This window comes from Tachypleus tridentatus, chromosome 12 (assembly GCF_004210375.1).
Source record: "Tachypleus tridentatus isolate NWPU-2018 chromosome 12, ASM421037v1, whole genome shotgun sequence".
Classification (NCBI taxonomy): domain Eukaryota; kingdom Metazoa; phylum Arthropoda; class Merostomata; order Xiphosura; family Limulidae; genus Tachypleus; species Tachypleus tridentatus.
In genome coordinates, this window is record NC_134836.1 from 84,148,702 (window position 1) to 84,202,557 (window position 53,856).

Here is a 53,856-nt window from a genome sequence, read left to right on the forward strand (position 1 = left end):
TACTTTCTTTATATAGCTCCGTAGGGATTTTCATTTCAAAAATTAGAAGAGGGTATAATAACAGCACAACCACAAATATTCCTAATACCCATTACCCATCATGTGATTCTTCAATCTGTGGACCATCAGTCCAGTTGGTGCGTAACAAACACAATATTGGCGAGAAGACTATTTACTATAACAACCATTGTTAACAGTGTTAACATCTTTTCCAAACAAACCAAGCATTATAATATGTTACATGTATATTGTAACAACAGCTGTTATGGTGTAAGCGTCTTTTCTAAGCTGTGGATATTAAAATTCAAAACGGGCAAGAAGAAGAATGCGTTTTTGACAAATATAATAGGCTTCAATACTAATTTCTTATGACAAGTAAAATTAATTGTAATCATATTTTGAAAAGGTGTTAACAATATAAAATTTGTGATTTATAAACCTGCCTTTATAACATATTATATTGCTTCATTGTTAGTTGCTTTTATTTTGTGTTACTATAATTTTTGGTTTCTTTTTCATAGTTGCTTATTTTAAGAGCCAGTAAGGTTTTTTTGGGGTTGAAAACCTAACAACGTTGGACTTGATAGATAAAGACAATGACAAGCAAAGATATAATGGCAAAATTTGAAAGGAAAAATCAAAGATATAAGAACAAAATTAAATTTTAACAGAAAGTTCGTATCATTGGTGCAGTAAAAAGTACACAGACAAGTAAAGTGATACTAGTTGTATAGATTATAAAACTATTTTTAATTCCTACTTTGAATGGAATTGTAATTTGTATAGCTAAATGGAGCAATCTAACTTTGCCAACCAAAGTAGGGATGAAAAGTCGTTTTAAAATCTATCCAACTAGTATAACTTTACCTTTTTATTGAAACAACAATATCTACTTTCAGTTGAAGTTTCATTCTTTATCCTGTTTATTTGTTCAGTTCTTATGGAATTGTCACAATGTCTATAAGCAATTACAATAGACATATCCCTGATAGTTATAATTTTACAAGAATTAACACTACAACCACAAATTTATAAAATGCAATCCTTACTTTGATCTACAACGCTAGCAAAGTAGGTATTAAAGTTTATACATCTGTGGTGTGATTATTTCGTCCTTACGTTTAGTAGCAGGATCCCTATTTTATTTCAAATTTCGTCAGTTTTAATACTCTTTGTTTAGTTTTGCCTTCAGAAACTGTCGCGTGGTCATCTATCGATATGTATTGTTATCTGTTGCGATAAAATGGAGTTACAAGTATTTAAGTACGTGCATGCTAGGTTTACCACTTATAAAAAAAATATCTTTTTTACCGGAATATCCAAAGCGGATATCGTCAGACTAGTCAGGGAAACTGGAGAAACCTTGTACCGATAGTCAGAACTGTCTTATGACCAACACCAGTGATCAGGGAGGTAGTTTAGTCCGAAAAAATTGCTGTTTTAGAAATTTTTGAATTGTTATACTGGAAATGTTAGTGATTTTTTTAGCGTATTGTTAGTATATATGCGCATAAAATATCGTAACCCATACTCTGAATGGTCGATTTTTCTTTTAGGAATTCGACTGAGTGGTTTTCGGTGTGTGAATTGTCTGGAATTCTTGATGATCCCTTCTGTTAAGTAGTACTTAACAATATTTATTTAAGCGTGTTTTAAGTACACAGACTTAACAAATTGTAGCATTTCTTTCCGGAATGTAAAGTGAAGTGTATTGAACCAAATTTTCTTGATTGTGATTTTAGTTACGATTAAATCTAGAAACAGTAAAGGTACATTTGAACATCAACATTTCGGTGTTTTACTTCTGTAAGGGTATTTCTAACCTGATTCTAATACATCACAACGTGTAACTGATTTGGCTGTTTGCGTATCACATCACTGTATTTTATAACCAGGTGAAAATAGTGAATTGCTCCATTTACATGCATATGGTTTTATCACTATTCATTGGTAAGTTCCAAAAGATTTGTTATAATTCAATAATCATAACGTAGACCAGAGAATAGCAGACGTCAGAATAATTACAATAAATACGATTAATCGCTACAAAAGATATCGGTGTTTTGCCCGCCACTGGTATCGAAAACCGGTTTCAAGCAGTGTAAGTCCGTAGATAGTAATAGATACTTCTTTTCAACATAATATGTAAATAAATGTTTTATGAACATGTTTTCTGGAAACTGATTACAACCTAGTAATAATACATGTATGAAAACTCACGATCCTATTTCTACTTGTTCAAGAAACCAAAGTTTTTTTAGGTGTATTTGGTGATCCCCTTTAATTGTTGCTTGACTGTTATTTTGACTTCTGTATAATTTTAAGTTATGTTCAAATTTTCTTCTTCATATATCCTTATAGACTGAAACATGCAAAAAAAAAGAACATTCTCAAAGACATATTCCTCCTGGACTCAGCAGATAACCCAATCTGGCTTTGCTATAAGAAAACAACACACAGACATATTCCTACTTGATTAGTTGTGATGGTAAATGCAGTTCATTTTTTTATGAATTTCGGGTTCAACTTTTTGGACTGTTTCTAGCTTGCTGAGCTATGAATGCTTTTATTTTTGTCTTCTTTAAAATTGATTGTTTGTTTGTTTTTGAATTTCGCACAAAGCTACTCGAGGGCTATCTGCGCTAGCCGTCCCTAATTTAGCAGTATAAGGCTAGAGGAAAGGCAGCTAGTCATCTCCACCCACCGCCAACTCTTGGGCTACTCTTTTACCAACGAATAGTGGGATTGACCGAACATTATAACGCCCCCACGGCTGAAAGGGCGAGCATATTTGGTGTGAGAGAGATTTGAACTCGCGACCCTCTGATTACCTATAAAGTCGTATCCGATGGTTCCGACTGTACAAAATTTTATAATGTTGCGTTAACGTGTCTTCTTGGCAAACAAACATACGTAATGGGGAATTATACGTTTTGTGTTCCAGCAGTACCATATGTGGGGTGTACACATATCCGATTCGATTTTATTACCCATCATGATTTTTACCGCCCTACCCTCAAATGTAAATATATTCTCAAAATAATGCTACTGTTTATTGTTGTTTTTTAAATTAAGCACAAAGCTACTAAATGGGCTATCTGTGCTCTGCAGTGTAAGACTAGAGGGAAGGCAGCTAGTCATCACCACCCACCTCCAACTCTTGGGCTACTCTTTTACCAACGAATAGTAGGATTGACCGTCACGTTATAACGCCCCCACGGCTGAAAGGGCGAACATGTTTGGTGCGACCGGGATTTGAACCCGCGACCCTTGGATTACGAGTCGAATGCCTTAACGCGCTTGGCCATACCGGGCCCCACACTGTATGTATAGTGTGTTATAGAAAATTTAATAAAGTTTTTTTTTCATTTAAGGACGTTGAATGAATGTAGTTAACTTTAAGTTACGTCAAAGATAATGCATACTCAGTAACGGCGATTATTTATTATAGGGGTTGATAACAACCCCTTATCATGCCCCTTTTACTAAACTATCATCATCTAATTAATTACCTGCAACACTGTGTTGAAAGCGGGTAGCAGAAAGCGCTCTCTATTGTCAGCAGTTTTTCTGCTACCTCTTCCTACAAAGTCACGGTGACCATCACACGGTGATAATTGCTCATAGTTTCGTATTAACAATGTATATATAATTAAAAATTATCTTCTTAATTTTACGTTGAGATTGGCTAGGCGACCGAAGAGTAGAATAGTTAGATAACTGACACACAAACACAGATGTTTGTGCTTTATATGATAAACTTAGAGATTTTATATCATTATTATGTCGCAAATAGTATTTGAAATTACCTTCACTGAGAGTTATTCTTAGATAGTAAATCTAAATAATGATCTGCTGCATCCAGTTATTTTGACTTAATACACTAGTAAGGAACTTCAAGAGAACGAGGGCTTTTAATCTCCTCACTTTTAGGGAGTTCTGCTCTCTGTTAGAGACTGGTTTTACTGAATGAAGCAAAACGTTGTCGTATAATTACAGTTCTGAATACAATTTCTCATTCTGTAGTCAAATGTGATTCTTTTAAATTGGATGGGAGTAGTTAAGATGGCCATTGGGAGCAGGAAGTAAACAAACATGACGTTATCCACATTTCGACAAGGTTGTATAACATATTCAGAGTATTGATCTAACATGTATCTTACACAAGTGTCATCAATACGTATTGTTATGTACAAGCTGCTAGGTGGTAAAATTGGATAAAGTCATTAGCACCAGGGGCATTGCTTAGTGGACAATGGAATTATCTCATTTTATCCAAAATGTATAAAACTAAGTAACTATGTTCTGTATCAATATGATAAAAAAATATTTTCTTGATATTTCTTTTGTTTTATCCTATAATTTACAAACTAGAATACTATAATAAAAGACAATTACTACCTGCCACATAACATATATCACGCTTACAATATATATAATTTTAAAAGCATTTATTATTCTTTGTATAATAAGGATTGTAATATTTGAAATACAAAAAAGGTATATCCAATAAAGTGCATTGTTACATTAAATTGTTCTGTAACAAAATTATAAAAATATAACATTGATATCTTTATTAGATCCAAATGTGTACAATGATTTTGTTTGATGTGTGTCTACATCTGTAATATTCATAATACATACAATATGGTCCATATACTGTCAAATAAAGTCCATGCACAGCCTTCTTTTTTGTAAGCCTACGTTTGACAGCTCTTTTCGATCATCGTTCTTATGTTGTGAGATCGTAGAGGTAATTCAAAGGGATCGAAGTATTTTCCTTTCCAATTCGGCTTGGCATGGCCAGGTGGGTTAAGGCACTCGGCTCGTAATCTGCGTGATGCGTGTTCGAATCCCCGTCACACCAAACATGCTCGCTCTTTCAACCGTGGGGACTGTCAATCCCAAAAGGTGGCGGTGGGTAGTGATGACTAGCTGCCTTCCCTCTTGTCTTACACTGCTAAATTATGGACGGCTAGCGCAGATAGCCCTCGAATAACTTTGCGCGAAATTCAAAACAAACTAGCCCTTTACCATTTCGATCAAAGTAAACACAGACTCAGTGACTTTAGATTTATGAATTGGATCTAAGTTGATGACGTACAGCTGTTAGATAACTGATCACTAGCAAACTCATTTTCAAGTTTCTTTCTCTTACATAATATTTTTATAGTATTAAATAAATCTCCACAGCGTTTATTGCTCCTTATATATCAAACATAATGTTTCTGGACTGGTCAACTTCAAAAATGGAATGAAATTCTACATGAGTGTAAACACACACTTCTAAGTGAAGTTTTATGATTGTACTTCTATTTGTACATTTCGCTGTTTCTCAAGATTAAAGTGGAAATCACCACCTGATAGGTAAGGTGTAAGATTAGATACAAAGAGTGTATATCCTTCCAAATATTTATAATGGCCTATATCATTCTTTAACATTGGAACTGTCTTCCCATTACATTAAATAATGTTTTGTAGCTTCGTTTATACAGATTAGCGTTAAAGTGGGGTGTAAAGGTCGAGCAAAGATTTGTTTTTAATCCGCATTGTGGTTTTTATAAATCAGTTACCATGAAATTGATACTGTAATGTTTGAGATTGTATGGGTTTTTTATCAAGATCCGTTAAATGCAATATTATCAACACATCACATAACAAGATGTGAAGATTCTTGACCTGAAACTGTATTATCAGTAAATGCTTGCAAATTTCCCTGAGTAATTGAAAATGATTTGTACTCTAAATACTTCAAAGGATATTTAACCATTATTTTCTAAAAGGCTATCGCATGCGACAGAATGACCAAAGGATTGATTTTTACTTTTCTAACGTACATAGAAATGTGTTGTAGAACAAGTTTGAAGTCTGATTCATCACTCTATAAAATACAAAACGTACTTCGTGTGAGGTATAGTTTTAATGTAACACCATTTGGCAAGAACTTGTTTTGCAAAAAAATATTCAAATGTAAACAATCAGTCACAATCCCGTCAATACTTTGACTACCTCACTCATTTATGTACCAGTTTTTGATTCCATTGTTAGCTTCATCATCAAAGTGAAGATTTTTCGAAACTACCCACCATGTCCTTTATTGACGTATACTTATATAACCTCAATTGGCTATTCCATCATTACTCAGTTGTGTTTCTATGTAAGTCTTATATACATAGAGATTGTAAGATGAAGAAATGTGTTTGTCATTCATTGATTTGAGAAAATAGAAAATGGAGAAACAGGTTGATAAGAGCATATTTATCTTTTTATATTCATTTTTTAACAATCTCTGCCTTTACCTATAGATATAACTGTGACACGTCTAGTTATTCATCTCTAGTGCCTGATATAGAAAATTTGATGGGTCTACTGATGACAAAGGATAATATTCGATTCACTAGTCCACTTTATTTTATCATATATATATATGAGAAAGACAAAATAACTCTAGCTGTAGCTTGATACTTTGACAGGATTTTTTTCATGTGGTAGAAACGATACAGTTGTTTGCCAGAAATAACAAGGCTCGATATTCTCTGTTTATTGGTTTTAGTAATTCTGAATAACAGGTCTTTGTGTCTCTTCCTTTTATTATGTTGAGCAATTTCTTTGATATCTAGAGTCAACTCTCAAGCCCTTTCTTTTGCACATTATTTTTTGAAAAAAAGTTTCCCTTGTATGGTGTTAAATTTATACCTGACATAACTGCTTGTTTTACTAAAGCTGATGCTACCTTTTTCAAAAAATGCATGACATACGTTGCTTGAAACATCTTCAAAAGTCTGACCTTATTGCCTTTGGCTACCGAATAATGGGTAATAGAATTATACATAACGTGACAACCAATTAAGATTGGCTTGAGAGATCCAGGTATTAAACATATCAGGTTGTAATTTCCATTTAACGAAATATTGTTCGATTTTTATTCCTTCCTCATTGACGTAATATATCTAGCGGCCTAGTTTCTTGTGAATTATAAATATTTCGACTATCCACTCAGGCATATATCTTAAATTGACGTTTAACTTCACTAATTTGAGCTTTATCAAAAACCGATTTGGAATTGAAATTTCACTTTCATGTATGGTTCGTAGAATGTCTTCCACACCACAGTCTGATTAGTGTGATTAATGTCTATTGGTCTCATTTTAATACTGTGGTGATATAACATGTTATAGGCTTGTCTATTTGTTTGTTTTTTAATTTCGCGCAAAGCTACTCGAGGGGTATCTGCACTAGCCGTCCTTAATTTGGCAGTGTAAAACTAGAGGGAAGGCAACTAGTCATCACCACCCACCGCCAACTCTTGGGCTACTCTTTTACCAACGAATAGTGTGATTGACCTTCACATTATAACTCCTCCACGGCTGAAAAGGCGAACATGTTCGGTGCGACAGGGATGCGAACCCGCGACCCTCAGATTACGAGTCGCACGCCGTAACCCACCTGGCCATGCCGGGCCTTATGTTATAGGCACTGACAAAAATTTGTTAATACAGAGGTGTAGTTGAATGTTCTTTGATGGGTAAAATGTCACCAAATTTTTGTTTTAAGAGTACAATTAAAATATTTAACTATAGAAGCTTTGGTTTCATTATGCATACTAAAGAAGTGAATATCTTGTTCCTTGAGAAAATGTTGAAACAGTCTTTTAGTAAATTTTGTTTCAGCATCTGTTTGACGTTAACAAGATTTGTGACTGTTTTAGCATCTGCTCAATGGCTTTATGAGTGCAGCTTCTTTCTATGTTTTGAGGGGAAGAACCTGTGCATACTTCTAAAATACATTGATATATGTCAGGAAATACTTAAGCTAATTGTTAATTAAGTTCCATGGAGTGGCCTGGCATGGCCAGGTGGTTAAGGCGCTCGACTCTTAATATGAGGGTCGTAGGTTCGAATCCCCGTCACACGAAACATGATCGCCCTTTCAACCGTGGGGGTGTGATAATATAACGGTCAATCCCACTATTCGTTGGTAGAAGAGTAGCCCAAGAGTTGGCAGTGGATGGTGATGACTAGCTGCCTTCCCTCTTACACTGCAAAATTAAGGACGTCTAGCTCAGATAGCCCTCTAGTAGCTTTGCGCGAAATTCAAAACAAAGCAAAAGAAGCTCTCGTGTAGTTTTGCGCGAAAATTAAAAAAACAAAACAAACAAGTTCGATAGATGTAATAAATTAGCCTGACACTGCTAATCAACACAATAAATGATCACTTTGTTTCTCAAAAATCTATATCTTACAGGTTTATGTAATAATATTTATCTTGATGTCGTAACCAGTTCTTTACCTAATTTAGACTGAAGGCTTCACTGATCTATATAAAGTCTGTAAACTACCGTAACTAGCAGTATGTGAATTATTATAATAAATAGATAATAGAGTTTTATTCATATTATTTGCAACATTTGATAAATTTAAACCAACTTTTTCTATTTGGTTTACTGTTTGTATAGTAGTTACAAAATGATCTTTACAACAGGCAAAGTTAAACCTCAGACGACTATTATTATTAACAAGATTTAGTGGTTGCTAACAGCTCATGATAATAGTCAAGACACAAATAATTATATAATTTAACATTCATTTATTAAAAATGAGTCTATTCAGATACTGTTAGTTTGGGTCTGTTAACAATATGATCTTTATGCTTTATATAATATATGACCATCTGTCTACATTTGCAGCAATAACGTTTGAGATATTTATATATGATATTATTTCGCAAATCCTCTCCATTCGGTAAGATTCAAATCCCTTATTTACCATAAGACATTATTGATCAGATCGATTATGTTACCGTTCAGGACAGATCTACCATCAACCACTATATTTCCTCAATTATTCCATGTTGCAGCTCCACTTGAAAATATTAAATTTAACATTATTTCAATTTTCTTTGTATGATTTAGAGTTGAGATGTTAATAATATCCAAATTTTCACTAGTCTGCGATTTTATTTTAATTTTAATGAGTTCCATGGTTTGTAATTAAAAGGTTTGATGACATTGATGCAGCTGATTTAACATCTTAGCTTTATCATCTGTAGGAAAGATTTCATATTTTAATCTATAGAGTTTAAAATTTTATGAATAATTCTTTCATAAACTTTAGGTTGATAAAGCAAGTGCACTAGTTCTTTAATTTGTTTTCGGTAGTTTTAGTTAATACTCGAAGCAAATCCCGGTGTTGTTTAACTCAAGGTTTCACGATGAATAAATCAGAAAAAGAGAGAATGTATGAACAATATGTAAAGATAATTATTTAGACATATAATTAAAAAATCGTTTGCAATCCATTTTGATATAACATTGGTCTTTTTAACACTACATTTGGAAGTTATATCATTATTATGAGCTGGACAGTGTATAGTTGAATTATGAAGTCGATGAACTCTGGAACAACTAGTTGATTCCAAACCATAACAGAGAATTTGAAAGAGGCTTCCTAATAGTTTAGTTTTCTTTCTAACCTTAGTAAACACAGTTGCAAAGCTCTGACGTAGAAAATTAACCACATTGGATGATTTGTGAATATTTTTAATCACTCAATCACTTTGTCTGCAATCTTATTCTGATATAAACTGCTTCAAACCAGTTGTTTTAAAAAAACCTGTATAAACATTTTAATGTTACTTCTTTAATAAAGAATAGTCCATAAATAAAATCATTCAATATTTATCACAGCAGAAGTCATCACATTGTATCAACATATATCATTTTGACATGTACACTACAGTATCAACTGCAGGAAATAAACCAATGCTTAAAAGTAATTGGTCAGGGATTTGCAGTTTCAAACTGAAGATCAGATATCCAAACGGAAAAACGAATGCAGAGTTGTATTATGGTAGGTTTCTTCAAAGTCTTTGGCATAAATCAGAAACATTTACCTCGCTAAAACATTCAACTGAAACAAAATTATGTTTTAAAAGTTTGAACTAGTGTTACGCATTGCTCTACCCTGATGAAATATATTTCGTATAATATAAAATATGGATGAATTTAAAGAGTGACTTCTATGTGTAAAAAGACGGGGAATCTCCCTTATTTTTTCCACTTTCATAAATTAGATAATCATTTATTAAATATTTGGTTTTTTTAGATCGTACATAATTCCAAAAGATTTCAGGTAAACTTTCAACAAAACGGATGTTAAAAATGTGTTTGCACTAAGTTAGAATACAACTGCAAAACTCCATTATAGAACCATACATTGTTTCCTGGAGTAGGATATATAATATCAAGATAATTTAATAACACAGTTGTAACAAATTGGATTTTACCACTTCCAGTTTGACCCAACACTAAGCATGTGAAAGGATGTTGTAGACAGCAATCCTCGTTAAACTACAATGATAATATGTACAATATAAATTGTTTTATACACAAAGGACCAGCATCTCATGAAGTAAAGTAATAAATTTAATAACCATGTTGCAGGGTATTAAAATCTGATGAAATATGCCTTTCGCTAAGACAGAAAGATATTTTTTCTTTCAGGTTTGTCAATTATAGATAGTGTTTGCATACCCTGATAAAGTTTCTTTCATTCATTATTGTAACTACATGCTGGGAAGGATTAAATATATTTACAGTCAACTTTAGGTATAATAACGTTTATTAACATTCAAGAAAATGTTAATATTACCTGTATATCTCATCTTAAAATCGAAGAGGTGTCCTTGCTCACGGTGCTGTCAGTACTAACCCAGAAATTTTTTTCTTATGGTATGTCAGCTCATATCAGTTACATGGCCTCAATACTTAAATTCATCCATATTTTATATTATACGAAATATATTTCATCAGGGTAGAGCAATGCGTAACAATGGTTCAAACTTTTAAAACATAATTTTGTGTTAAACAGATGAGGAAAATGTCCTTTCTGTAACTCAGTTAAAGCAAAGATAATAGGAAATTACGACAATAACATGGGGATAAATCTTTTACCATTGATTTCCCTAATTTTAAGAAGTTTAGGGTCATGACCATTATCTTTCCACCATTAACAATAACGTCGAGCTTTGTCCCTTGATGGATAAGGTAATTTAAAATGAAACGATTGTCAAATCATTTCATGCTATAAACTACGGCTGTGTAATTCTTATATTCCTCGAAAATTAAGAACTCACAAAGCTAATTGCCTGCATCGTATTCTTTAATGCGGTGTCTTTACTATTACAATAGTGGACCACCTCAAAAGTCCTCCTCTTTCTTGGTCAATTTCAAAACCAAAGTGCAAATATGTTGTGGATGGGTCTTTAACATCTATTAATTGAAGGAAGCATAGATGCGTAGAGGGTATAATAACTACCCCTCCCCCAGTGGCACAACGATATATCTGTAGACTTACAACGCTAAAAACCAATTTTCGATACCTGTGGTGGCCAAAGCGCAGATAGCCCAAAGTATATCTTTGTACTTAATTCAAAACAACGGTAGAGCAATTACTTTACACCGTGCAAAATGCGTTTTGCCACATTTGTGAAAGTCAGAACAATGTTTTTCCTGTCAATAACAATAAAGCATGTTTTACATCGAAAATTTTGTCACATTGTGATACTTTCTATTTTTAATTTTTCGTTTTGTGTCTGTTATAATAGTCTTTTGATTTACAAATAACGTTTTATTCATTACTAAACCCGTTGTCACAATCAAAACAGTAATAAACATTGTGATCTCAATTTGAAATGATTCATCTAATGTTAACCTTTTTTTACTGTGATCAACCTCTAATTTTTGACAGTACAGTGTTGGATGTAAACACAACCTTATATTTTAAATATGTGCTAATAGATTTACCTAATTATGTAAAGAATATACTGACCCAGAATTTATGTATGGATTTTAAATATTGTGTAGTATTGTCCAATATATTCTGTGTGTTATTATTAAATCAATTTGTAATGTTCGTGAGAAGCTGCCTAAATGAATTTTCTTTAAATACAGCATTATATTTTTGACATATCTCGAAAAAAATTTTGGTTATATTAAAAACATCAGCTCTGTGACATTTATTACATGTTTATAAGGAAAAGAAAATAACATAAATGTAGAATTATTGAATCAAATTAATATGTTTATTTTTTAACACTATTAGACATACACTTCCTCCAACTTCACTATCATTGAGTAGACGTTTCCTCTCTCAAGAACTCTAGCTGTTCTTCATAATCTTTCACTTTCAGCAAAAGGATTGAATATATGTCCATTTCAAACCCCTTATATACTATGTGTAATAACCTACAGGCGTACTTTATAAAACATTTGACTTTTATTTTAAGGTCATACTTATAAAACTGTTCTTTTGTACTGTACTGTTGGATATGATTGTTTCAGTGTCATCCTGTACAGGCATTTTCATAACTCCCTAACATATTCAATAGTACAGTACAAAAGAACAGCTAGGAACTGTTTTCAACCTGTACCACATACAGTGGAGGTCGTTTGGAAACTCGTAAGTTATATATGTTAGGCGTGATATACAAAGATTTTCTAAAACTTGTTGTTTTTAAGTCATACCTACACAACTGTTCTTTTAAAAACCAAACCTATGATTATCATCTATTATAGTGTCATAGGGAGGTCTGTTTTGTTTTTTTCTTTTTCAACCTTATACTTACAATGGAGATCGTTTTGGATATCTTACATTATACATGAACTAAACTAAAACATCATGTGTTCAATAAAGCATAAACTAAGGCTGTTAAATGAGCTATAAAATGTTCTTCAAATCCATTCCACCTACAAACAGTCCAAGAGAGAGCTTCAAATATCCACTACATTACAGAAAATATAAAGGTAAAATTAATTTTTGTTAAAATTCTTTCTCCTTCACTGTTATATCCGTTGTTTTATAATATCCCAGTTTTATTGATATCCAATAACTATATATTAATTAAAGCTAAAACATGTTTCATATTCACTATTGTTGTCTGTAACAGGTATCTAGTAAACTTCCCGACTCAGTGAAAGTGCAGCAACATTAGTCATCATCATATTCCTTCAGGAGGGACAAACCATCTAAAAACATCTAGTACATGTTCACTGAGAAATGACAAGTTTATTGTGACTGTTCTATTTAATAATGAAGTGAAGACACATTTTACAATATACAGACTATAAAAGTACCAAAGAAGATGTAACATTTACACATGTTGAACAGATAAATTTACACAACTGATACCATCAGTAACTAGGGCCATACATTTGAAATACAGTGAGGACTTTGGTCTGAATCATCATAAATGTATTATTAGTGTTGCATGTGAGGAGTCAAAATGTGTCTGTTTACAAATCAAAATAATATTAATATGTCAAGTTTTATAGATTTTAAGCCTGAATGATATCAGTTATGTGAACATGTCCATTTTATTGACTCATCTAATAAAACAAATAGAATCAGAAACTACGTGTAAAAGCATCAATGGTATATTTAAAATAATTGTTATTTGAAATGTACACTGAAGATATATCCTCTCTCATGCAAAAGTTTAAAAACAATTACTGAGCTTATGAAGTCAGTGGTCCCATTCAAGCTGCTCATGCAAGATGTTAGATCATGATACAGGTATCTAGCTATATCTGAGGTCTGCTTTGACTCAAGTTGATAAAAAGATTATATTGGATGTGTTTGAAAACAGAACTAGTGAACTAAACGAACGTGATTGTAAGGGATAAAATCACATTGATTTTGATAAAAGTGCTCAATTTATTCGAGATCTGTCGAACTTCCTATGTAAAAATGTATAACAGTTAGTAACTGTGTTCTATATTGATACAACAAATAACGTAAAGTATTCTCATGATATTTGTTTTGTTTTGTCATATGATCTACAAACAAAATTATTATGATACAAGAATATTTCTATATTATATATAATATAAACCACTTCGACAATATATTCATTAGAAAGTTATCATGGTAATTAATTATAAATCGACTGAAAAAGATAAATTTTAGTAACATGTCATGTGGTGTTACCTAGCAGTGCGCCCATACCAATTATACAACCTAGCAACATGCCTCAGGTGTTAATGCCACAATCCTATTATATCACCAAGCAACGTTCACATAGTAACACGTCCCCTGGAATAGATGATGTAATCTTATTACATCACCTAACAACGTGGACAAAGCAACACGTCTTGTTGACGTGTGAATGACGCACATATTAGATCAATGCTCTATGTACGCGTCGAAACTGGGACAAGGTCATGATTGTTCACTACCTGCTCCAAATAGCCATCTTAACTACTGATGGGGCTCAGTTTGGCCAATGGCTGACCTGTTGTACCTGATCTACGGATCGATCATTTGCATCTCATTACCGAAAAAGGAAAAAAAAAAAGTTTGCTTCGCGTTACAAAATTGACGGTCAAATCTTATTATTAAGTAAGATTTGGTGGTTAGTCCGGTTGACTACTTGCTTTCCCCTAGTCTATCATTTCAAAATTAAAAATGGCTAATTTTATGAAAAAGAAACTTAACTAGGATATAAAATAAAATTAATATTACGGTTATACCTATTGTTGAGTTTTTTGAAGTTTCATCCATGCTCAGTTTATGTTCGTAAATTTTTCGTCCGTTCTCAGTGTAAGAAATATACATATTTTTCTGTTCTCAAAGAATCGAAGGAGAGTTTCTGTTATTATCATAATTTGTTAATATTAAGCGATTTTTCTGAAGGATACGTTTTATTTCCTGTAATAACCGAGCGTGGCCTAGTTATTTGAGTAAATGGAGACGTCTTGATTGAGTCATGAAGATATTTATAGAAAAAATTTCTTCCTCACCATTAAAGCCCTTTTCAAACGTTTACTAGGTTATGTCATCGTCAAGTACAAGTAATTTACAGAGACATGATGCACAGTATGGAATAAAGAAGAAAAATAAAGGAAGGTGTTTTAATTGAAGAAAACATCCCGGGTCCTGAAGATACTTTCACTAACCTATAAACAGTCTCTGGTCACGTGACCTTTTTTTCCGTCCTGTGTATATACCCATATGTCTGTAAACTTCTTGTACCTCATGATACGTAACCTTGTTCAAACGTTGTACATCCATTCTAAAGTTTTCTTCATTGCCCATTCAAAACGTCCCCAAACGTTTAATTTCTGAAAAATGTGTTCGTCGTCATCAGATGTACATGGACTGTGATTATAGCATTCCTGTTACCTCAGAAAAGCGCTCCGTGGGTGCTCTAAGCATAAATGTGGCAGTGAATTCTGTTGACTATCTTCTACCCTCTTGTGAATCATTTCCTAATTAGAAAAGGCTGTGCGTATTATACAATATTCTAAAATAATTTTCAAAATGTAACCAATGTTAACTGACTCGTTTGGTACTTAACAGTTTTATGTGTAAATTAAATGATGCCTAGCTTCGTATATCTTTTCATATGTAAAGCAAAATAAATAATAACATATCTTATAGAAAATTTACTTATTTTTAGCATACAGACAATTTCAAACCAGCAGTTCTAATATGTTTTCGGTTATTTTTTAATTTTTTGTTTGATTTTCACTCGTTTGGTTAGTGTGAGATTATGTGCGGTGTACTGTAGATAAACAGTTTTATTGTTTTTTAACCTAAACAAATAGGTATTCGTCAAAAATGATGGCCATTGGTAAGGCTTATTCTAGACATCGCCATTATTACGTTACAGGTTTAATAGTAAATGTATGCATGCTAATTATTTCCAAACAGTTCATACCCCAGACAGTCTTTTCTCCTGTCAGAAAACAATACATGTGTATAACAGCATCTGTAAAGTTACATGCGCTTCCTTTTGTGAATTTATTGTAGACTTCACTCGAATGCTCTTTCTTTATATTTGGATTTTCTCTACAAATATTGCTGGAAAAAGTGAAGTACATTACTTGACCGATAGTCATTGACAATCACTTATTTACCGCTAATATTTACACTGATAAGCTGATGTTAAAAAAACACTTTTTGTTAGAGTAACGGTAACTACCCACCACACTCTTTTCTTACATATATATAGAAATGTTAACAATTAAGTTTGAATGCTTATTGCAGAAAATACAACAGCATTGAATTACAAAACTCGTACGTTAAAAACTAAAAACCTTATACATAGCAATAGTGTAACAGTTTCACAAAACGCTGGGAATATTATTAAAAAATGATTGTACATAGCAATGATGTTATAATTTCGCAGAACTCTTAGAATACTATTAAAAAAACGATTACACTGAGCAATAGTGTAATAGTATTATTTCTTTCCTTAGCAAATTTTTAGGGATAAGTGAACAACAATGATAAATGAATAATGTCCAGAAATAGTTAAATTATGTATTTGTTCTTTACTAGCAGATTAGTGAGAATGTTATTGGAAAATGATTAATATCATATCTGATATGGATATTCAGAAAAACACATACTTTTATTTCATTTATAGCAACCTTATTAGATTTTTGAATCCGGCTCAAATTAGCGAAGATAACATTTCTTACTTGTAATCATCTGATCACAATTCATCCCTTTTCAACCACATTTCTTTCTGCAGACTAAAAGCTTACATTCAATTCAGGAACAAATATTTAAATTCCGATAAGATTTGTTTCTCAATTTTTTATTATCTCGTCTTCTTTTCTAGTTACTTAGTCGTTTACCGATTTTCCTGTCTATCTTTTTTTTTTTTTTGACAAGTTTGAATGTTATATCCCATTAATAAACATGTGTATGCAACAAAAAATTATTCCTGGCACAGGTTTTGGCAGTAATAGTATGTCCATAGCCTGATTAGTCTATTTTGTTAAAAACGTTTGTCAACGCTAACGCGCTCCCCGCTGGTACGTATGTCTCCGGATTTACAATGCTAAAATCAGGGGTTCGATTCCACTCAGCAAATAGCCTAATGTGTCTTTGCTATAAGAAAACGAAAATATCCAATGCAATCCGCAGGTTCAATTTTTAAAATTGTGTTATTCGCCACCTATTGGAGAAAGATACAATATTGAATATCGACACACTGATAAGATCATGTATGAACTGAAATTTATTGTTACTCTCCTAATGGAAAAGAAAGTCATAGAAAATCGAGATAAAGAAAGACGATTGCACTCTTCACAATTATGTCGTGTATTACGGCCGTGGTTATATGCCAGTATTGTTTTTTTTTGGTTTTTTTTGGAATTTCGCACAAAGCTACTCGAGGGCTATCTGTGCAAGCCGTCCCTAATTTAGCAGTGTAAGACTAGAGGGAAGGCAGCTAGTCATCACCACCCACCGCCAACTCTTGGGCTACTCTTTTACCAACGAAAAGTGGGATTGACCGTCACTTTATAACGCCCCCACGGCTGGGAGGCCGAGCATGTTTTACGAGTCGCGCGCCTTACGCGCTTGGCCATGCCGGGCCATATGCCAGTAACCAAATAACCTGAAATAGTTTCGACATTTACATAGAGGTAAGTGGGGAGGAGATTATGTTGATTTGGTCCTTTAGGACTTTGTCTGGATTCGTTTTTTTTTAATTTTAAAGTTTCCATTCTTTTTATTTGTTTTTTTTTTACCTTTTCCTTAGACTTGTTGATTATTTTTTCCGAAGAAAGTTGGTATTTAGTTTTCATAAAGTAGAATGAAAAAGTGGAGTTTATCTTTCTTAATTTCCAGTTTCTTCAGTGTACTTTAACTCTGGTTGCAATATAATATCTCATCTAACCTACGCATACATTACTGCAGTCTTGATACGGAAGGGTTAAACTCCATTGTGACTGTACTTTTCAGTTTTATGTTTGTTTTTAATAATATTTTGCCAATTTCTAATGCAATAAAAATCTGGTCTATAGATTTTTGGTTCAGTGTCTTATGTATTCCGTGACAATGTTTTCCAATGTGACTTATCTTACACTTTTTTTTCCGTTGTTCTATATTATTTGGTACAGTATGTGGATATGATTTTAAATTAATAGCCTTTAATGTTTTTAAATTATAGCCTTTAATGTTTTTAAACAACAAAGTGTCAATAGCTTGGTACTATAACTATTAGTTACAGCAGTTTGATTATTTCTTTTGTATACAGTTTCATAACTTACTTTAATCGGAAATTACTATCACTATGATTGAGACATTAAGAGTACTGGATAAACTGCGTAACACATTACAGAAGATGACAAATTTGTGAGACATGATGGTATGATGGTGTCACTGTAAACCAGTTTATGAAAATGTTGAAGAAATTATGCCGTTATTTATGTTAATATTTAAGTCTGAAAAGTAATGTCTCCGTTTTCATCGAATTTCATAATAAAAATAAAAATTTTGTTTTGTGAATTTAGAAACGTTACTAAGATATGAAGTGGATATTTGAAACCTGTTCAAAAAGAAATCTGTGCCAATATTTAACCTATTTTGTATTATTATCATCACTATATAGTTTATTCTAAATTATCCGTGAAAGATGTGCAAGTTTAGTTTGAATATTTGGTCATTGAATTTGAAGCAATTCTGATTTCATTAAGTGGGCATCCCAGTGGCACAGCAGTATGTCTGCGAACTCGCACAGCCAGAAGCCGGGTTTTGATACCTGTGGTGAGCAAAGCACAGATAACCCATTGTGTAGCTTTGTGCTTAATTCAGATCAATCATCTACAATAGTTTGAAAATCCTGTAATATAACATGGGTTACGTTTTATTTATTCAGTAAATCACTAACATATATATTGGTGAAAAAACTAAGCCAACAAACGAAATAATTTAAGCATTTGATTTTCCCATCACAAGTTTCAAAGAATTATTTATACTATAATTAAGTTTGAAACCAATTACTGTGTTGAAAATACTTTCTATTTTCTGTAACAGTTTGTAAGAGAGAGAATTAGTATACATCTGTTTGGTTTAAATTTCGCGGATATCTCCTCGAGGGCTATTTGCGCTAGACTTCCGACTTTTGGGCTACAATTTTACCAATGAATAATACAACTGATCATCACATTATAGTGCTCCTACAACTGAAAAGAGGTGCATATTCGGTAACAAAAATTTGAACCCACGACCCTCAGATTGCGAGTCGAAGGCCTAACCATCAGGCCATGGTAGTTATAAAAAACAATAAATCCAATAGGTATATTCGTTGTGTGCAGTTCAAAAAATCTATACAGACATGGCATATAAGGGCTCATAACACGTGATAACTTATCATTAAGTAAGTTTTTTTCTGTTGTTCAACACAGGTTTTAATATTGTTGTTAAAGTTTTGTGTGGGCCTTTGGTAAGTGAAACTATTAGCTAAACCATGATAAATTTGTTTTTTGAGTGCGACAGTTGTATTACTTCCACCGGATATAGGGATTAGTAAACTATCATTCTTAACTTTATATTTTATTTGTTCGGACTTCTGAACTTCTTTTTCTCAGAAGAACTTCGGATAATTCTAGGTCGTATATGCTTTGTTACAGAACTAGCTTCAGTATTAAGTCTGTAGTACCGGCTGTTTGTAGTACCGCTCCTTTTAGTCGAAACATAGCATTGCTCAAGCAAGATTTTAATTTTAGCTTTCCCCAGGAACTCATTGGGTTAGATAGAGAGTAGATACATTCTTGTTTGATTATATTGCAGGAATAGCAAAGTAATTTTTAATTAGAGCTCTGAGTTATTCTTGCCGGCAACATGGGCACGAGCTGGGGGTTGAGTTTCAAGAGCTTCACAACAAAGTTTTTGCTTTTAATTACTGGCAGCAAGGTTTGTGTATTTTAATGGAGTTTTACTCTCCAAAAACTTAAGTTCTCTTGTAACTTTATGGTTAACTTTCATTTTCATTTGTGTGAGCACCAGTTTAGTTTCCCCTGTAATTTAATCGAGTAATTGGTTAAGTTCGACAGTGAGCGAATTGTATACAAGTACCTTCGTAGGATACTGGAGCATTTAAGTTTTTATTTAAAGTATGTATTATTACTGCTTTGGTGAAATCCGAGTGGAAACTGAGACTTTCCAGACTCTGAAACAAGAGTTAACGTTATTATATTACATGTTAACTTCAGGGCACGCTTAACAATTCTTATTTATGTAATAACCAAAATCACGGTGAGAAGAATAGAACTAACATAAACATATTTTTTGAATAAAGTTTTCATAGCCCGTGCTAATCACATACACACGATAACTTATCTAAAATAAACTGTGTTCACTGTCATGTATTGTATGGTAATGCATCTTTGTTTATATTGGAAAGTGTGAAGATTTTTATTAATACTTTTTCTTTGTATAAATCTACGTCTTGTCCCCTTCTGTTGGGAGACAGCCATGCGAGATACGAAAACCTTGAGTTTTTGCGGGTCTTGGCTTTTATTCTTTGCCAGAAATCCCCGAGCGATACATCTACTACAAGATTTTCACACTCTTTTGAGCATAATTTGATTATTGGGCAATATTTAAAACCTTCAAATAACAAAATGAACGATAAGCAAAACCATAATAATAAAAGAATAGAATTTGCTATCTCGTAACTTATTCAAAACCTGGTCTAATTCTAAATAAGTCTAATCATTTTAAGGGACACAACCCTTACAAAACTCTTGGAGCATTTCCATTTGCCAAAAGTACAAATACAAATTAATTAAAATGGGCATTTTTAAAATAATGTAGCTAATTAAAACAAATTCCTTAAATCCTGGAAACGAAACGCTATCGCTAAATATTTATAATTTGTAAAGCTGATGTGGAAATTAGACGTTTGTTACAAACGAACACACAAATTTGTAAAATTCTGAGCATTGCTATCATCAAATAAATTTCTCAAACAGCTCATAGTAGAAGTATAGAAGAGTCTCAATATTTCTACCGAATTTGAGGGACTTGATTTTTTATAAGTATGTTGGTGTGTGTGTTTTTCATATAGCAAAGCCACAAAGTCCACCGAGGGGAATCGAACCCCTGATTTTAGCGTTGTAAATCCGGAGACATACCGCTGTACTAGATGGGGCAAGTATGTTAGTATATTTTAAAATAACTGAATAATCACGAGTCTTAATTTTGTTTTACTAATTTCTCGCGCTCAGGACTATACTAGCTAAATTTAAAGAGGTAGATCAAGCGCCTCACATACATAAACAGAAAAATTAGGGAAAAGCCAAATAATCAAAACCACTTACTGCCACTTATTGAGCTACTCTTTAAGAATTAATAGTAAACTGACCGTCACATTATAACGTCCCCTACGATCATGTTCAAGGATGGAATTTGAACCGCTACCCTTAGATTATAGATCATGTGCCCTAATTATGAGACTATGCCAGGCCTAACTCATGACTAAATTCGTTGCCCTAATTATTATGTAAAAATATCCGATCGCCAGTTCGTTCCAGTTTCTTAAGTATATGATGAATTAATAAATCAAAATTATTAATCATTAATATTCACTAAACTAATTAAATGATGATATTTTAATTACGATTTTTTGTACTCTTTTTGTGAACTGCAAATGATTATAGTTTCCAGTTTTTAGACAATTTGTTGTGTTGATTTGTTTTAAAGAAAAACCATAGTGGGCTATCTGCTGCTTCTACTATAGGGGAATCGAGTTCCAGATTTTAGACTTGTAAATTCATAAGCTTACAATTAATCCACCAGAAAATTTTTAGATAATATAAGACTGAAAATTACAACTTGTTTTACGATATTCCTGGTACTAATGAGGTTAGTACTAAATTGAAAATTACCATAATCTCATAAATAAAATAATTCGCAAACTAGGACTTGTGATCCCTCTCATTGTTGATATAAATATATATTTATCATCTTGTAGGAAAACTCACGAGTTCGTACCATGTTTGTTTTACATCGTATTGCTCAACTTGTTTTGTATGGGAAACTGAAGGTGCATTTCTGTCAGAATTTTTAATAAAACAAAATTAGCCTTTGTACGAAAATATGTGTGCTCATATTTGTCCTTTTATTGAATTTATTGTATTTCTTATTAATATGTATCTGCCTTCATTAACTACTCTTTTACCAACGATTAGTGAAATTGACCGTGACATTATAACGTCATGTTTGGTGCGACGGGGATTCGAATCCGCGACCCTCAGATTACTAGTCGCAAGCCTTAACCCACCTGGCGATGCCGGGCCCAATGGAATTTGTAAATTGCAAAATGTCTGAGGCTAAATAATTTGTTTTGTTTTCTCCCTTACTTTGCTGAATTGTATATTGATTTTTTCTTTTTTTTTACTTGTGAATATTTACAGTTGAATAAATTATTTCAGAAAAGTTTAACATGATATGTTTTGAATTATGACATCCGTATTTATTAAAAACGTTACTCAAAATTGAAAGAGAAAATTTCGAAATAATAAAAAATGCTATTCTCACCCATGTGGTAGATGTCGCTTTTCAAAATAATACTGATTGTAATATAAAGGTTACGTATAGATTGTTTACGTACTTAATTTTCTTTTTCTGTATTATACAATTTTGTTTCTTTTTAACTTTACAATATCAAGCTTTCATTGCTCTTATATATATTGAAGTGTCTCGACAGTGGTCATAATAATCTCATCGAACTAATTGGTAAATAACTTTTGTTTTTTCAGTATTCAAAAGTTGAAATTTTGATTTACAAATCCTGAATTTGAACTAATTGGAGTTAATGGGCTAGACCTGAGTTAACTGTATTCTTTTTTTTGAAGTTAAAGCTAGTGGCCTATAGACTACGTTTTACCCAGCTATAACGTGACAACTTTCTAAATATTAACGACTTTTTTATTGTAAGAATTAGGCAGTAAGTAAAGCTAAGTAATAATAATGAACTCTATATTTTACAACATTACAATAAACTTAAATATTTCAAGACATAATGTGAGGAAGAATTTGAATATTTCAAGATGTGAGGTAGGAATTCATTATTTCGTGGCATAAGGATGAAAAAAAGTCATGTATATGTAGATGACAGTAGACTGTAAAACAAAATTTATGTGATTTATTACATTACATAGTGTTATTAGGCCATCATTTTATTTATAACTTAAGTCTTAAAATACAGTGAAAGTATAAATATTGAACTAGTGAAGTGCAATTATTATGTATACTGATATAGATTTGAAACTGTGCTTGATGAGGCTTATGGTAGGAATAGAAATATATTTTGTTTTCAAAGGAAGAGATTGTTTGACTTGTTTATAGGTTATCCCATTTTCTACTAACATTTTACTCCAAATTGATTATAGGAACCCCTTTTTCTATACCAGAACTTGCTCGTTCAGTCTGATGTTAAACTTCTGCAGTGTTGCAGTTTCTACCATAACCATTCAATTAGAAAATAACTTAAGCAAAAATATCATAAGTTTATGTATTTCTTATGTCGGCCCGGCATGGCCTAGCGCGTAAGGCGTGCGACTCGTAATCCGAGGGTCGCGGGTTCGCGCCCGCGTCGCGCTAAACATGCTCGCCCTCCCAGCCGTGTGGGTGTATAATGTGACGGTCAATCCCACTATTCGTTGGTAAAGAGTAGCCCAAGAGTTGGCGGTGGGTGGTGATGACTAGCTGCCTTCCCTCTAGTCTTACACTGCTAAATTAGGGACGGCTAGCACAGATAGCCCTCGAGTAGCTTTGTGCGAAATTTCCAAAACAAACAATTTCTTATGTCTAACAAGCTTAAAAATTCTCATTAAACTCCTTCTGATCCCTTCTCCATAATTATGTGGTATTTTAATTTGAGGCATATGGTTGGGGAATTTGAACCAACTCATAATTGTATAAGGAAGAAAGCTCCTTAAAAACTGTTGAGGATAGTTTTCTTCATCATTTGGTTAGCAAGCATCCTAGAAACAGGTTTATTATTAACATCCAATACAGAAATGGCTGAGATGGTGGTGATTAGGGAATGTATAAATGCAAGTGATCATTTCTCAGGTTTGATAATTGATGTTCTATTGAATGTGAGATAAGAAATTATGAAGATTTGGTTGCTAATTTTAAAGGAACAGGACATCAATTATCTTCTGTGAAGTAGTAAACTGAAATAACATAGGGTGCTCATCAAATGTGATGAAATTTAAAAATAAATTTTTAAGTATTGTAAATAGACATGTTTCTTACAGCAAAAGTAAGGGTAGTTATAAGAAAGACTAGATTGACTTACAAATGATATAAGGGATAAAGTTAAGAACATTATAAACTTACGAAGCTTAAATTGAGTTCTGTGTTAGAAGATTTAGAGGATTAGATATGATCATGCAAGGCATTAAGTAGTAGGAAAGATTGTCTGAAAATGTAAAAAGTTAACTGTGAGGATTTCTTTAAATATATTAAGGGCAAGTAAAATATTAGGATGGAATTAATGCCTTTAAGGGATGAAAAAGGAAACCTACTGATGGTTATAGGATGGTCAGGTTAGTAAATTCTACCCAAGCTTTTGCTAATGAAAATTTAAGTAGTATTCCTCGCCCTAAATAATTGTTAAATGGAAATATGGTCAAACTAGAAGATTGCATTAATTATAAGTTGATTAAGAAAAAATTGTAAAGTTTAAAGAATATGGCTTCTAGACCAGATAATATTTCTGCAAGGGTTTTAATGGTAGTTAAAAATTGGATATGTGAATTGCTTGATGATATGTTTTGTAAGCAAGTGGCAGAAGATAAGGTTGTGTTTTTTTTTGCTTTTTGAGGGAAGTGATGAAAACTGTTCAGATATTTTTACAGCCAAAAGTATTGTTAACTTTGAGGGTATGTAACTGGTGAAACAATGTGTTCTAAACCTTATAAGTAGGATCATAAGAAAGGCATCTTAAACTATTTACTCATTACAATGTTGATTTTTAGTTTTGCTCTATGAGTTACATCAATGTTTGGAAAGGTTTTTAAAAGTCTGATGTTGTTGGAGAATCAACATGAATTTACTAGGAAAAATTTACCTTATATTAATCTTTTGACATTATTTGAAGGGTTTACTGCTTATGTAGATGAGGGCATGGGTGTTGATTTGATGCATCTGGTTTTTCAGAAAGTATTTGGAAAAATGTCACACAAAAGGAATGTTAAACTATTATCTCAATAGGTGGAGAAGATAAGTTGGTTCATTGAATTGAAAAATGGTTGAATTAGGGGAGCCATTATTATAAATGGAGCTCAGTCAAACTGGATTAAAGTCCTGTGATGGAAAGGGCCTGCAAGGACAGAGTAAGATCTCAAATTGTTTTCTCTTGTAAAAAAAAGAAGTGTTAGAGGGGATATGATTGAGGCATTTAAGATTATTAGGTAAATTAACAGTGCTGATGTATCTTTTTTTTCATATTTAATGGTGAAAATGGTAGAACTAGGGGACAAAAAGGTACATTTATGCAGAATAAGAGTTTTATTTGTTTAGCATGATGATTGGCTTTGGAATGTGTTGCTTCCAGATAGGGTGGATGAGGTAAATTTAAGGGAAAATGATAAACTTTAAATGCAAAGGAGTGCCTCAGAGGTCTTTGTTTTATTTAAAGTTTAATGAATGAACCTGCAGGTTCAGTGTTGTCTTTAATGTTATGTAATCTTCTGCTACTCCAAATAAAGCCTAACAAGAGATTGTTTAAAGAAATGATAGCTGATTTTGACTTGTAATCAGTATTCCTACAGATACAACAGGAAGTACTATTTGTTTTCCTTCTGGCAATTACACACTGTCTAGAAGGCTCAAAAGACTGATGAAAAAAAGTACTAAGGCCATTTTCTTCCATAACTCTGAGTTGCTTTTCCTCAAGGTGATATTTACAGTTTAGATTTAGGTAACCCTCATGCACTACCTTGCATGTAGTATAATTGTCATTTATTTGTCCAGTTTCCCAAATAATTAAATACTTTTGTCATATATCCTCCTCACAGCCAACCACACCCAAAATATTTAATATCAACAAATTCAACTAACTTGTTAACTAACAGGAGTTGGGAATCAGTGTGTACATGATTACGTTATTTCCTAAAATTTGGATCTCTTTCACTAGGGATCCATGGGAACATCAGGTTCCAGCTTCAGGGTTGGTCATTCAATTTACACTACTTCTGCCTTTGTCTGTTCAAACTGTTACTTTTTTTACTTCCAACAGATCCATTCCTAGGCCATAATAATTGTCAGACAAAAAGGCAGTAGGGAGGTGAGTCCAATTCTTCCAAAATTTTATTTCCATTTAGTTGTGATACTCAGAAAAACAGGAGATTGACATCCAATCATTGATCTATCTTGACACAATTAATTTTTACAGTCTCCTTGCTTCACTATTGTATTTTTTCTCATCCTCTGATGGCACTTTGCACCAGGGCTTTAGATGACCAAATTTGATGTTATCAACACTTATCTCCATATTCCCATAGCAGAATCTTCTTGGAGGTTTTATGAGTTTATGCACAAAGATTATGTGCTACCTTTTCAGTTGCTGAATGGAGATTTTACAATTTTATATGTGTTGTCTCATCCTTTCTTTGATCCCTTAGTTTATGTTCTTTATTTCACCTCTCTCTTAGAATATATTTTTTTTGTTGATGTTTTTTGGACATAATCATTCAGAGTTGTTTGCAATCCATGTGCATCAGGCTCTTTATCATTCCAGTTTGTCCTGATAAATCTTTTCTTCCCAAGACTGGCAGCCAGGGAAGAATCCTTCGAACCAATCCATTTACCAGCCATTTCTCACCATTAAGACCACTCTGAACATGATCATTTGTTATGTCCTGTCATGGGCCTCAGGTATTATGTGGCTTTTACTAACTTATTTTAAGATACTAGAAACCAATTTTTTCATTCATTAGGATCCTTCTGTTTCCTGTGATTTATCCCTCATTATCCTCATTAGGTGGCTGTGTAAATTAATTCACATGGCCTGTAATGGATTATCATTACAGGAGAAGAGTCTTGTATGTCACATCTCACCAGATCCATCATATCTTTATATCATTGGTTGTGCTGTTTTTTTGTTTTTGTTTGCTCTGGAAGACATTGTACAGGGTGTGATGTGAACTAATACTAATACTTTTCTATTTCATTACTTGTATGATCTGGCAGCATCTTCTTTTGTAGCTAATTTGACCACATCTGTTAGACTTTAACCAGAGATGAGTATTTTCTTTGGTCATATACTTTTATTTCCAGGATCCCTTTATTTTTTATTGGATCCCCCTCTGTGGCAAGTGTTGTCCAGACAGGTATGCTTTTTCTTCCCAGCTCTTTTACTATAATTAATACAAGTTGCAACAGGCCCTGTTGAAATAGGGTGTTCCATAAGACCATCTAGGCACCTATTGGATGGTTATTACCTTATTATGAATTGCCACAGGTGGACAATCATGAGTAAAGCTAAAGGTGGTTCTGCCGATACCTGCTAATCTTCAGGTTGAGTAAATCAGGATCAATTTGTTTTTAAAAACTTGTGGAACTTGGTTCACTTATTGCACTGTTTCCAGAGTGCTGTTACTTAGGGCTCTCCACTGCATTTTATCACCATCTCCCTCCTCCAAGATTCTACTAGTGGACCGTGGGAATCCTTACCACCTTCAGATTTTAGTTGTTGGAGGGGTGGACAGAGCATTTGAGTGTGTTCCTTCACTCTTGAAGAGAGTGAAGTTGGGGACACTCCTACTAGGATCCCTGGATGTTTTTTGCAGATGTGGATAGGAGTGGCACCAGCTTCCATGGTAATTCACTCATAATTCCAATTCAGATTTAACATGAAGCTGTCTGGTTGAAGAGTGCATGGTCCTTCTCTTTGATTAATGGTTCAACCAGCATTACTGATAAATTTACATTACTTTTTTTTTTGCTATAATTATGTGTTGCTTGCAACTTTAGTAATTGAATACAAAGCTTTCTAAATCATAAAGAGTAATATAGGTTATAATTCAATTATTTAAAAGCTGATATCTTTAATAATGTGATTAATAAAAAACTAAAACAGTAACAAATGTTACGAATTTTGTAATGTAAATTAAATAGTTGTAATTATGTAGAAACAAACTAATGATAACCACACCTAAATTAATATTTTAACATTCATAAACAAATGCCTATGTTTAATTTTTTTAAGTCACATCTTAAATGTCATAGCAGTTACATTTTGGTTATTTTGAATATCAACAACACAAATAGTTTTCTTGTGGGTACTATAACTTTCAACCAATGAAAAGTTAATTTTATAACAATTTTATATGAGCTGCAGGCAACTAAGAAATACTAACTTCAAAAACAAATCTAAAGTCAAGAGCACACAAACATTGTTAGTGGGGAAAAAGCCAATGTGCAAAAATTTACCACGGTAACATTTAATCGATTTTCTTATTGTTGCATTCATTTAGAAATAATGAATTATTTGTTGTGTTGACTTTAGAAAACCAGAAAAGTTTTTATAGTAATTAACAGTCCAATCAAATAGAAACACACGTAATATTTCTTTTTAATGCTATATGACTATTTTATTTTTAATTTCTGAAAAAGATAGAATAGTTTGTACTCCCCTAAATCTATGCCTACTTGTACATCATTAAAAAAAAAAAAAACATTATTAATTTCTGGAACACAAACTAATGAGAGACTGGCCCCTCTTCCAGATCTGTGCATTCTTATACATTAGTAAATAAGATTGTTAAGCAATTATAAATTAGAGCCATAACAGTGTAAATAAGTCAGTAAATTTATATGCTTTTAATATGTAAGTATCCAGACATTTTATAGTTAGTGTGAATAGCAAATTGCCTTCTCTCTAGTCAAAAGCTCATATTTAATGACAACTCAAAATAGCTAGAGTAGTTATACAATAAAACACAAGACAAAGCATTCAAGTCTTGAAGCACCCCCCCTCACTTGCACATTATATAGTTTTGTGCTTAATAACAATAACAATAGCAATGGCAATTTAAAAAAACCCATTTCCATAATTGATTATTTTCATGTTAATTAATTTAATCATAATATTCATTAATGAATCATTGGAATAATCGAAAATAGTAATAATTTGAAACACTAAACTTGATTATTTTTGTATTGTTAATCAGTTAATCATAATTTTGATTATTCAGTTAACTCATTTAACTCTGTTTGTGAGACAAGATTTTTCTGTGTGAAACAATTCTGGTTCTGCAACAAAATTAAAACTTTGACTTGCAAATTATCTTTACCTTTTCCATCTCTTCAAAATGTTTACAATCACAAAAGTAACACTAATTGGCCTACTATTACCTGAAGATTGCTTGTCATCTTCCCTTAAAAAATAGGTGCAACTTTACCCAATTTCCATTCTTCTGTTACCTGCCTATTCCTTAAAGACTTGCAAAATAGGAACATCTTTTGCAATCAATGACCTCTTAATACACTTGAAATTATCTGACACATAAGCCTTATCATTTTTTGAACTTCCCAATTTTTCAATAACAGTTTCAGAGCTAATATTAATTTTATTTACATTTATTGTGTTTCTCACCACTAATTTCTTAGGATCTGGAATACTGTTCACACCATCTATAGTGCAACTGAAGAAAAAGAAAACTTTAGCAACTGAAACATTCCATAATGTAGGAAGACATAAAAAAAACAAAAACTTGAGATATGTGACAAAGGTAAGCATTTTTAATTGTTTCTTTGAAAAACTTACCACAGTGCCATGTATGAAAATATTTTTCAGAAGCTACATAACCTATAAAAGTTCGTCTCAGGTTCTGAATTATTTCAGTCAGTAATTTTTGTTAGTTTTCTTTCTGGAATGCAGTAAAATAAACCATGCAACAGGTTTATTGAATTGGTATTCCAGATGTCTTAAGACATTTTACATATTTGTAGTTTATAATTGTATTGATGAAAGTAGGATGTCACAAAATTTTTAATTATAGTAATTACAAGGTAAAGCATTTGGTTTATCCTAAATTGAATCTTGCATTTGATAAAGATACAAACCAACTCAGTAGCATTACTGAAAAAAAAAAGATCTTTGCATAGTAGTGGATAAGTTGCTGAAGCCATCAAAGTAGTGCTCTGATCCTAGTTGCAAATCCAATTATATTTTAGTATGTATCACAAGCTAAAAGAGATAATTATTTCTCTAGAAATTGCTAGTTAGGCCTCAGTTGGAAAACTTTGTTCAGTATTTTTCACTGAAAATAAGAAATGATATTGACTTGTTGGAAGGTGCTCAGAGGAGGATTACTAGTATGATTTCAGGAATGGAAAGATATTAATGAAGTTTACAAGTTTATGCAAGGGTATGATAAGATAAAGGCCTTTCTGATTTCTTTGTGCTGAATTCTGAGAACAAGAGATAAGAAGACAGAAGTGTAAGATTTGAAAAAAGACAAGGTGATTAGCATATAAAATAGGTTACCATCAAGAGTTGTTGAGGGTGATAACTTATAAAGGTTTAGGAGAGGAATAAATTATTTCCTGAAAAATAATAGGTGGATTTTTTTTTTGTCAAGGTGTCCCTTGTTCATAATCCTGTTTTCTGAAGTATCAAAGGTTGCTTTTTCTTAATCTCCTAAAATTACATCTTTTTTTTTATAAAAATATTAAATACTCTTAATACCCTAATTAGTCTGAATTATTTAAAATTTAGATGATTTTTATGTTGGCATATTTTCACAATTAGAAATTCAATCAGTAATCCATATGTATATATTTTTATTCCAAACCTGAATGGGTATCTTATAGTTTTTATGTATTGTCTCATCGTCTCTTTGAGCAATCAGCTTGTTCTTTTTTTCACAATTCTCTTAAATTATATTTTTTGATGCTGTTGGCTTGTGGACACCATCAGTTAGAGATTTTTTGCAGTCCATATGCTTCGGACTCTTTATCATTCCACATTTTTTCTGCTTTATCCCAATAGGTCTTTTCTTCTCCAGAAGAAGAAAGATCCTTATCACCAATCAATTTGGCAGCCATTTCTCACATTTGGGATTACTATGATCCTGATTTTTTTTGTTATGCCCTAAAATGTTATGTAGCTCATACTAACTTGTTTTGAGGTACTAGATCTAAATGTGTATAAATTGAGATCCTTCTGTTTCCCATGACTTATCCCCCATTACCTTCACAAGGTGGCTGTATAGGTAGATTCACATGGCTTGTAATAGATTATCATTACAGGAAAGGAATCTTTTGCATGTCACACCTCACCAGATTTGTCATATCTCAATGTCATTAACTGCCTGGTTGAATTTCTCTCTCAAATATATTGAGGAGGCTGGTATATGGACTACTTACTTCTAATGCTTTCCCATCTCATTAATTACATGATCTGTCAGTTTCCTTTTTTGAGAGTTTTTGACTACTCCCTGTAGTTATTTTGACCATATCTGTTAGATTTTAATCAGAGAGGAGTATTTTTCTCAGTCATATACTCTTATCTCCAGGGTCCCTTCATTTTTCGCAGAATTCCACATTAGCAACCACTTACACTGTAATTACTGCTGGTTGCAACAGGATCTGTCAAAATGGAGTGTTTCACAAAGACCATCTAGACCAGTGGTGCACAAAGTCCGGCCCGCGACAAGTTGCCGAGTGGCCCACAATGTCCAACGAGAAAGTCAAACATAGAGTTCGTGTGCTTAGAGTTCACACCTGCACGAAGATTAAGTGCTATAGAAGAATATGCATTATATTAGATACTGGATGGTTCCATATTTGTGTTGAGCAATAAAGAAAATTTAATAAGCAAATCTCGTTAATGCATAGGAATTTAATCATTGTTGCAATGACGTAATATTTCCTTAATTATGAAATCTCGTACGTCCCGATTGTTCTTCGAGATTTACTTACGAGCCCTATTTTGATATTAATTCATAACAAAAATGGCAGCTAATTGTAAAAGAAAAGTTGACGACGAAAACCAGCAGTTTCATGACGATTGGACTGCGCAATACTGTTTTGTTCAACAACAGAAGAACTTGATTTATTTTTCTGCTGTGTCATTCGACAGATGCAGTGGCGAAGGTATCCAACATAAAGCGTCATTATGAGTCAAAGCATAAAGATTTCCACAACGTTGTCGGTGATGAATAAACAGCTTGAATTGAATCTCTACGGTGGTTGCTGAATCACTAGCAGAATGTTTTCTCAAAGCAGTCAGCAGATTTAGGTGCAGCATGTGAGGTCAGTTACAATATTTCGTTGTTGATAGCGAAATCTGGCCGACCGTTCATTGATGGTGATTTTGTCAAGCAATGTATGATTACTGCATTGGAAAAGTTGTGTACAGAAGCAGTTCACAAGTTACAGACTGTGGCTTTGAATCGTATGACAGTTCAACGAAGAATTTCACACCTCTCAGCAGACGTAACAAGATTCTGGAAGTTGATTGATGAGGTGATAGAATTCCTCAGAAGCAAGAACAAAGACACAGAAGTGATTTCCATGACTGATCCAACATGGCAAGCTGATTTGACCTTTCTGGTAGACATGACACAACACTTGAATGATTTGAATTTGAAGTTGCAAGGTAAAAATCAGCTTATCTGTCAGCTTGCAAATCACATCTCAGCTTTCAGGACAAAGTTGCAGTTGTTCCGGCAGCAAGCAGCATCAGGCAACTTTGTGCACTTTCCCACTTTTCAGTCACAGCTACAGAAGAATCAGGACATTGACACACAAGTTTATGTTGGGAAGCTAGATACCTTGATTCAATCCTTCAACTCAAGGTTTCATGCCTTTGACCAATGCAGATTGTTGATGAAACTTTTTGCTGATCCGTTCAGTGTGTCAGTGGATGACTTGTCAGCAGAATATCAGCTTGAACTTACTGATCTTCAGGCATCTGATGAACTGCTTGCTATTTACAGAGAAAACAGTTTGCTTGACTTCTACAAAACGTTGCCTGATACATTTGCTAATCTGAAAGAGGACGCACTGTCCACACCAGCATGTTTGGCAGCACGTACTGCTGTGAACAGGCTTTCTCGCATATGAAACTGAACAAAAACAACACTCGCAATCAGCTGACTGATGATCATCTGGAAGCAGTCTTGCGTTTTTCAATGTCAAACATCAAGCCGGACATTTTTAAGCTCATAGATGACATGCAGCACCATCCACCGCACTGACTTTGTGACAGTTGAAGTATCATAACATTTCTTAAAATAATGTGCAACTCTTTGATGTAATTGTTATTTGTGTTCTTAAATGTGATGTCCATCTTGTGTGAAACAACTGTGCGACGATTTTAATCTTCACGTTTTTTGGCCTCCAACGGTTACAAGAAGTCTGTTTGTGTCTAACTCAAAAAGTTTGTGCACCACTGATCTAGATCTACTGGATGGTATTAACTTATTATGGACTATCTATCTTTAGATAGAATAAATGTCTTTTGCATTGTTTCCAGAGCACTGTTCATCAGTACACTCCAATGCATTTTTAACCCCATATAACTCTACTAGTGGAGCTCAGGAGCCCTTATTGTCTTTCCTTTATTACTTTCACATTGGCATGTTTATCTTCTTTGGCTTTATCCTTACACACATGGTTTATCTGTTGTTGGGATCTCCTAGGGAGGAACACAGCTTTGTTCCAATTTCTTTATCAACTACATATCTCTGGGAATTATGTATGGCATCTGTCATTGGTCTTTGAATCAGTCTTTTTTGCCACTTGACCTACTTTTCATCACTTTATGGATTTCTTCACTTAGCTGTTTGAAAACGAGTCTTCTGTCTCCTCAATCACAGTTTATTGGGCTGTCTTATCCCACACTGTTTTCTAGGTACCATAAATTCTTGATCTTTCTATCATGTTGCTTTCCTTCCATATTAGTTGTCCACTTCAGGGTGCAGCCCTTCCAGATTGGGATGTTGATTGGTTCTTTATTGGCACTTTTTGCCTCTGTTTGAACATCTGTTCTCATGCACAATTTTTCACTTATCCTGTTAGGCTCATTTTTTTCTCCTATTAGCATGTAGGTATAGTCTGTTGGATTTAGTTGCTGTTGGCATTTCATGAACTTTGTATCATTCCACATATGTTCTCTTTTATCCAGAGCAATCTTTCCTTCCCACAACCTTTGCAGCTTGGGAGGATAATTCTTTCTACTTGCCAATTTCCCTTCCTTCCATTTTCCATCTTTATTCCTTGGTCTGATTATGGATAGGCTACTATGCCATGTTCATGCTCTCCATTTATATGTTGTTTGCATGGCTTCCTTCCATAAACTTGTTCCCACTTATTCATTTCTTGGCAGACATCCTTTGTTTGAGATCTTTCTCCTTCTACCCTGACCAGTTGGGTTCAGAGTATAATTCAGATGCCTTATTCTTTCTTATCATTGTCTTAATTTATCTTCTTCTCAAATCAGGCACCTTACTTTTCTCCAGCATCTCCTCCATTATCCTTTGGTAGAAATTCTTCAATCAGGCATGTGGACTATCCCACATATGTTCATATCTCACTATCTGTATTGTATTGCTGTGTCTTTATCTCTTGGTTATCATATTCACCCTATAACCATTCTTTAGACCTCAGTCAGTCTGTACCTGGGTAAGTTATCTTCATATCTTTTTTTTTCCAGGGTTTTTTCTCCTTTTATTGTTTCGATTTTGCTCTGTGGCAAGTGGTGAATGATCAGGTATGTTTCTCATGGCCATAATGTGCTCACTGTTGAGATATGGTGTTCCACAGTGATGTCGAGAAAACCCACTTGTAGAGAAATACATATATGCAAAAACGGCTCGTTTGGGTTGAGAAAATATTTTACGTAGAAGAGCAAAGAAGGTTGAAACGTTTTTTGCTCTTTTACGTAAAATATTTTCTCAACCCAAACGAGCCGTTTTTGCATATATATGGTGTTCCACAGTATTGCTTGTAGATTTGTTTTGGTATATTTGCTTCATTGATGTATCTGCTATGGACTGCAGTCAGCCATGGATAAAGCAGAAAAGGGTAGCTGCCCATCCCATTTACTGTGATGGTGTTGTTCCTATAGACTCTCCACCACATTTTGTCCACTTTTTCCTTTATGTGGACTATGGAAGTCCTTACTGTTTTCTAGTTCCAAGCCACTGATTTCCTGAACTTGAGATAAAGACAGTATGATCCTTTTTCATACCCTCACCAGCTGGCTGGGTTTTAATTGTAGTTGACTTCTTGCTGGTGTAGTCCTCTTTTCTACTACCCACTGGGATGCTGGTTCCTGACAGCTGGGTTTTAGATTGTGGTTGACTTACTCACAATATGGTTCTCATCCTTCCTCCACATGGATATTGGTTCCTGGTGGACTGGGGTTTGGATGTAGTTGACTTGTGGTGTATGGTTCATCATGCTCTAACTACTCTACACCATAGGGCACATCTTTTTACTTTCACTGACATTTCAGTACTCTGTGGGATGTTTAGCATATGATTGTGATATAACATAATGTTTAGGGAAAACAAGGGACCTATTGATCCATCTCAGCTATCCTCTAAGCTAACCAAAAATTAAAGCAAGCCCTTATCATTCACATATCTATCAAGTTTTTTTTTAAATTAACCCAAATTTAATGCCTTCACATCATCCAAAGCCAACTCAGCCCATTTGAAAAATTAAGTTGTTTTAGCTGAAAATGGCTTCTACCTTGCCTAAATCTGTGTCCCATCGTTCTATAATTCTCACTGTTAAGTATGAAAAATGTTGATGCATTAGCATTATCAGTTCCTTTTATAATCTTACACATTACAATAAGATCCCCTGTAACTCTTCCTTTGTTCAAGAGAAAACAATTTGAAGGATATTAAGGATCCTCATGTGACCACACTTCCATCCCAGGTACCATTTTAGTTGATGCTCCTTGATCCTTTCAAACAATTCAGTGGCTTTCCTTAGGTAAGGAGCTCAAGTCTGTGCACAGTATTCCAAATGTGGCCTAACCAATGACCAATATAATGAAATTATAACCTCTTTACACTTGTATTCAGTATTCATGTAGATACAACCTAAAATCCTATTTGCCCTACTACTAACAACAGCACACTGCTTGGATGGCTTAAGAGGCTGATCAACCATTACATCAAAATACTTTTCTTTTGTGACACTATTAAGGTTATTCCCATCAAAATTACACTTATAATTCAAATTATAATAACCCACATGAAAGATCTTACATTTATCGTAATTAAAATCTAACTGCCAGTTATTTTCTCAACTCACAAATTATTTTAATCCTTTAGTAAAGCAGCAGCATCCTCTTCACAGCCAGCAAAACTCAAGACTTTGATATCATAAACAATTTTTTGTAATTTATTGACCATTCCTTCAGCTATGTCATTAATGTAAACAAAAACAAACAAACAATGGTCCTAAGACGGAACCCTGAGGTACACTATTTGCAATGTTAATCCAATTTGACTGAACTTCATTTAAAACAACCCTTTCATCCATCATACCACTCTTTTATCCAATTAGCTAACTTATCTCCCACATCTATATGTTTCTTTATAAGCCTTTTATGTGGCATTTTGTCAAATGCTTTCTGAAAATCCCCATAGACCAAATCTACACCCTTACCCTTATCTATGTATGAAGCATGTCAAAATATTATCTACATGCATGAATGTAAATAAAGAAAAAAAAATCCTAAACACTTCCTGTTTCAAGTGTTAGTTAAGAGAATCCTTAAATGGCATTGAGCAGGAATGAGGAATTTTTGAATAAAACTTCTTATTCAAGGAATAAGAAAAAATAGAATAAAATGTTTAGGACTTTAATTTAATATTGCTAGATCAGTTTTTCAGAAATGCTTATACTATATTTGCATCACAGATTTTACAGTGTAGCATATAGAAAACTGTAAACACAAACTCTAAAAGAAATTATGATTTACATTAAAACTGCTACAGTCTAAATTGATTTAAAGCTTTTTATAATTTTTTGTTATGTATTCTTCCTAGTGCTGGCAGTCAAACTACTGGGTGGGTACTGCAGACAAAAGCAAAATGATAATATTGTTGCATTAATTTAAATTATTTTTACCATGTATGCTGTTGGAGGTTTGTCAATTAAATGGATTTATATATTTGTGTATGTAGTTTTTATTTCAGGTTTCAAAGCACACATCTTTAAATGTACATATAATGTTCAAAATTTTCTGGATCTTTCATGACTCCTTAGAAATCTATCTGAAACATTTTCATAGTAATGGAATGGACAGTGTGGGGAAAATAAAAAAAAGCGTGTAGAGGGTAAAGTATTTTGGTACAACTTGTCCAATATATCAAGCAATATTAATTCTACACGTTAAATTTTTGAACTTTTAGAAGTTTGTTCAGTAATTAAATAACTTATTTTATAAAATTCATTTTTTTTATATATTTAAGAAGATGAATGATCTGTTTAAAATAATGTTTCTCTATGTACTTTGTACATGAAATGTGTATATAATATTTTCAGTATAGTTAAATCTCATTGTCAACTGTCTACTTTGCTCTGTGTAAATATTTAAAGGTATCTTGGTTGTTTAGGTAGGTAGTATTTAGTATGTAATGATGTGTACAAGTACCTCTACATTGCTTGGCTTCACTCAGAACTTGTTTTCAGCTGCTGGAGGTCACATTCAGAAGTTTCATTGAGGGTTAAAGTACCCAAGAGCCTTCTTGTTCTGTCTGTACCTCAGTAGGTGTGCATGTATGAGAAATATAAGTTTTGTTGGTTTTCTTTCAAATATCGTAAGGCTTTCAAAATAGTACATTCACATATGTAAACTTGAGCACAATTAAAAAAAATAATTCCCTTAGCTGTATGTTATTTAAAAGTGTTTGATTTGAACTAATGGTGAGTGAGACTGCAAACAATAAAATAAGAAATTAGTTATGAAATGTATTACGTGCTAAAGGCTTTTACTGATTCATTACTTACTGTACCAAAATTCCACATGAGTTACAATATCTGATACCATGTAATTAGTGCAAGTTTTAAATTCTTGTATTTACTCAGACCTCCCTATTTGGCTTAATGTGTCTAACATACTACTGCATTCTTTAAATTGGAAAATGGTTAAAACTTTTACTAGTCTAAATTTTTCTTGTGATTTTTTTATGTTTACCAGAATTTTGTTTTTATATTTGTTTTTCTCACAAAGTTTGACAAGCTTTGTTGCATACATACTTAAGATTTTTTCAGTTTTGTTTGTTTTTATGGTGCTGTATTTCAGTTTTTCTTTATTTTGCTGTTTTATTTATAGTTTTTGAGAGTTTGGACACAAAGAAAACTGTGAATCATTATACCACAAAATATTTGAAGATTTTGATGCTATATATTAATGGTTGAAGTAGGCTTTATGGCAGGCATGGAAGCTGTTGTGGCAGTGGCCATCAGTGTACTAGCTGTAGTGTTTTTGGGGTCTTTGGTAGCATTGATTATAGTTTGTCGTCAAAAGTACTGTCGCCAGTCAGATCTTCTTTCTTCTCAACTTAATGACAATAGGTAAGATAGTGAAAACTTAATTGAATAAAACATAAATTATCATTAACAATAACAACCTTTTATGCATAATAAAATAGATAACATACATTTTATATTGAATATATTAGTTTACAGATTCTCTCAATTTTACAATTAAGTTTTTTTGAAATATCTAAAGAATATACACTATATACTAAGAAATTATGAGTTCAAGCAAACAGAAATATATATAACAGTAAGTCAAGTAAATACTGTCTGCCATATCCAGTGGTATTGAGTTTTTTTACCCAGTAGCTTAGCTCATCAGGCCAACTGGAGAATGACAGAAATATTAGTAGTCTAGGCATTATTTATATCATCAATTGTATGAACAGGAGTTATGGTTTGAACTAAAGTAAGTGTAGTTTATTAATCATTTTAATACAGTTCACTTACAATACAAAATTAGGATAAGGATTAATAACATAATATTAGTTGTTATTCATTGGTAACACCAGTTATTTGTTTTTTTATTTTTTTAATTGAATTAACTTCAATATTGTTCAGAGAAACTGGTAAATTAGCAAGCCAGTTTTCTTGTTTCAATGGTATAATATTACTACTGGAAGCATTTATTTGTTTCTCATCATGTGAAATATTTTACAGTTGAAATATTGCAGGTGGAAAAAGGTCAAACACAAATCATAGTTTGTATTTAAGAAAATAATAAAGCCGAGCACTACTTTGCAGATACAACAATGGTTTGAGCATTAGTTAAAAGGCTTTCCTTTTTTAACTCTTGTTCAATTCCAGCACTGTCAAAAAGTTTAAAACTTACTGTATTTTTTGTTTTGTTACAGTTATTTAATGTATACATGTTAATATTTGAATATAATGTGAATCCTGTGTTTCATGCTCTTGTTATATATGTTGTTAATGTCTTACTGATAGTCTGTATTTACGTAATTTACATTTAGGACACCTATATTCATATGCAGTATTCAGTGATTTATATGCAGGTATCTGATCATTATATTTAGTGGAAAGGGGGGTAAAGTCAAAATGAAGAAACAATGGAGCTGCCTTCAAAGGTTTGCTATTACAATAAAAAAGATAGTTTGATTTCTTGCTGTTGTTCTTGTTAGGCCTTTTCATGTTAGAATATTTCCAGTTCATCAGCAGAACTTATTTGGAACTAATAACTTGTTATTTATTGTATATTCAGCAAACAGCAACATAAATGTTCTATATTAGATATACTTAAGTAATGCCAGTAATGTAATTTTTAATTACATTTCTTTTTATTCGCATTGTTACATGTACACTTGCTCTTAATACTAAACTTGGACTCTCTTCAAGTTTTATTTGATTTTCTAAACTTCTAATGTAGCTTCTTTTGCATTTTGAGCTCTCCTAATCTAGAAGTTCTAACATTTCTTTAACTGCTATTATAGTTACAATCTTTGGGTTTTTGAAGATTTTTATATATTGGTAGAAAATCTTAAATGTGCTATTAACACATTTTATTTGCCTCTTCATTTTCTCATGTGTACTTTTAACAACTGGAAGTACAGATGCATGATTAATTAATATTTATCAGTGTGTAGAACATACACATATTTATCATCTCAGGAATATGATCCAGATGCAAAATCAATGAGTTTTTTGTTATTTTGAAAATGTCACATCATCATATAAAATGTTATTGGATTTTTCTCCTCTTCATTTTAATAGAAGTTTGATGTAGAATTGCTTTTGTCTTTTACAATATTGTATTTTTATTTTTTTTTTAGTAAACTGGCAGTATTTATTTATTTGTGAGTATTTAAATGTCCACTTTGGTCAGTGACACTACACGATGCTTGATTTTTTTCAAACTCCTGTGAATAAATATTCTTTCTAGACCATCTCAGAAGTTTAGATGTGCTGATATGTAATGGATAGCTATAATTCATCTCAAAATTTATAGAGCACCAAGTTGCATAAGTTGTTGCAGTCAAGATAATATAGTATTTTATCACTTCTCATGTAACTGTTTGTGCTATCATCTTACTATACAATCTACAGGTGTGAAGCAAGGATGTGTAATCACTCTGACTCCCTTCAATGTTTACTTGTCACCAGTCCTCTATGTTATATAAAATGGCCTTCCTGCTGGAGTACAACTTCATTATCATTATGAGGGCAGGCCCAGAACCCTAGTTATTCCTGTCATTCTCAATGACCTTCAGTATGTTGATGGCTGTGTGATAATTGCCCCTAGTCCTATTGACATTCGAACAAAAATGGATCTAATTAATTCTGCTTACAAAAAATTTAGACTTCCATGAATATGAAAAAAAACAAACTCATCTTTCTTCCAAAACCTTTGAGATCAAACTTCACACCTCCAAAAACGTTTTATTGATGGAAAACCACTGGAATGCATAGATCACTGTGTCATGGCAGTATCTATCTTCAAACATCACCCTTGACAAGGAAGTTTTAAGCAGAATAAACTGTGCTGGAAATGCTTTATACAGACTGAGACAAGGTGTTTTTGACAATGAGGATCTGAAGAAAAAACCAAGTTGATGGTCTACAATGTGTTGGTCATTGGTGTTCTCCTGTATGGCAGCAAAACATGGACAGTGTGCAGAAGATACATCAAAGCCCTTGATATAGTCCATCTGCAGATTTCTTGGAATCAAATGAAATGACAGAAGAATCAATGTAAGCATCCTTGGAGAGGCAGATTCTTCAGGCCCTGAGTCCAGCCAATAAAATATCCAACTTCATTGGGCTAGTCAGTATTTCCATATGCAGAGACATCATCTTTCTCATTAAGTTCTGTCATTGGAACTTTGTCTCAGTACTTGTTCTTATGGTGGACAAGTAAAAAGATTGAGGAATAATCTGAAATCTAACCTCAAAAAAAGTCACCAGTTTCAAAATGTGAGAGGAGTATGCGTCTGATCATTCCTGTTGGCACCATCTTATCCATCATGCAACAGAAACATTCAAACTGATTAATGTGAAAATGAGAAGCAGAAGCAACAGAAGAGGAAAGAGAATGAAGTCAAACCTTCTTTGTGACAATATCTTCCTCTGAGCACTATCTGCTAACAGTGTTTCAAACAATTAAAATCTTGAATTGGATTATTCAGTCACATTAGAACATATTCACCTGAGGAGACATCATCTTTGCTCACAAAGGACCACTGATGACTACACTTCAAAATATGATTGCTCAATATTTGTATGGCTATAATACATTTTAGTTACATATGTTAAAACTATGATTTTACAAAATAAAACTATTTTAATTATCATAAAAAGTAAAAAAAATAGGGTAATATTATAAGTGAGACATGAACTGGTTAACAAAATTATTTCATGAAGTCAAACACACTTAATAAATAATTAAATACATTAAATGAACATTTCCTGAATTTTGGATTAGGCCAGATATACACCTCATCAATACAGATGATTCAACTGATGTGGAACTAGATGATGTTCGTCTTCACCCAAATATTGAGAGAATCATTGCTGATGAACAGTGGGTTGATGATGCAACGTAAGTCTCAATTTCTTTCATTTAGTTTTACAGGCATCACAATTGCTTTAATAATTATAAACATTACATGAATGGAGAGATTAATAGTTTCTATTTTATATATTACCCACAACTTTGGTGAGAATACATTGAAGAATCTTAAGCAAAAATTCTAAAACATTGATTTCTGATCAGGCAAACCTACATTTGAAATACTAAAAGTCTTTTCTTGTTTAGTTGTTCTCATGTTGTCTATAATCACATGACTTTAGGTTTCAAATGTCACAAGAACTGTAAGTTGACACATACTTTGCATATGTCAACTTACAGTTCTCCACTCTTCCATGTTATTTACTGTGAATATATCAGGAGAATGTACACAAGCTCTGTTTTCCTTCTGTGCTTACTGTGAATTTTGAAGTCAATGTTTAATACTGCTGCACAATTCTTTCAATATTGGAAATTATACAACTACTTTGAATACACTATAGAAAAAATTAAGTGACTTTTCATGTTTAAAATATGTTTAACACTATATGGCAATAAACACAAGTTAATTAGGAACATTTTGTTTTATCTGATTATTGGCTTTATACAAATAGTGATATGTGTTGTTATCAGCAATACTGTTTGGAAAGTATTTTTGTTTTAAACCATTTTGATGCATTCAAACTTTTTAATAAGATAAGCTTACACTATTTATGTTCTGCATGCTAATGGTTTTAAAACAATGATGAATCAATATCTTAATCAAATTTCTTTTAAACAAATCTGTTGAAATTAAGATACAAACCAGTAAGCACACACTTTTGATAGACTCACACCACAATTTGCTGTTATTATTATGTACATTGTACTAATTTATCCAGGAGCAGAATATGATGTTTTTTTTGGTGTTTGGCTGTGAATTTTATAGTATTATTTAACTACTAATACTCCTGATTGGACGTATTTACCTTTATTCTGTTAACACTGCTTGAATTAATATTCTGTTCTAATATTTACAGATGACTCAAAATTAGGTGACTGTGAGTTCTGTTGTGTATTTCTGTGACTCATTCATTGCTTAAAAAATGCAGTGTTAGGCTTCTGTGTTTACAGCATGGATTTATATAGCTTCACTTGCCTTAGGTCATGTTGAGTCTAAACGATCATCAATCTATTATCTGTGTAGACACACTTACAACTGAAGGCATGGTCATTGCATATTGTTAACTCCCATCTTCTTTTGGAAGTTAAAAGGGATTCTACATTTCCAGAAAAGTCTTGAAAATCTGTAAAAACCCTCAGAAGATCATGGATACTTGAAATAGTGGCTTTTATGATTGTTTGTGGTAATAATAAGACTGAGATTCATAATTAGTCACCTGTGTTTTCTTACTTGACCCAAGCATCCAACTTTAGGCTTAATTTGAAGCCCTAATTGTGTTTTGAAGAAGGCATACATTGATTTTCCTAGTTATATTTCATAATGCAGCATCATGTGAATCAGTTTGGAGCTGATTTTTATGTATTATTTAGTAATATTAGTTGTGTGATGAAGTTTTCTGTCTAAATGGCAGTTCATTGTTTCAATATATTATAGTGGTGCAATATAATTATCAAATATGTAGGTTTCAAACAGTTTTTAAAGGGGAAGGATTTCCAACTATAATAATAAAGGTGAGATGAAGATTAGAAATGGATTAGATGGAGTAGAAAGTCAAGAACAATTGTAATGATTAAGTGTAGATATGGATGAAAGTGTTGTTGGAAAATAAGTACTATGGAAGGTGTTCTTAGAAAGAAGTATACCTATGTTTAAAGTTTAAGGCACACTTGCAGTGAAAAAAAAAATACAATCTGGTGAGAGCACCAATATTGTGATTTTGTATCATCAATTTCAGCTGTAGATACATATTACTTGAAAGATCATAGCTTACAAAGAAGAAGGTATGGCACATAGAAAATTTAAGTATTGGAATGTTTCAATAACAAAAACAATAAAAAAGTTTCTTTTAACCCAGTGAAGATGAGGCAACATCCAATGAGTATAGCTGGTATGGTGAATAATACACTGTGCAACAATGTTTATGATAAATATGTGGAGAAAGTTCAGAGTTTTTCAATAACTGGTAATATTTTGTTAAATATTGCAAGAACTTTGTGCAATAAATAAAATTAATGTTCCAAAAATTGTTTAATCCAGTGTATAGGTTTTCCTCGTAGCAAGTACAAAACACATTCACACCAACAGTATTTGATACTTTCACATGGTGTTACTTGCTATGATTCTTACACAAACTGTACACTTGTGGAGATAAAAGTTATATGGAAGAAATATCAGTCTCTTGTGTGCTTATATTAGTTTCATTAAGTGTAATAAAAAATAAGATAAAGTAGTTTAGTTTGGGCAACTGAAAGTTAAAGTTATTGGAGTGTTATACAGATTTATTGTATTACAGTTTGTAGCTTTTACAGTTAGTAAGTATATTCTTTAGAACAGGTATGACTTTTTCATCATTATCATGTACACAAGTACCAGTGACTGAAGATTGTACCCATTCTAAAAGCTAATATTGCTCAGTGTAAAGGCTGTAAATTGTAATAAAATATACTTTATCAATGTGTAAACTCAAAACATAACTGCCATACAGTTTGTCGTAATACATTTTGTTTGTGCCTGTGAAGTTGAATATATGTTTTGAGGCTGCTGTTCATGCTTCATCCGTCATAATACCTCAGGAATTTAGGAGATATTATTGTTTTAAAGTTAATAACAGTCTTCTTAATAAGTAATGTGTCATGAACTTAAAGATAGAATTGTTACATTCACTTATTTCAGCAAAATTATAACATTCTATGGTCTTAGTTATTTTCTGACTTTTTAAAATGTAGGGCATGACAGTTCAAAATAGTGTTTATTAAAAGGAATGTTTCATGTGATAGTCAGATTGATGTATATTAATATTTAATTTTTTTAAGTTTTGACTGATTTCTTTAACTTGAAATTGTTGAATCTTTTATTTTTGCACAAAAATAAAAGTCACAGTGTAATTCACTAAGGAAAAAAATCTGAAATGTGTTTAATATCCATTCATTGCTGGTCTTGGAGGCAATTTGTTTCCATAGCTGCCCTTTATCTCTGAGCTGGTACACTCATGCACTCTCAGGTGTTTTCTCTGCCCATCATCTCACCTGACTACAATGACATAGAAAGATTCCTCAGCCCTACTTTGTGATTTTACTACCATTTTTTTGTGTGTATGTGTACATACATTTTCAAAATATTGACTGTTCAGTGGGCTTTCCATTATTTTCTGGTTCATCTGTATGGCTTCATTTGTCATTTCTTTCATCCACCAACAGGACACTTACTCTTAGAACTTCTGTTTTCTGTGCTCTAGACCTCGTTTAAGCTCATAATCGCCACTTCCACTTGTTGGTCTATGCCTATTGTGTCTCTGGAGCATAAGCCTTGGTGGTGAATTGGCTACCTTTCCTAAACTAGATCCTCTCCACAGAGTGGTCTTTATTATCCTCTGGTATTTACAGTGAATTTGTCCCCACTTTGAGAGTCCTGTCATCAGTGCCATTCTGACTTCCCTCAACACCTGCTCTCCACACTTGATGTCCAGTCTCAGACTGTACTACATGTATTGGGAATGAATGTTCTAAAGCTAGATTGGTTCAACATATTTTTATGTGCCTGTAATTCTCTTAGATTTATTTCCATTTCCACTGTGGCTGATACAGGTTTATTTTGTATGTTTCCAGGCCATTCTATTTATGTTTGCCTGTTTCTTATTGGTCTCTTCTTAGCCTTTTTTGTTGTTTTTTTTTATCAGTTGTACTTCTCTCTTGGACTGAAATTTGTTTCATTCTCAGGGTCTTCACCTGTTCTACATTCAAACTGTTGGCTGTCTGTTCTTTGTACAGTCTTTTCCTTTGGGCATATTTTCTTCTTGCTTGTGGGAGCCATCACTGATATTTTTCCCTTGAATGTTTCTGACAGAAAATCAGGTTAATATTATTCTATGACTATTTTCTCTGGAAAACTTGAGCTGCTTGCAAAGTTGATGAGATGTTTTCTCCAATCAGTCTCCTTTTCCTCCTTTTCCTCTGTCCTGTATTGGTTGTTTGTTGTTGTATCACTCAGATTTCCCTCACTTAAGACAATCAGCAAAGTCTTTTCTTGATATGAGATACCTCTTCTTCAAGTACCTCTTTTTTTTTTTCACTTTGACCAGCTGTACTATACATCTCATCTCCTTCTGTGTATGATCTTGCTTTTCTTATTCTTCATCTCTTCTTCTATTAGATTTATCTCAAGACTTCTCTTGCCTCTAACCATCTCCCTGTTGCCATTCTGTTTCCATTGCCCTCTGTAGTTGCCATTTTCCAATCTTCAGAAGTTTCTTTTTCATAATGGTTTTACAACCACCTTACTTGATATACAAGTGCAAATAGCCCTCAAGCAGCTTTATGCAAAATTCAAAACAAAAACAAACTTGATATATACATATCTATATTATGAAGACAGTAAAACACAGCATGTGTATTGTGTTGCCTGAACCAAATGGGCAGTAACAGAAAGTGTTAAGCCAATCTTTCTCTGCTCATTGTTTGCTATTGAGAAAGATTTTTCCACATGACTGCTTTAACAGTACATACACATGTATTTTACCTTGAAGACTAGGCTTCAGTGGAAAAAAAAAAAAAAAGATTGACAGCATCAGAGGTGAGCCTGTCCTCAGACTTGGCTGTTACCTGCTGTCCCTATATGTGGTAACCCCTTTCATAGTCAGTCAATTTTGGACCTTATGTAGGTGATAGAAAATTCCTGTTCAGTCCTTGTACCTCTAGTTTCTCCCCTATATAATGTCTCTCCACATTTTCTTCCTAGACTGTATAAAAAGTCAGTATGTAGAGTTCCCTTTGTTGATGTAATTGTATGAAATCATGTGGACACACCTCTCATTGAGAAGAAAGACTGGAGGAATTACCTCAAAGTATAATAAAGGTTATCTTTACTCTAAGAACTGTAACATTCCCAGTGGTTATGCCAACCAGATGGATATTTTTGCTCTCCTTGGGGTACAAGTGTAGAATGGTCTTTTCCTGCACATAATTATTCTGATAAGTATTTCTCTGTAGTCTGTGGTCTTTGTGACACTATATGCAGCTGCTCTGATGATATAATGACCAGTTGAGTAATCTTTTATGCTGCCAACCTTTTTTGATACTTTGGCACCACACCGAAGGCTCAGCTCAAAATATCCTTTTCTCTTCCACCTTATTTGTGTTTTCCCATCATGCTACTTCTCCCGCTAGGAAGTAACATGCTCTTTGTGTTTTTGATTTCCAGTTCTATAATTTAGAAAGGAGCTCATCTTTTTCATTTTTTTAATCTAAACTGGTGGTGGATAATATGATGGTAGTCTCTCTACCATATTATCAGTTTGGGTTTCTAGCTACTTGTTCTGTAGAAATGCGTATCATTTCTGAAAGTAACATTTTTTTGTACCTGAAAATGTATTTCAGGTAGATTCTGAGCCCACTGTAGAACCACGTATCTTTCCTGTATACTTTCAGTGTGGTTTTTTTGTCTCACCAATAATGATTCTCTGTGTTCATGGGGCTTACTGCATGTACAGGATGTGTTGCCTTCCTACTGGTGGATAGCTGTAGTCTAATGATGATTAAGTCATAGGCTGCTGGAATCCATGTTAATATTTATAGGGGTGGATTTTTGTTCAAGGCATGTACTATAATATTATTTTCAGATGCGTGAGATAACTCTCTTCTACAGAGTGGCATGTATTTGTCTGAAGTAAGGAAAATGTGAACATTAAGGAATTAAAAAAAAGATTTATCAGAGCATAAGAATTATTCTGCTTGTAAAAAGACATCTGGTCATCCTATTATTATTAAAAACGTATCTTTTCCATTACAGGTTGGAATTAACTATTGCAGTTACATTTTCTAGCATAAAGTGTGAAGTGAAATTGTGGTCTACTACATGTACTACCATTTATATTTAAAAAAGAGTGGGAATGGTCATACATTATTATTATTTTTCATAACAGTTTTTGCCTTGTTAATAAATTGGTTACCTATGTTAAAGACATCAGTCAGTTTTAATCTACATGAAAAAAGAAGCAACAAAAACTTAAATTCTAGACTATATTGTTAGTAGGAAATTTCAAGTTGTGTCTGATCTAAAGTAATGTAAATTGGTTGTTTTAATTATAAATCAAAATAATCGTTTCTTGATTAGAATGTTGTTTGATCTTAAAAACTTGTATTAAAACAATTAAAAAGTCTTTAACTTTTATTTTCCCTTTTTTGCATCATAAGTATGCATATTTCCTGATAGTTATATTTTCTGATCAGATACCTTTCAGAATTTATATTCTTTGCTGCTTCCCATGTGCTTTTTATTACTTATTGGAGCCCTACTGAAAATACATACCAAACTATATACTTTTGTTTTTACTTCTTAAGGGATTTATGTTTTTTGTAGTGGACTTGTACCACACTGTCTTGCCATACTGAAAAAGTGCCATCATTTGACTGAAAGATTAGTTGCCATGACAATGAGTAGTGTGTCTCATCAGTCACAACAGCAGCTATGGGAAATCATTGAAGTTGCCAAAAAGATAAGTCCAAGGGTTGATGATGTAGTGCTGTCTATGTACCCACCATTAGATGCTAGACTGCTAGAAGCTCGGTAAAGCTTTTTTCTGTTTATTGTAGAATCAAATTAATTTGGTTGAACATTGTAATGTTTTCCAGAATGTGAAACATAAGGTGTTATCAATAAAATAAATACTAAGTACTAGGGAAGAGTAGTAGAAATGTGCTTTTGTATTGTATGTTTCATCAACACATCATTTTGTTATATGAATTTTAAAAACATAAATGTTTAAAAACTGAAAACTTACTCAATTTGGAATCCATTAGACTTTACAGTGCAGTTTATTTGAATGACATAGAGTGGAATCACAAAATATTTGGATCTTTGCAAATTGTTTCTACTTTTACTTTTATATATATATATATATTTATTTATTTATTTATTGGTTCTCTAACTTCACAAGTTATAGCATACAGAATTTACTAAACTTTTTCTAGTGTTAGAAAAAAAGACATGGGCTATGATATTTGCATTAGATCTTTTACTGTAGAAAGTTATTTTTTTTGTTATAAATTTAATTTTTAGGTATTGCATATTAAACTTTTATTTGGAATATGCTTCTAAAATTTGGAAAAGTATTTGTTTCCTTTCACAGCTTGATGATAAATTAGTTTTGAGAAGAAAATTAAAATAAGAACTAACAAGGTATAAGGAGTATAATAGCATATTAAGTATTCAAAACCTTTAGTTGTTGGAAAATCAAAAATTCTATAAAATAAAACATTGTCAAAATGTGTGTACTTTTTTGAATTACTTATTTTAAACATTCGATAGATGTACAGCTGTACTGCTTTCTGTTTCTCACCTTGCCTTGGTGATGAGATTTGCATGTCGTATCCCAACAGTACCAGACTGGATAGATGAAGCTTTGGCAGAAATGGAAGAACACCTTCAAGTGAGTAACTACAGCATTTGTGCAGTATTTGTTTTTAGGCTGACTTAAAGCTTTAAAAATTGTTGGTATATATTTAATTTATGTAAATATCCTCATTTTGTCAGCAGTTACTGACTTTTGTTTTTATATTCAGAAATGAGAAGTTGTAACATTATTAGTAAACTAATTGTGTTTCTTTAGTTGTATCATCTTCCTGTTTTATGATTATTTTCACTCACTACTTTTGAAATCTTCCCAACACAAACATTTGCATTCATTGTAGTATTGTTGTTTACATTGTATGTGACTAATAGCTACCTTGTGATTTTTGATAATAAGCAGAAGAGAAAAAAGAATTTTTAGTGGCATAAAACAATTTCAGACACTTTTTAGTTTTGCAAAAAATAAAATAATTCTCCTTGAAAAAGTAGGAAATGAATATTTTTGCTTGATAATAATCTATTAAATTAATGAAGAATTGAATTGTGTGCTTACAGTTAAAAACATTTTGTTTCAGGTCTTGAGAGATGCTGGATATGCAGATGATACCCAGTCTCAACTGGTCAGTGGTAGCATCCAGGCTAGCCAGTCTAGCATTGTCCAGTCTGGAATCAGTAACCTCACTTGTTTAGAAGCAGGATCTAATTCATTACAATGTCGTCTTCCAAAATCATCAAATGCAGGGCTAGTTTAGAAGGTGTGGAATATCATACAGATTTTTGTTTGTATATTATGCTTGTTTTTAGAGCTTCTTAAAACATGAGGTTTCTTGTTTAATGCTTACATTTATATATCAGCAGAATCAAAAGGAACATAACAATGTAAAAATCTTTGATTTTTTTGGGAATAACAGTTTCTTGTTTTGTTTTTCTAGCAGATATGTTACGAGGGATAAAATATAATTTTTGAATTTCCATATTTTGTTTAAAGCCCTGTGAATACATGAGTACATAAATCTACAAAGTGTCATTATTGTTGAAATCAGATACTAAAGATTCATGAGTATAATATGTACTGCTTGTACACATAAAATGTGTGAAAATTGTTGCATAAGTATATATTGTGTGTCCATATTTATTTTGTGTTTTAATAGTGTAATACTTAATGACTGTAACCATAAAGTCTTTGCACACTACTATTCCATAAATAATTTAACTGGTTAATACATATAAATGTGATATAAAGGTGACTGGGTCACACATCAAATGAAGAATGTACACTTTGACACTTTATAAAATGTGTCTGGTGTTCATTGTTGTTGCTTAAAATCATTATGTTAATACAGTTTTAAGCATAAGCTGTTATACCAAGAAATATAGTAATTGTTCAAAACATTACCAGTTATTTCACTTTATGCTTGTAAATGATTTGTGATTAGGTATTATAAATTGTTAATGACACCTATTTTTTATTACTTTAATTCAAATAATAATTAGTTTTCCAACAATAAATACTTGTATACACGAGTATTTAAACTGATAGGGTTACTTCCAATATTACATAACAGGCACTGGTTATATAGACTTAATGGGATACTGGTTTTGTAGTCTTAAAGTTGCTACTTTTAAGTATTGCCAGTATAATCTAATTTAAAAAATATATTTGCCAGTAATGTTTTACAGTAGTGTGTTTATATGTGCCATGTAGTTGTGATGATAACATTTCTTTAATATTTAGATAATAAAACTTTACTTCAAGCATTAAATATTTACTGAGCTAAAAATATTTAATAAATTGGTATTGTTTTTTCATGTAAAATGAGTTTTTCATCACTGCAGAAGATTACTTGTTTAAAAACCAAAAAGTAAAACTAATTTGGTAACTTGTTTTTACTAGTCCTTTTATGTGTAAAAATTTATCACCAATTGTGTCTTACAGTAACAACAAATGAATTTAAGTTTTCTTGTCTTAAATTAAAATGTGTATCAAAGACAGTGAAAATAAAATAAATTTGTACACCTGATTTTTGTTTCCATATCATATTCTGAAGTTTAAACTATTAAAAATAGAAAATTAAAACGTTTGTTTCTTCTATTAATTTTTTATTTCAGCTAACTAACAACAGTTCTTAATGATATTTCTTAACCTTGATAAATTAATATATTCCAAAGATATGACCTCAGCCAGTAGAATTGCATCTTGGAAAGTGGAATGTATATTGATTCAGCATCTGCAAATATATAAGTTCAATACCATCCTTTTATTGTTAAATCCTTTATTTTGTATCTTCACTGAGAGTACCACTTAAAAACCAAGCCAGTAATAAAATACTACTGGTTTATCTATTATGAATAAAATTGCTTGGCAGTCAGTAAGGAAATGGGACAAAACTTTAACAGCATTTATCATACCGTGTGGACCATACTGAATTCCCCTAAAGAGATTTTTTTTTTTAACTTCTCTGAATGGTAAGTTTGAGGTAACAAATATTGGTCTGATTGTATTAAATTGATTTGATGAATTGTAACATGTATAAGGTTAATTTAATTGCACTGATTTGAGAATTCTTGGTCAATAACTTGATTATATTAAACTGATTTGAGGATTTGTGGTTTTTAACTTGTAATATTTATGGCAAGCATTACTTTGTTTGATTATGTTGCTTTAATTAAATTTGTTCATATACTCATTCAGTTTTCTTTGATTTTTTTGTATGTTTAGTTTTGAAATAAAATACATATACATTTCTGACTTAAAAATGAAGAATATAATTAAAAAAAAAGGATCCCACTACATTATATAAAACACTATTCAAATAGTGTAGCTCTTAAAGGCTGTGTTCACCATAAGCCCAAAACTGAAGATGAAAAAAGTATGACAATTGTATTGACTATGTTATGATACCAGTTAAGACTTCAGTTGGTAGAACACATTTTATTTCCAATTTCAAAATGTCAACACAGTAAGTAAATTACCAGTATTACTTTTACAGTAATGTGTTAATAATTAACTTTTTTTACATTTTCTAAAATAAATTCTCTCAGAGAGAGATCTAAGGTGAAATATAAAATTTAATTATTCTGTAGAAGCAGTTTAATGCAGTCTTTACAAAACAATTTTAGATTTGAAAAAGTATTTTATTTGAGATGATTGTCTAATCAGTTGTGTAAAAAAACTAATATTAAATTACCTGACCTGCATTATTGTTGTTATTTTTCTTTAATCAAAAGAATAATTTTTTAATCTGTTTGTTGAGCCATCTTTATAATGTAGTGGTTGACATCCAGTAAACATCATCCCAGAGAGTTAATATTTCAAATATATTATTATGGTATATTTGTTGTAAATTCATGCCTTAAGATTTATGATTTCATTATGAAAATGAAAATTATTTCACTGCAAAATTTTTAGGGAGACTTTTACTTTGTTATTATCTCCTATAGTAAAAGTTGTTAACGTATGTACAGTTGTCTTTTCATATCAAAAAATGCCAGATTTTCATAGTTTCTATAATTGTGAGTTTTCAAAAAACAAAAAATTCAGTTTTACATTTTATATTACTAAACCAAATTCGAACAGTTAATGTTTCATGAATATTTTATGGTTGGAAATTGATATTTTCACATTTTATAAAAGGTGTATACATATACTTATGTTGCATTATTCTGTTATGAAATATTATGTATTTAGTAATTTGATAACACATGCCTGGAATATTTTTCTGTTGGAACATTTGACATGCAATGTGTGGATCAATGTTTCAGTTTCCTTCACTAAATATACTCACTTTTAACTGTAGACGCGTTACAAATTATGTTTAGCAGTATGTGGTGTTGACTAGTTGCCTTCTTTCTAAGAAGACTTATCACTTCTAAATTAGGCTTAGCAAGAAGTAGCAGCTCTGGAGTAACATTGTTTAATTCAACAAAGCAAAAAAAAAAAAAAGAACTGAGACATTCTGAAAGATCTTTAACCCTTTATCTATACGATTGTCTCTAGAACATAATTATATAATCTAAATAAGTATTCTAAAGCTAGATTATTAAAACCCTTCTACAGTTTTCTTTCATAACTTTATGAACATTGATGCTTGTTATACAAATATTTTGAAATGTTTTATGTGGTGGTGTTAATAATATTTGCTTCTAGCTCATTACCACAAAAAGGTTTTACAAGATTGTGAATGTACCTGATTAGGTAATTGTTTTATGCAAAGTAATTAAACTGTATTCATTCAGTACTGTGTTCGTTGTTTGTTTGCAAAGTCACATATTGTGCTATATATATAAATAAAAAAACAACAGCAATATCCAGCTATTTTCAAGAGACTGACAACTAGGTGTTTGTAACATATATAATGAATTTTACAATCAAATTAACCTATTGCTTAATCAGGATCTTTTAAATGTTTATATAGGCTTTCAAGTCATGAGATTTACGCCAATAGGAATATCATTCTAAAAGTAAACTTAAAAAGTTGTATAAGGGTTACATCATACTAGTA

General features: G+C 32.4%; 1 protein-coding gene across 2 annotated transcripts; it reads left to right on the top strand.

Moving 5' to 3' along the window:
• The first annotated feature begins 22,337 nt into the window (after positions 1–22,337).
• Positions 22,338–53,592, top strand: LOC143233848 (transmembrane protein 98-like). 2 transcript variants are annotated; one of them, XM_076470624.1, is made up of 8 exons: positions 22,351–22,535; positions 29,424–29,545; positions 38,122–38,363; positions 41,764–41,880; positions 48,365–48,571; positions 49,313–49,433; positions 49,930–50,109; positions 51,524–53,592. In XM_076470624.1, the coding sequence occupies exons 3-7, from the start codon at positions 38,200–38,202 to the stop codon at positions 50,104–50,106; spliced, it is 786 nt and encodes a 261-aa protein (XP_076326739.1). In that variant the 5' UTR covers positions 22,351–22,535; positions 29,424–29,545; positions 38,122–38,199; the 3' UTR covers positions 50,107–50,109; positions 51,524–53,592. The 2 variants fall into 2 exon arrangements, with proteins under 2 accessions (XP_076326740.1, XP_076326739.1); XM_076470625.1 differs by having other exon boundaries at positions 22,338–22,535; positions 49,930–53,592.
• The last annotated feature ends 264 nt before the right edge of the window (positions 53,593–53,856 follow it).

Bases quoted from the DNA above. Each gene is read 5' to 3' on its own strand.
- LOC143233848 (XM_076470625.1), top strand. From the start codon at position 38,200: ATGGTTGAAGTAGGCTTTATGGCAGGCATGGAAGCTGTTGTGGCAGTG. The intron at 38,364-41,763 runs GTAAGATAGTGA...ATTTTGGATTAG, and splicing joins TCTCAACTTAATGACAATAG to GCCAGATATACACCTCATCA. The intron at 49,434-49,929 runs GTGAGTAACTAC...ATTTTGTTTCAG, and splicing joins AAATGGAAGAACACCTTCAA to GTCTTGAGAGATGCTGGATA.